This window comes from Carassius auratus, unplaced genomic scaffold, assembly GCF_003368295.1.
Source record: "Carassius auratus strain Wakin unplaced genomic scaffold, ASM336829v1 scaf_tig00215236, whole genome shotgun sequence".
In the NCBI taxonomy this organism is placed as follows: Eukaryota; Metazoa; Chordata; class Actinopteri; order Cypriniformes; family Cyprinidae; genus Carassius; species Carassius auratus.
Window position 1 is genome coordinate 295,360 of NW_020528000.1, and position 72,089 is coordinate 367,448.

Consider the following 72,089-nt stretch of genomic DNA (forward strand, 5'->3'; position numbering starts at 1 on the left):
ACACAGATTTGCAAAAGCACAACACATACACACACCCTCACCCAAGCTTGATCACTCACGCTCACAACCCCACACACACACACACACACACACATCTTCCTGTTGACCGTGGCTTACGGTGTTGAAATCCAGCTGCAGTAACAGTTGTTTGCCGCTCTTCCCGGATCTCCACAGAAACCAGAGCCTGGCTGTTATCGGATCCCACTTGGCTTTCCTCCTTGGGAAAGAAGAATGCAGTGAGAAGGAGGAGAGAGAGAGAGAGAGAGAGAGAGAGACAGAGGGAGGCAAAGTGTAGGAGAAAGAGAGGGAGGGGGCGATGGTTTGGTCATGGTCCCGTGTGGGAATATTTAATAACAAACATTAAAAATACCACAGAAAGACTTTGCCACATTCCCACGGTCCAACTGCAGCCAGGGCCTGACTGCACGGTTATAAATACCAGCTATAGAGTGGCCCCAGAGTGCACTTACAGTACAACGCACACATACAGTACATACACAATCCATGCACACAGACACACAATTACATATCCATGTACAGTACATCTGGAGAAGCTATGTGGAGCTGCTTGGATACTTTTTCGCAGCATATACATCCAGGGTTAAATGCATGAAATGCATGCATGCACAAAAAAACCCAAACTTGCTCTGTTCCAAAACCTAGTGCGCTGTCTGCATAGGCTGCATTTTAAGGCATCATTGGCACACTGACGGGAAGGCTGTTTCAGAAGAAGGTGAGCAGTATAATTTAAGTCAAATCATACTAGATGACTTGGTTTTTATGGGTATGTATGCGTACAGTGCTTGTGACGTAAAAGTCATCATCAGTATATTCCGCACAAACTATAGAACAAATGTGTCAGAGAAACAACTGAACAGCAATCTTCACAATTTTGTCTTTGAACTTCAATTTTGAAGTAGCTCTATAGCAACACGGTTGAAGGGTAATTAGTTGGTGAAGTGGATTTGCTTATTGTAGAGTTCACACAAGTTACCAAGAGCATTGTAATGTTCAAAACAGATGTCATAAGACAAGAGAAGAGTTTAAAATGAGCACGACCTTACCTTCATGCTGTGGAAATACAAAAGGAACAATGATTGCAGGGCTTTTTAAACTCCAGTTTAAATGAGTACAGAGACATTTGATCATAACTTCGAACTTTTGATCATAACTTCTGGATCGAAATAGCGCAGGCACTGGATAAGGATGAATCCTTCTAGTATCCATGCATTCCTGCACACTATCTCTCAGGTAACAAAATCATGCTATAAAAACATTGTGGGAATGTTGTTTTAAAATATTTCAAAAAAATTTCAATGTCCAGTTTTCTTGTCATGATTAGTAAGCTATTCTCTATTTTATGAGAATGTAACAACGTTGTCCATTAACATTTGTATAACTTTCTCAAAAATGTTAGAGAAAGATTTGAGAACATTGACGGGCCAATAGAGAATACTTTGAAAGACTATGTGTACCTGTACATTAAGCATTCATGTCAAAACTTAAGTATACTTTTGGCTTTAATAAATCAGCTGCCTATAGAGACAGTGAGCAGCATGAGAGATTACTGGGCTTTGGAAGAAAGCTACTATTTTCGTCAACACCATTTTGTCAAGAAACACTTCCATCCTCACGTCGGACTGGCCGAGGAAAACAGGGGAAGCTCTCACTGCCTTTCTTTCCGTTCCTGAAACAATGAGAATGGAAGCTGGCCGTCTGCCCCCGTCTTTGTGTGTGTGTGTGTGTGTGTGTGTGTGTGTGTGTTCGTGTGCATGTGTGTGAGTTCTTTCGCTCTCAGCCTTCACAGGTCGCAGGGCTTAACCCAACATGGCTCCCTTGTTCCTGTTATTGGACAAGACATTAGTCTCAGTGTCAAGGAGCTTTTGGGGTTTGCGGCCAATTTTAGATGTACTACAAATGAGGGTGTGAAACAGCAAGAGTGTAAAAACACACAAGCAGTTTGGCGTGTGGAAACTTATATGGTGTAACAGAGGGCTTTGAAGCATTTACTGAGTCGACTGATTTAATTTGTGACACATTTGTTTTACAATAACAGTGTGGTCTTTTTAATGTTGGAGACATAGACAATGATGTACAGAGGTGGGTTACTGGAGCATTTCACTTGTGTGTGCCATTGGTGAAATGTGCCATGCAGCAATATTAGCATGGGCTAAGACTGGCTTTGGCTGTGCATATGGAGTTTGTAGCCTTACTGATGTTTGACAGAGTGCCATAACAGCACGAAAGTAACACCAACTGGCTAGATGAATCACTACCATATTTCGGCTACAATGCTTTTGCACTCAGCTTGGGACATTTCAAACAATACCTCACCAACGAATAATATGTAGGAATTAATTCGGTCTGACTTTTATGACGGAAACTCCCTTAAACATGCAGAGGAGAGCGTCTGACTCATTGCAACAACAACATCTTCTTTTGTGTCTTATCTATACAAGCAACGCCTTGCTGGTTCCTATGGTTGGAAACGGTAGAAAAGATGAGTGTTTTCTCAATGTCTTGCTTGTTCTGTCTTCCTTACAAAGGCGGGTTCCACAGAGTGTATTTATTGCGCTAATAAAATGAAATGCATGTCTGTGGTGGCAGAATTATTGTGCAATAAAAGTCTGAAGAACCCAAAGATTCTTACCGCAATAATCAAGTCTTAGACACCACAGATATTTCACTCATGTTTTGGCCAGGGGCTGTTATGATGTCACGAGCCATGAGTGAAGTACTGTAGTTATGGGTCATTTTTGAGGTGAAAAAAGATGCTTTTATAGTCAAAATATCTATCTGAAATATCAACTTTATGGCTAAAAATATATGGTACCCCACTGTTTAGTATTAAGTTATTTTAGCAACATCCACTGCTTTTAGGTAAAGATTCAAATGTTCAGAAAAGCAGTAAATCAAAAGAGGTTTTAAAGTGTCACAGCAATGATATACCATTTCTTTCATTTCTTCTCTTGTTGAGCTTTCATGGTCAACTATCAAAACTTTAGAAATAATGTGAAGTGGAAAGCAAGGTGAAACGTATTTATCCGCTAACAGTCATGCAACGAACTTATTCATGAGTCCATAGGGCAGGTGTGGGTAACCCAGGCCCTCAATGTCCACTGCCCTGCAAAGCTTGGGTCCATCCCTAATCAAACACACCTGAACAAGCTAATCAAAGTCTTCAGAAATACTGGAAAGCTATAGGCAAGTGAGTTTGATTGGGGTTTGAGCTGAACTCTGCAGAAATTAGGACCTTAAGGTCCAGAGTTTCCCACCTCTGCCATAGTGGGTGAAGGTGAACAACAGTCAGGGTAAAGCATAGTGGCTTGCTGTCCAAAGAGAAAAAGGTGGAAATAATCATTATATCACTTTACATACTATATTATAAAAATTATATACCAGTAAACTGTAGAAAGAAGATAATGGTGGAACATTACGTGTAATTCATCAAATTTTCTTGGCTTCTAACAAACTTTTGTTTGCACCAATTTTATCATGAACATTTTTAACACAAGCATGACCTATAAGCTCCTTCTCACCTCTAATGAAGTCAGAGCATCCTCTTCTTTGCAAATACTAAAGAAACACAAGTGAGAGGCAAACAGTCCCCAGTTAACATCACCTACCAATATCAATGTGTTTTCTAGTTACGTAGCTTAAGAATTCTTTTTAGCAGTTGTTTTATTTAAAGTTTTCTTAGTTTGATATGGTTAAGTCTCGGCATAATGGTGAAAGCTCAAGGCTTACGTCTTTCAAGGCCTTGAACCAGCAACCTTCTGGTTTCCATGCCTGCTAGAAGACCATTACCTCCCTGAATAGCATGGTGCCACATGTGAAGTTTAGTGGAGCAGGGTTATTTTTTTAAGTGCTGGACAAGATATCATAAATCCAATGGGGAGTTATAATGCCAGAGCATGCAGTCATGCACTGCTGGGTCATTCTCAGCACGACGGTGTCCCTGTGCAACAAAGTGAGAAACATACAAAAATAGTTATGTGATGTGTGTGCAACAACTTGTTTGAACCCAAGCTTTAACTCCACTCTATACCTTCAGGATCAATGCTCTTGTACAGTAAGTTTGCTTGAACTGGGCATTGGCAATATTGTTAGGCACACTGTGTTTGACATGGTAGTTTCTGTTAAATATGCGTGTGTACTACAGTGAGTTTTTGACTGCGTAAATCATTCATGTTCCACTTGTGCGTCAGCACTCTTACCGCAGTCTCTCTTTCTAAACTCTCTCCCAAGTTCTTCCTAACCCCAAGAAAACCACCACTGCCGTCCTTGTCTCTCTCCTCTTTCTCACCCAGCTGTGCGGAAAGTGAACCCCATTTCCTCAGCTGTCTGTTTCTCTCTCTCTTTCTGGACTGATGTGTGGAAAGCAGGCTTCATTTTCTGTGGTCACCATTCCAGGGGAGCCTCCCTCATTCCTGCCGGTTTATGTCAAACAAGCTTTGCTGGTCTCCTGGGTAGCAGTAAATTAGCCTGGGTTTATTGAGAATTTACATCTAATTTTGTTGTGCTCCGGAAACCTTTTTGACCTCTCTGGAATGTCTTTTCCCTAAAATTTTACACATTGTTTGTGTGTGATTCATAGGCTTTAGTGCATGATGGGTTCATAAATTGGGAGGCAGCTGCACTATTTGGCTTGGAACATGTAGTTTAATTAGCTTATGCAGCAACAGCTACTTTCAAATGATGTAGTGTACTGCGACAAACTATAAATTCAATATTCTTAGTGGGATACGTTTATTTGTATGCTTATCCACTCTATAATGATACTCAGATAAGGTCTTAAGGTTATAACATAACTGACTTTGTGGTGGCGCTTTGATCATTCTTACCATGGTGCTTGAGAAAACCTAACTGAAGTCAAATTACAGTGAAAAAACATACTTTTGCGCCCCCTGTCTGTCTAATATGACCCATGCAGCTTCTTGAACATGCAATCAGAAATTGCCAGTAGAGGGCACGCTAAACTAATAACAATAAACCCTTAGTACAATAAAGCAGCTAAATAGCATGGTGGTTCATGAGTGAAAATAACACATAACATATATAACATACCTACTTAGACATCCATATGCTTCTTCCTGAGAACAAACAACATTGGATCAATATTAAACTCAAGTTCAATGATTATAACAGATGGATGTGTTTCCAAAGATTTCAGAATAATTTCACAGAGGGGTTTTGTTACTTTATCAAGTAGAAATGAACTACTCAGGTCCTGATAAACAACATAACCCGCACCCCTCCTTCACCTAATTTTACCCTTCATTGCTTGATCTTAATAAGGCTAGAACTAGGGAGCAAGAGTGTGTATGTATGTGTGTGTAGTTAATGAACATGTGAGATGAAAACATGCTTGGAGATAAGGATGTTACACAGCAGGTTCTTACAGCCGGTTGGTTTGAATAAACTGAATTCCATTAATATTGCAATATTTTCACTTTTAACGAAGGTAGCGATTTAAGTGAGTGATGCGATGTGTACCCATGTATGATGTCCCAGACTCGGAATTGGTGCCCTGCATTTCACCCACCCAAGTGCACACACACAGCGTGAGTAGTGAACACACACACCCAGAGCAGCGGGCAGCCATGTACTGCAGCACCTGTGGAGCTGTTGGGGGTTCAGTGTCTCGCTCAAGCGTTTCTCCCTGAGTCATGTGAAGGTGGAAGAGCGTGCTGGTCATTCACTCCCCTCGCCTACAATCCCTGCAGGTACTGAGACTCGAACCCATGACCATGGATTACAAGTCAGACTCTCTAAACATTAGGCCACAACTGCCATTAATTAATTAAACCAGTGCTCAATTGCAAAATATACAATATAGTCAAAATAAAATTAAATAAAATGCTTAAACCAGCCAAGGGGGTCCTGGTTCAAGTCTTAAATTGGTCTAGCAGGTCTTCCAGTCTGGTGTTTAGCTGGTTTATGTGGTCTCTAAAGCGTGGTACAGTAGTGTATCCTATGATTCGGAGCAGTACACCCTAATCTGGCTTGCGTTTCTACCTCCAACAGTACCCTTATTAGATATGTGTGGGGTATGCCAGAAATAACTGATCGACGACATTCTGGTGCAAAGAAGAAGAAAGTGCAAGTTTATCTGTGTGCATGTGTGAGAAAATATAACATTCTAAAGTACACCGTTATATGTTTTGTTTGGGCACTCTAATGTAAACAAGGAGACACTTCATCTGTCAGCCAATCAGCACTCTGCAGTGAATCTAGCTCCACCCTTTAGATACCAGACTACTGTGTAAGGAACCCCAATGGAAGCGTCCCAAAAAAAGTGGTACGGTATGGTTTGCTATTTTGGTACCATTCTGACAATGGAAACGGAAATAACTGCATTCCCTACTGTACTGTACCGTACTGCTCAGTGGAAACGAGCCAGTAGCCAGTCTGGTACCTTGAAACTCTTTCAAATCATTAAAACAGACCAGCTTATCTAGTTTGGTCAGGTTCAGAGTCCAGAAAATAACTTTAGGCTTGTTTAAGCTAGTAGGCTGATTTGATTAAGGGGGTGTTTAGCTGGTTTAGCTTTTCAGCCAACTAGTCTCTCTGATCGAGTAGGTCACAAGTGCCTAATTTATATATAATAATAATAATAATTATTTTTTTCATTATGGTACTCTATTAAAGATTAAATGTATAAAATAAATACTTAAGAATGGTATATTACCCTTACAAATAATAAATACTGAACAATTATTATCCAAAACCAGTTAGTTTATGAGGTAGAAATATATAGACATATCCTAATTGTCAGAGAAACTTCAATTCCTAATATGCGATGTCTGAAACATTAAGGTACCGCAAAAGCCAGCAATGCATGGTCTTAGCCTGCTTGCTTAGAGTCTGTGATTGCTCCGAGAGGAACAGTGATTGTTGGTCAAAAGGGACGGGGAGAGGGGGAGAAGCATTATTTTGTTCTTTTCTTCACTCTATTAGATGACCAAAACAGTTAAGCTCTGCGTGAAATCAGCTGAGGTTTCATGCCACAATCCCACAGAGCAGCTTTGCTTTAACCTCAGCCTAACCTCTCTCTTAGACTGTGGGTGGCTACAAATATTGGACACTGGTGTTTATAGTGCACAGACATATTTCAGTGCAGATCTGGCCACAGTTGGCAGAAATCTCTGTGTGTTTTCCTGTGCTAACAAAAAAGAACCACGCTTATTTGGTTGTGGTAATATCATTGTTTCTGGACTTTGGAATTGTGTTGTAACACCATGGTATTTTCTGAAAATACAATATGTATTAGATGTGAAGCGGGTCAAGGTTTCCAGAACACTCTAAATTAAACAGGGATAGGAGAAAGTATCATAACACTAAATTACACACTCTTTTAAAGGTGGATCTCAGGTAAATCCCCTACTGAGATGATTTCGATCCCTCCTATAAACCGCCGCTGCACTACCCTCAGGAGACACCTGGCCGAGCCCTGAATGATCCGTCACAGCTGCTCAGATCAATACATGCTTTCTAACAGAAGCGCTCACATCAACACACTTAGTTTAGACACCTAAGCCTGTGGAGATGGAGAACAGAGCAGCAGCAGGGATCGACTTGGATGAGTAGAAACGAGGCATGGGAATAAATGACTGGATGAATTTCGAAAGCTAAGGGAGAGTGGGATTGTTACTGTAAAGGTGTGCAATGGATGAATGTGTGAATTTTGAATGAGAGTATACGAGGAATGCAATGAATGTTTGAAAGTATTTCAAGTGCGTTCATTCCTGTTGGTGTTGTCAATCTGGCAACCTGCGTGTGCATCAAGTCTGAGGAGGAGGGGCCGGTGAAAAAAACCCTCTCCAATATTTTGAATTTGGACTGCAATAGTTCAGCCACTCTGTGTCAATCCTACAGCCCGTTTAATGCCAGGTGTAAATAGTGCCTTAAGGCCGCGAGAATTTGCACACAATGCGAGTGACGTATTTTTTTTTTTACACCAGAATAGTATGCATGCCATCCAATTTTTTTTCTCTTTTTTATAACTTCTGGAGAAAATAGAGCAGATGCTGGACAAAAATGAACCTTTCTAGTGAGCAAGTGTTGACCATCTGCATTCGCGCCTGCTATCAAATGGAGCATACACTGAAAGTCTAGCGTATGCGCAATGCCTAAAAAGGTTAAGTAAACTTTGGGTTTTAGAGTAGCATATTGTGGCGACATGCTAACATGTCCTTTGTAAATGCATTGCTGAAAATGTGCTTTTCGTTTAAGCAGTTTTTACAAGCTGAGAGATGGTTTGACATTTCGTCAGTGATAATTAACCAGATCCAGTCACATACGCTACAGATAGAGCTGTTTTGAAGATGATTCCTTAAAGGACGTTGGACGAATTCATTCAGTGTGTTGTTTTTTTCTGAAGGAAGAAAGACGCAGTGTAATGTGTTGAGAGAGAAAAGTGTTGGGGCTGGTTGACCCCCCTCCCTCTCTTTCTTTGCTTCTCCTCAAGGTGACACTTCCATCTGCCCCTTCTCTCTCTTTTCCAATCTTTTCTTTAACTGCCCCTCTAGAGCCCATGTCACAGCTTTTTCATGGTCTTGCTGAAGGATATGCTTTACTCTCTAATCTATATTCCACTCATGCCTGCATTTCCATTCTCTTTAGAGTCAGTGTCCATTACACACCCAATGATATTTCATTGCAACTGAGAATGAAGGTTGAGCGAAAGAGGAGTGAGGGAGATTATTTGCATGAAGCACACATTGTGATCCTTTCTTTATAGTAAATGGTGAAGAAATGGACAGAGAAGACTCTCACATCCATAAATATATGAACAGAACACACTCCTCATTCACTAGGCACTTTAGCATTGCCTTTTATTTTCATTTTATATGCTTTTAATCATTTAAATAACATCTATATTTAAAGTAGACTTGCATTTCTGCAGAAAAAAAGGGGTTACTTTTTTTTTTTTTTTTTACAGTTTTATCTACCAGGTGAAAACTAAAATCTGATGATAAATACATTATAGTAATAATACTGAAGAACTGAGGTAATTCAACCAATAACCGAGACATTAGCTACGATGGTCTATTTTGCTTTTCCTGATATCAGTTGTAACTGGATTACTGTAATCAAGTTTGACTTATAAATTAATTAGTGATCTGGATCAACTGATTCACTGAAAAGATTCAGTTTTAAAAGAACAAATTTTACAATGACTTAAACTCCAAGCTGTCTCTCACACAAAGCTTTAGTATGGCTTGTGAAGACTTTCATAAATTGTCACATTTACTACTTTTAAGGTGCTTTTTGGCGTGAATCCGTGAGTAGTTTACAAATCCGAGGGAACGGATTGCGAAAGCGTGCGCACAGGATAATTAATTAGTGGGATGGGATAGGACATTCAAACCAGAAAGACACCGCTTACATTTGACTAAAAGGTTTTTGTCTTTAAGCTCTACTAAAGTGAAATAATGAGCATATTTCCACTTTGAGAAACTCGTGTTGCCTTCGCCTTGACTCGCTATGACTGCCGCACATACTTGAATAAACGGAAACACGCACACAGTGCATCTTCGTGTTTACAGTGGTTGGCATCCACCAATCCTACAATGCGTCGCTGCTGCAATCAGGTTAGGCTTTAGGCTACACTTCAGCCAAAATGTATTAATATTTATTAATTAAAATAAGTAACGGACAATGCACCATATGGTAACGGTAACGGAATTAATTTATTTAAAAAGTAATGCGTTTTAGTGGTGACAGTTTTAGTTACTGTCAAATGTAACTGCCCAACACTGCTGGCTAAATAAAAATTATATATATATATATTTATAATTATATATATTTATATATAATTTTTCCTGTACTCTTTATTAGATAGTCTTTTCATAAAAGTTAATTTTATAAATGTTAATTTTATGACACATGAAAATGCACATTTTAATTTATTGTGCTCATTTCTCGGTTGCAATACAAATGTGTTTTTCATTACTGTAAGTGATGATGCTGACAGCACACATGTAGGCCCAACACCCAACATAATGGTCTGGGTCTGGCCAAACAGAACATATACTCTCATTTGTGCTGATCTGTGCAGCATGGCATAAATCAAGTTCTGTGCTGCTGTGAAAATCATATGAGCCCGAAAGCAGGCATCTGACAACAAATGTGTGAGAGTTAGCATCCGTGATTATAACCTTTTCCACAGATTTTCTCCAGTTTAACTAACCCTTGCGGTTAAGTGAGTAGTTGCAGATGAATGCAGCAAAAGACCTACCACATGACAGGCAAAGTGTAGAAACTGACTGCAGCCCAGAAGAACCTCCACGAGAAGACAGAAAAACACAAACAGGGCTTGCAGAAGACAGATGTGGCAAAAATGCAAGAAAAAAAAATTGTTAACAGATTTTAATTAAAATAAATAATAATTTTAAAAATGACTTGAAAAGTGTATGAAAGTGGAGTGGAACAACAGCAGTTTCCCCTCCAGGCACAAAGCATTCAGTAATTACTTCAATATGTTCGTTCAATCAAATTCAAGGACTTGTTTAATTTACTGTATGTTCACATATTTTATTGGAAAACAAAAAGTCTCGATTAAGAAAATAATGTATTGCCGTGTATTTTTTATTGAACAGATGTTGAATCACACTGATATAGATTGTTATCAATATACTGTTCCACATGATTTTTGTTGAAGTGGAGAACACAGGGCTGATGCAGAGGTCGTCATTTCATTGAGGAAACCACTCCAATCTTATAATATGGCAAAAACACAAGGGATATAATTCACCCAAAAATGAAAATTAATTTACTCACCCATATATCTTTCTAAACCTGTATGACTTTCTTTTTAATAATGCTGCTCTTTTCATACATAGAATCCAAAAAATGACCAGGGCTGTCAAAAAATAAATAATAATAATAATAATAATAATGGCAAAGTCTCTCTGCCTGATACCTACTTTCATTGGCTTGGTTGTCTTTTATAAGCCCTTTTGTCGAAGACTGTTTAGCATAACTAAATGCGAGTTGTCATTTATGCAAAAATTTTAATTTAGAATTTAACTAAATCTGACAAAACCTCCTTTTGGGACATCCTTGTTTGTAAAAATGGTATAATATATATATTTCTCACATCAGGGTTAGGTTATAGTACTTATAACTTTATCTCTTTATAATAAAGATTGAAGTTTATGTAAAGTCCGTTCAGAAAGTGTGTGTGGGTGTCAGTGAGTAACTGACGAGTTATACAAAATACAAATGTCATTTTTTATTAAATCATTTTCCCTCCATCCACACAACTAGTTTGAGGATGTTTGAGGACCAGTTAGAGGGGATGATGGGAATGTGTTTTTTTTTTTTTTTTTTGCACTAAATCTACAAAATAGTCTACACATTTGATACACAAAATATGCTTTTTTTATACATTATATTTCTCCTGCTTTATATACAAGTTTTCTTCTCTCTTTTGTGCACTAAATTTGCTCCTAATTTTTTACAGTAACTTTTTTAACTAAATTCGCTTCTTTTTTTGCACTAGATTAGCTCTTCTAAATTTTCTGTATTTGTTTTTGCACCACGTTTTGTCCACCAAGTCTGCTGCCTTATTAACTAAGCTTGCTGCTCTGAAGACTCTCTGCTGAATAATTTGTTAATTTCTTTTTCCTCTCCGGGGCTCATTTGGAGCATCTGCTGAAAAAATAAAAGTAAAGGAGAGTTGAAGCTCAGCACTGTGTGGACTTCTTGGGTTTTCTGTCATCATCTGCCTTCCCTCCTAAGTTGTCTGATCCTACCTGTTTCTAGCTGATCCTGAGCTACTCCTGACACTTGTCCCTGCTGAAACCATTCATGCTGTAGGATCTCCTCTATAGTTGCTCTCTCAGTTGGGTCATGAGTCATGCAGCGGTTTATCAAATCCTGCAATTCTGTTTTCACAAGCACTGGTTAGTCATGTACACTACACATACACACGTCCATATGACTCTGAACATAGTCATATAGGAAAGTAATGTTGAAATATGTATAATATAAAAAATTGTTCTGATGTTTATGTGTTTAACAATATTATTGTCATTGTGCTAATGGTATAATTGTTCCCTCTCACCTGGGGATATTTTGTGCTTAAACCTCAGACTGCCATGCATCATGTCTTTCAGACTTTTAAAGGGTTGACGTTTGTACACCATTGAGTACATCATAAAGCCCAGAGACCAAACAGTTGTTGGCCCTGCCTCGTATTTAAAGTTCACATAGTACTCAGGTGGGCGGACTCCTCCTGTTAGCAAGAGATGTTTAGGTTAAACAAACATTTACTTTGACAAAAGTCACCAGCATCACACTACACAGAAGACTGACATCTCATTAGGACACAAAATGTCAGCTCACCTGTAAAAGCACCCAAGTAGCCTGAACTTATGAAGAGGTCACCGCAGCCAAAGTCTATCAGTTTGACTTGGTTCGTCTTTGTGTTGATCAGAAAGTTATTTAACTTAATGTCACGGTGGAAGACGCCTCGGTCAAGACAGTGCTTGGCTGCCAGCACCGCTTGGTACATCAGCCTACGTGTCTGTGATTCATCCAGTAGCTGCATGTTGTTCAGCGTGAACCTGAGCAAGTCTTTGCAGGGTTGCAGATACTCCAGGATCAGGATGAACCGATCGTCCTCTTCGAACCATTCCAGCATGTGCACAATGTAGGGGCTTAACGGAGGTCGTTTCAGCAGCAGGTTTAGAGCCACTTCTGCTAACAGCGGCTTGGAACAGCCAGGCTACAGCAAAGAGCTCGATTATTAAGAGTTCAAGATCACATTTAGCTTGTTTTTAAGATATAACTTGTATTAAATATAATTTAGATTTAAATATATACATTAAGTTTTGACAACCTACAATTTCAATAAACCGGTCTCCATCTCTCTTAGGGATGATTTTGATGGCGACCTGCAAAAACGAAAAGTTGTCGCATTAGTAATTCTACAAAAGTAGTCGTTTTACAAGTGCACTAGATGTTACAGATGGGTAAACTGATCGTATTAAATCTGGAATTTAATATTAAAGCTTCTGTATTGTCATTATCACAAATATTTCCATTTAAATTGACTTGAAACACATTTTGGTCGAAGCACTGATCTGTACATGTGGTTAATAAAACTGATTCTACCTGCTCACGCAGAAATTTGGAAATCCCCTCGTACACAGTGCCGAAGCCTCCTTCTCCAATCTTTCTTCCCACTTCATAAATTTCATCAAAGGGAACTGCACAAATACACCAATATGTTACAATATGAGATTCACAGTCTTACATGAAGCCCAATAGCAGTGCTCGAATAAATAAACACACATCAGCTCTATATTGACTAAATATGGTCAATGTCTGAGACTAACTCTGCATCTGAAATTGAAAAATGTTGCACATACTACGTATGAGATTTCAGACGCACTGTAAGTGGAAGTAAAACAGCTGAATTCTTTCCATTTCTTTACAACTATATTTCTTTAAATACACAATCAGGAAAATGCTACTTGGTCAAGAGTACTAGAGAAATCATTTGCGTTTGAATTATCTTAGACACGTATAAACACACACACTTACTAGGGTAACTAGACAAAGGTTTAAAACAATCAGTGGAGGAACAAGAAAAGGTTAACAAGCGGAAAAACAATCACCAGGGGTTGGATCGGTGAAACAGGCTGCTCTGAAACGGGTTCGATCTCCAATTCGTCTATGCTTGGAAGCACCTGGAAATCTTGGAGCTGCTGGCTCAAGGCCAGACGGATCTGGAAGAGGATCAGCTGGATCCTGCCGACCCGCTGGCACAAAGCTAGATGCTCCTACAACAGGTGTCCTCTTTGAAGCATCTGGATCTCGATCAGGGTCAGATGAACCAGGCTGTGGATCTTCTGGAGGATCAGTCAGATCCTGTAGAGCCCCTGAATCGAGGATGGTTGGATCTGTCTGAGGATCAACTGAATCCCGCAGAGCCATCGACTCAAGGACAGACAGATCTAGCTGAGGATCAGCTGAACATGTGTCTGGCTGTGGATAAAGAGGAGCCACTTTGTGCTTCTTGCTTCGTTTTGTTGCATGTTTTACAGCCCGCCACGCTCTTTTGAAGAATGCACAGATGTGTTTCTTCTTCTTCTCAATTTTTGGATTCTCTAAAAAGCCCAAAAGAAATTGAAGAGATGGAAATTACCACCAGTTATTAAAAGTCACATTTTGAGTCTAGACCGCAAGAATAAATAGTTTCCAAAACTAACAAGCATGCTCTAAATATTAGATAAATAAACATACTTAATAATGTCACTAGACGTGTGTGACAAAACAGGAGAGAATTAAAATGACAGTAGACCCACCTTCAGCTGGATTTGGATCACAGTTGGTCGGCGTGATGCTGGATGATCCCGGCAGAGGATCAGTTTGATCCTGTAGAGTTGTTGGCTCAGGGACGGATGGCTCGGGCTGTGGATCAGCTAGATGCCGATGTGCCGTTGGTTCGAGGCCGGATGGAGCACACTGGGAATCAGCTGAATCTGTGTCGGACACTGGCTGAAGAGGGGACACTTTGTTACCTTGATGTCGACACTGGGTGGTGCTTCTTACAGCCAACCATGTGTTTCTGAAGAAGACACAAAGGCTATTCTTCTTGTGTTTTGCAGGTTTTTCTAAATAACAAAAGAAAGAAAGACTTCTGGTTTTACCTTGACACATTATATTGAACAAAATAAACATTTACATTTGGCATGGAAAATGTACTAATAAATAAATATAATATGTGTGTGTGTGTGTGAAACCTTTCACAAATTTTGTTATTGACCTGTCGGGCTGCTCTCCATAGCTGCTGCTGCAGGAGAAGCCTCTGGATTTACTTCAGCTCCACTAACTCCAGCACAGAAGAAACATTAGAGCTGGAAAACGCAAGTCTGGGTGTTTGCTAACGTGATGCTCGATCTTTGCTCTGCTCAGATTTACACTGAACTGACTGCGGTCCTACGCTGAACCCCGAGCTGTGGAATGTTGCCATTGTGACGTCACGCGCAGCGCATGCAGCTTCACATAATCGCATTTTTTAGAAATCGCATTATTTGGAATTTGGTTCATTACTAGCGGCACCTGCAGCCGTATAGCTGTCCGCAGTGTTTTTTTTTTTTTTCTTTTGCATTATTTTAAATTGATTATTAATTTATTTGTGTACACTCACGAGTCACGACATATTTAGAAAGCAGGAGAGAGAGTAAAAAAAAAAAAAAAAAAACTCCACACATGAAAAATTACAATTCAGATAGTTATTGTTTAAAACAAGGTTAAAAATGAGTAAAAGCTCTGTAAAACGGCTAAACTTAATTGAGATATTGGCCAAAAGGCTTAAACTAATAAGGCAAATATTGCTCCTCCACCCATGCTGGAGCTCTGCAGTCTCATCGGCACCTGAGTCAGGGTAACCCCAAGCCCAGCCCAGTCTCTTTCATCGGATGATTCAGATGCATCTGCCAGCTACTCAGCCTCCACGCATGGAACCAACCGCTGCCCTCCAACAGCAACCTTCTGTTAGTTCTGCCAGCCCACAGGAACCTGCTACTTGTTGCAATTATTGTGATTTACTACAATATCTAACACCTCTTAGAAACAGTTTGCAAAACCCAACTTGTGATCTACCAAGTGCTGCTAGCAATGCCAGTGCGTCAGTGACTCTGCTCCAAAATAAAGGGGTTGTTCGGAAAGATGTGGGGTCAAAGTTGTGAGTTGGCTGCCAAACTTCATATAAATCCCTCGGTCACTCATAGTAACATAGTAACAATGCAGACAAAGCGGCCAAACACACCAGCAACAACACCAGATGAATGTTCCCTTCATATCACCTCACATCTGAAGTCAAAGACCAAGGTTTTACTGCTATTGCTAGTTTTGTGTGTACCTTGACATGAAATCCTGTCTTTACACATAGGCTAATGTCATATATTAATGTGCATTCTGTTTTAGTTGTGTAGTTTTATGGCAATTTAAACCCTGAAATGATCAAACTGTGATTATTAGGATTTTCTGACTTTATAACTTGACTGAATAACCTACATAAATCTCAGTTTAGCAATTAGTTCAATCTTACAGTAATTTTCACAGATAAACAAAAACAAGTGCGTTTGCTCTCTAAACAATTCATAACTAAAAATGTTATCTGTCATTAACATTTTTAGTCTGATGTCACTTCTCTAATCACTGAGAATATTTTTTTTTTTTTAAGATTTTGATTTACTTTTAATCATTCAAATTTGTCTGAGTGGTTACTAGCACATTTTTCTGTGGTGTGACAAACTCAGAACATATTCAATTATTGCTTCACACTGACTTTAATAATTTAGATTACATTTAGCCTACGTTTAGTCTTTTAGCAGACACTTTTATCCAAATTAATTACAAATGAGGGCAATGGAAGCAATCAAAATCAAAAAGAGAGCCATGTTAAGCTAGTGCCTCAGCATAATGCAGTACACTATATATATATATAATGCATATATATATATATATATATATATATATATATATATATATATATATATATATATATATATATATATATATATATATAGTAAATAAAAAGAAAACAGATAGAAAAAGAATAGAGCAAACTTTTTAAAGAAAACAAGCAGTTAATAAATGAATAGAGTGATAAATGAATGAACTTTATTTTTTAAATAGAATTAGAATAGAGACTGCTAGAGCTAAGAGGGTCAAATAAAGATGGAAGGGATGAGTTTTTAACCAATTCTTGAAGATGTGGACTTAGACTGAATATTGATTTACTACGTTTTTGACCTGGGAACATTTCAGTTGAAATGCTGACGAGGGCCAGATCTCAAATTTCAAACAATCAAAAATATCTTAATTTGTGTTCCGAAGATGAACAAAGGTCTTACAGGTTTGGGACAACATGAGCGTGAGTAATTAATGACAGAATTTTTATTTCTGGGTAAGATGCATGGTTAACCTTCACAGTGAACTGTAACAAGATATTACACTATTTAAACTTTTTCACTTTGTGCCATATTTGGATTACTTAATCGTTTTCTTTTTCTTCTGAATGCACTGTTTTGTTCTAACAGTTTACTATTTTGTATGTGCTTTTGAGTCTGTAATAGTTAATATTTGTACAAATGTCTTTGCTCTTCTTAATCGACACTGACAACAGTTAATAGTAGTTTTTTTTTTTTTTGCTGGTTTTCATCCAATTTGACAATACATTATGTATTTTTTTTTTAATATGCTATTGATGCATTTTTTTTATTTTATTGCACTTTTGTGCAATCAATTCATGTCAACTGTGCTCAGTCTTCCATTTATACATTTGTAAAGTTAACAAATCAATACAAAAAAAGTACCAACTCTTTCTTTTTGCCTTTATTGTCAATGCCAGATGGAATTTTAGAACTTTGATTTTTTATTCACACATCTGATCATGTCTACAGTACATACATGTAGAATTTAATAAAGCAAGTTAGGTTTACCCAACTCTGGTACCTATGGTATATATATATATATATACAGTACAGACCAAAAGTTTGGACACACCTTCTCATTCAAAGAGTTTTCTTTATTTTCATGACTATGAAAATTGTAGATTCACACTGAAGGCATCAAGGGCTATTTGAGCAAGAAGGAGAGTGATGGGGTGCTGCGCCAGATGACCTGGCCTCCAGTCACCGGACCTGAACCCAATCGAGATGGTTTAGGGGTGAGCTGGACCGCATACAGAAGACAAAAGGGCCAACAAGTGCTAAGCATCTCTCGGGGAACTCCTTCAAGACTGTTGGAAGACCATTTCAGGTGACTACCTCTTGAAGCTCATCAAGAGAATGCCAAGCGTGTGCAAAGCAGTAATCAAAGCAAAAGGTGGCTACTTTGAAGAACCAACAATATGACATATTTTCAATTGTTTCACACTTTTTTTGTTATGTAATTCCATACATAATTCCACGTGTTAATTCACAGTGTGAATCTACAATTTTCATAGTCATGAAAATAAAGAAAACTCTTTGAATGAGAAGGTGCTTCCTTCATTATATATATAATCTGAGGCATTTTCAGTTATTAATAAATGTAATACCATTGTTGGACAGCACAGTTGTAAGCCGTTTTTTCCATTCGCTTTCAAATATTTCTGAAGGACAGCTTGTGGGTTTAAGCCAAAAGTTAAGTCAGGTTTTTTTTTGTCAAGTTAGGAGGTTTCTGTAATACCCTCTTCCTATCTGTAGTTAAGATAAGATAACACACTTCACGTCTTCCACATCCCACAGTCAGCAAATGTGAGAAAAAAGGTGTTTATTACGTTTGAAATCTGGATATTTATCTTACAAAAATGCATGGATTCGCTACAGTCGGTCTTTATTCACCCCCCAGAGCCCTGTGATCGATGTTTTATTAAAGATTGCGCGCACATTATTTCACGTCTGTTCCAGCCGGCACATGACCGACCTTCAACGCTGAAATATTGTTGAAATATGGTCAGTTGTTGTTTTAACGTTGAACCATGTTGAAAAATGTTTAGTGCTAAATGGTTGATTTTTTATTTTATTTTTATTTTTATAAGATCTGTATGTTGAATCAACTTAATCTATTCAACAGCACACAATGAACTGCCTTTTAAATTATTAATATTAAATTATTTACGACTATTATTATTATTTATATTTTAGTAGCATTTTACCATTATTATTATTATTTTAATAGCATTTTACATTATTTTAATCATGATACTTATTCTAAAATCTAAAGGTATATGTTAAATATTATCATCATTTACAACAATAAAAACTAAATACATTTCGCTGCGTTATCATGCTGAAACAATTCCTATTGGTTGTTTTACTTTATTGCTTTGATCATGATTGGTTAATCTGGCTGTCATCCAAGAAACATGATAATGAAACGGTTCGCGCCTTTCTACATTTGAAAATATGACCGTTATTATTATCGTCTTCCTGCGACTCGAGTGAGGCGAAATGTGGCTCGTTGTAACTGTTCGGTCGGTCCCGAATTATACAATTTTTGCCTGCTCTTTTTTTTTTCTTCTTTTGAGCCGTAACATGTCAATGGAGAACAAAAACTGTAACACTAACACAAGAAGGGTCAGATGTGTTCTGCGAGGTACTGCATACTGACAAAGTGAGGTAAAAAACAAAAAAAATCTCTATCTTTATTATCTTTCGAAACTAGTGAAGTATAATGTTACCAGAGTTTACAAATGGGTAAAGAACATGTAACCTGCTGTAGATAAATACCTGTGGGTGTATTTTTGTATTGCTTTATTACAAATGCTCAAGTTAGATGCTCATCTGATGTTGTATTGCTGGTAAATTATGTGTTAATGTCTGTCTTTAAGAGATTTTTCCACACTTTCCTGATATGAATCGCATGCAGGTGTGTGTGTGCTTTACAATAAAGTACAGTACGGTGATGCAACTTTTGTTATAACACATTTTAATTTTTGTTTATTTTTTTCATGTACCTGTATGTAAGCCCAGTGCAGTGTTAATGTTCAAACTGTGTATTTACAATGTTAAAGTGGCTGAAAACAATAAATATTCTTGCTAGAATAAAACATCTGCCATTTTTTAACTTTAGAGCTGTAGCTGAATAGTTAGGCTAACTACGCTGCTGACATTTAATGTTGGTCGTTATGGTGGTACTTAGAGAGCCAAATAATCTCTGAAGTGGTATTTGGTATAAAAAAGGTTTGAAAACCACTGGTTTAAAGAAATGGTGTAAAATGAAATCCTGCTTTTTAAGAACTTTTCATTAAACCATTTCTTCTTTCACCTTGTAGAGTCATTAAGGATCCAGCTTGTTGTTGAAACATTGGTAAGAAATTTTTCATCTGCTACACTGCACTGTCACTTCTGGTAAAGATTAATTGACCTCTTGTGATAGGTTGTGATTTTACTTAGTTTAATAAAAAAATTATTTGAATTTACTTGTTTTACTAAATACACTGTATAGCTAGGGTTCTGATTAAAACAGTGTAACTGGGGGCTCTGAAAACACTGCTTGTGAATAATTTGTTAATATTGTAAACTTTAATTTGAATGCATTAAATAAGTGTTTAATGAACAGTGTTTTGCACTTTGGTTCCAGACCCACTAGTTATTGAACTGTACAGTGAAAATATTGTGTGATTTGTTTTGCATTCAGTTTTCAGTTAAAAATATTTCAGAATATCAAAGTAGATATTTTATGAGGATTTATTTTTGGTGTTATTGTTTTTGTTTATACAGCACAGTACAGAAAGCGCACAAGAGAGAGAAAGTGGAGGGGACGTTGTCAGAAAGGACCTAGAGCTGGGACTCTTTCAAGGATCATCTGAAGCACAAACACACTATATGCCCGAGGCTGTTGGTGCAAATATTTTAGGGTCCCCCTCTGTAGAAATCACGTTCCGTGTTGCCCGTGGTAAAAAAGTCTGGGCTGTTTCCCTCGTTAGAAATCCCTCCTCTAACACTGGGCTCTTGGAATCACCCTAATCTTCCCTCCTCTTACAGAGCCCCTGGTTGATTGTTCAACACATTTTCACTGCACAAATGCACAAATCTCTTGTAATGGGACACGTTAGTAAAACATGTTTTTTTACAGGAACTATAGTTTTCCACCAAAATAAAAGATCAACTGGTTTCAGTCATAAAAATACAATGGTTTTACAACGTTGAGCAAGTGGTAGTTTAATGAAGTTGATTGTAAAGCCATTGCTGCCAGTCATTTGATTTTTAACGTTTATAATGTACAGTGTTGATCTGAATGCAAACTAGGCTCTAACTGAACATACAGTTGTGTATTGATCCATTGTGAAAGGTATGACGGTGAAACAATGTTGCGTTATCAACGTTGATTCTCTCTTTCAAATCGACACCTAATTCAGTGTTTATCCAAAGTCTACAGAACGACCATAATTCGCCCATGATGAAGGTCAGACGGTGAAACAGCATCATGTTTCCACGTTTTCACTGCCAGCTCATACATCAAGGTACATCATCTCATTTATTACCTCTTTTTGAAACCTGATGGACACAAACCAAAAGACAAGATAATTCATAACAAATGAATGATAGGCTTGACATCAGTGCAAAAACAGCTTTACGTTGTACAAGAAAATAAAAGGCGCAGAAGAATTAAAAATACTGTAAAACAATATTTTGTATAGCTTTGAGATTCAGAAGACCTTAAACTGGCCAAAGCTGGTCTTCCTTTTTCTTCCATGGAACACAAATAGATATCATATTTTCTATATTATTATAAAGAAAGTTAATGGGGTCCAGTGTAGCTTGAACAACACATGCATAAAATAACCAGAGCTGGCAAACAAAAAAAAACTTGTCACTCTGCCCCATAACTATGTTCAATGGCTCAGTAGACTTTTATTGTTATACAGTACATGATTGTAAATGTATTTTGACGAGTGCCTTCAAACCAGGACAGAGAATTATCTCCTGTCAAGCTCCAAATGCAGGTAAATATAGCAGGTGGATTTCTCAGTTTCACAGGCCGCTCTGGCAGGTGATTATTTTGTTGTTGATTAGTTGAATATGTGCACTGTGGCAGGAAGCATCTCTGTCAGTAACATCACTTACAGTGCAGAAAAACATCTCATAAATGCGCATGACACACATTACGGCCACTGGCTTAAATATCAACAGATAACCTGTAATAGGGAGTCGAAGACTGGGATTATTCACGAAAAATGAATGACAGTAGCATGTTCCTGTGTTCAGAGGATTGAATTTGTGTGTTTCTACTGACTGCAGAACATCACCTCTGACCTGCAGCAAACTTATATTCTATTTTTGTGCATTACATAATACGTGCAGTTTCTTTGTGTTTGTTTTTGCCCTACTTTTGCTCTTTTTTTCCCCTTGTAATTTATTTCTCTGAGTTTGCTGTTTTGGACACAAAATTTACAGCAAGTTTTTTCATTTAGAAACTTTATCTTAGAAGGTTTTATCCAATTGTTTGTGCAATTAGATTCTATATGGCCTCTCTACATTTCCTTGTGCTCTACTTTTGCTTTTCCTTAGTGTTTTGTTTCTCCTTTGCACACCAAGTGTTATTATTATTATTATTATTATTATTAACTAAGCTTGCTGCTCTGAAGACTCTCTGCTGAATAATTTGTTAATTTTGTTTTCCTCTCCGGGGCCATTTTGGAGCATCTGCTGAAAAAACAAAAGTAAAGGAGAGTTGAAGCTCAGCACTGTGTGGACTTCTTGGGTTTTCTGTCATCATCTGCCTTCCCTCCTAAGTTGTCTGATCCTACCTGTTTCTAGCTGATCCTGAGCTACTCCTGACACTTGTCCCTGCTGAAACCATTCATGCTGTAGGATCTCCTCTATAGTTGCTCTCTCAGTTGGGTCATGAGTCATGCAGCGGTTTATCAAATCCTGCAATTCTGTTTTCACAAGCACTGGTTAGTCATGTACACTACACATACACACGTCCATATGACTCTGAACATAGTCATATAGGAAAGTAATGTTGAAATATGTATTATATAAAAAATTGTTCTGATGTTTATGTGTTTAACAATATTATTGTCATTGTGCTAATGGTATAATTGTTCCCTCTCACCTGGGGATATTTTGTGCTTAAACCTCAGACTGCCATGCATCATGTCTTTCAGACTTTTAAAGGGTTGACGTTTGTACACCATTGAGTACATCATAAAGCCCAGAGACCAAACAGTTGTTGGCCCTGCCTCGTATTTAAAGTTCACATAGTACTCAGGTGGGCGGACTCCTCCTGTAAGCAAGAGATGTTTAGGTTAAGCAAACATTTACTTTGACAAAAGTCACCAGCATCACACTACACAGAAGACTGACATCTCATTAGGACACAAAATGTCAGCTCACCTGTAAAAGCACCCAAGTAGCCTGAACTTATGAAGAGGTCACCGCAGCCAAAGTCTATCAGTTTGACTTGGTTCGTCTTTGTGTTGATCAGAAAGTTATTTAACTTAATGTCACGGTGGAAGACGCCTCGGTCAAGACAGTGCTTGGCTGCCAGCACCGCTTGGTACATCAGCCTACGTGTCTGTGATTCATCCAGTAGCTGCATGTTGTTCAGCGTGAACCTGAGCAAGTCTTTGCAGGGTTGCAGATACTCCAGGATCAGGATGAACCGATCGTCCTCTTCGAACCATTCCAGCATGTGCACAATGTAGGGGCTTAACGGAGGTCGTTTCAGCAGCAGGTTTAGAGCCACTTCTGCTAACAGCGGCTTGGAACAGCCAGGCTACAGCAAAGAGCTCGATTATTAAGAGTTCAAGATCACATTTAGCTTGTTTTTAAGATATAACTTGTATTAAATATAATTTAGATTTAAATATATACATTAAGTTTTGACAACCTACAATTTCAATAAACCGGTCTCCATCTCTCTTAGGGATGATTTTGATGGCGACCTGCAAAAACAAAAAGTTGTCGCATTAGTCATTCTACAAAAGTAGTCGTTTTACAAGTGCACTAGATGTTACAGATGGGTAAACTGATCGTATTAAATCTGGAATTTAATATTAAAGCTTCTGTATTGTCATTATCACAAATATTTCCATTTAAATTGACTTGAAACACATTTTGGTCGAAGCACTGAGTTGTACATGTGGTTAATAAAACTGATTCTACCTGCTCACGCAGAAATTTGGAAATCCCCTCGTACACAGTGCCGAAGCCTCCTTCTCCAATCTTTCTTCCCACTTCATAAATTTCATCAAAGGGAACTGCACAAATACACCAATATGTTACAATATGAGATTCACAGTCTTACATGAAGCCCAATAGCAGTGCTTGAATAAATAAACACACATCAGCTCTATATTGACTAAATATGGTCAATGTCTGAGACTAACTCTGCATCTGAAATTGAAAAATGTAGCACATACTCCGTATGAGATTTCAGACGCACTGTAAGTGAAAGTAAAACAGCAGAATTCTTTCCATTTCTTTACAACTACATTTCTTTAAATACACAATCAGGAAAATGCTACTTGGTCAAGAGTACTAGAGAAATCATTTGCGTTTGAATTATCTTAGACACGTATAAACACACACACTTACTAGGGTAACTAGACAAAGGTTTAAAACAATCAGTGGAGGAACAAGAAAAGGTTAACAAGCGGAAAAACAATCACCAGGGGTTGGATCGGTGAAACAGGCTGCTCTGAAACGGGTTCGATCTCCAATTCGTCTATGCTTGGAAGCACCTGGAAATCTTGGAGCTGCTGGCTCAAGGCCAGACGGATCTGGAAGAGGATCAGCTGGATCCTGCCGACCCGCTGGCACAAAGCTAGATGCTCCTACAACAGGTGTCCTCTTTGAAGCATCTGGATCTCGATCAGGGTCAGATGAACCAGGCTGTGGATCTTCTGGAGGATCAGTCAGATCCTGTAGAGCCCCTGAATCGAGGATGGTTGGATCTGTCTGAGGATCAACTGAATCCCGCAGAGCCATCGACTCAAGGACAGACAGATCTAGCTGAGGATCAGCTGAACATGTGTCTGGCTGTGGATAAAGAGGAGCCACTTTGTGCTTCTTGCTTCGTTTTGTTGCATGTTTTACAGCCCGCCACGCTCTTTTGAAGAATGCACAGATGTGTTTCTTCTTCTTCTCAATTTTTGGATTCTCTAAAAAGCCCAAAAGAAATTGAAGAGATGGAAATTACCACCAGTTATTAAAAGTCACATTTTGAGTCTAGACCGCAAGAATAAATAGTTTCCAAAACTAACAAGCATGCTCTAAATATTAGATAAATAAACATACTTAATAATGTCACTAGACGTGTGTGACAAAACAGGAGAGAATTAAAATGACAGTAGACCCACCTTCAGCTGGATTTGGATCACAGTTGGTCGGCGTGATGCTGGATGATCCCGGCAGAGGATCAGTTTGATCCTGTAGAGTTGTTGGCTCAGGGACGGATGGCTCGGGCTGTGGATCAGCTAGATGCCGATGTGCCGTTGGTTCGAGGCCGGATGGAGCACACTGGGAATCAGCTGAATCTGTGTCGGACACTGGCTGAAGAGGGGACACTTTGTTACCTTGATGTCGACACTGGGTGGTGCTTCTTACAGCCAACCATGTGTTTCTGAAGAAGACACAAAGGCTATTCTTCTTGTGTTTTGCAGGTTTTTCTAAATAACAAAAGAAAGAAAGACTTCTGGTTACTACCTTGACTCTTTATATTGACCAAAATAAACATTTACATTTGGCACAAGTGTAAATCATTCTGAAACAGTCTCATCAGTGTTCTATCAGGTATTACTTTAATCAGCATATTTTTGATATTTGCCTTAAATTGACTGCTGTTACACTTTAAAGGGACACTGAGTAGGAATTACTCCCATCTAGTGGTGAAATTGTATTTTGCATTCAAACTAATTTTGCTCTCCAGCGCCTCGCTTTTTCAAATGCGCATTGCATCTACGGTAGGCGATATGTACCAAAAAGCTTTGACAGGATGTCTTCTAATAGCACTTCGTCGAGTTTTCCTTCAGGTGAACAGGTGTGTTATTTCAAACAAACTGCAACATGACAACTAACAAACGAATGTTACAGTATGAATTTCTGACTGTGGAAAACATGAAATATTGTAATTAGTAGTTATGTCTAATTTATTCGTTTTTTTTTTTTATTATATGCATTGTTAGATATAAAAAAAATATTATAATATAGACTGTAACACTGACTTACCTGTCGAGAAGAAAACTGGCCACTTCAGCGTCTCTTTTGAAATCTTTATCAAGCATTAGCTCTTTCCACCTAGAAAAAGCTTCCCCGACATTAACTCTTGTTTTCTGTAATCTACGGTCACGTTTCCTTTTACGTTCTATTTTTGACTGTTTTGGCGACGATGTTTTCTTCTCCTGTGGCGCGGCATATGTATGGTCCATAATAAGAATGCAATCCAGACTTTTAAACTTGCCGGTGCAGTTTCAAGCGCCTCTCACTGCTCTGCACCTGCGTTTCTGGCTCTGACCGAAAACGCGCTGTGGAAACGCGTTGGCTTAGTACTTTTTGTCCCTCTCTGCTATTATAGTTTTGCAAGATGGCGGAACTACACGGAAGCCTCCGTCAACCTACCCGTCCCATGTATATAAAGATAATAAATTCTTCATTTACAAGGATTAGTTTAAACATTGGCATAGGTATTTGTACACCATTGAGGGCATATTTATGAATAAAAATATTGATTTTAGATAATAAAATACCTAAAAAGTTACTTATTGTCCCTTTAAAACTTTATGAAGGACAATATTTTCCTAAACTGATTAAATGTACGTTTCTCTTTACGTCAAATTCTTACATGTTATCAATACATTAAGTTAGAATAACAAGACATATGGTTGTATATGGTTGTTACTATTCAAATCAAATCAGTATCAACAAACTCCATCTTTCCAAATGCATAAATAATGTTACTAGATTTAATGTTTTACTTTTTTGACATAAAAATATGAAATGTTGGAAAAATGCAATGATATTTTTTAAATATGAAATTAAACCAGTAGGTGGTGGCAAGTCACTGTCTTAATGAGTGAATCATTGATTCAACCGATTCGTTCAAACGGCTTATTCTTTCTCACTGAATCATTGACTCGTTCAAAATTGCTGAATCATTTAGTAACGAAAGACTGTTTTGTTTGTTCGGAGATTCGCGATTGTTCTGCTGTGGCTGTGCTTAGAACTATTTTTGTTATGGAAATGAAGCAAAAACTATCCACAATGTCTCTAAAATGTAAGTTATTTACTTTTTTTATTTAACTAAAGTTGTATAAAATCAATATCACATTTGCAATCGAGCAGAAAGTCGGGAAAACATCACTCCTGGTGGTGTGATGTTGCATATATTAAATAGAATATTCATATTTTTTCTACTACAGTATGTCTGTTCATGTTTGTTTCTTTGTGTGCTGTTGCGCTTATTGTGTTGATTTCTCCGCGAGTCAAACACTGCAGGGAGCCTCAACTGATGAGACCTTGATCAATACACGTTATTAGTCACTAGTCACCGTTTACACTGAAAGTAATAACATCTGAATCTTTCTCGTCAAACAAGCGTTAATGTCAAGCCCTGTATATAGAGTTTTGCTTCAACCCTAATCAAACACACCTGAACTCATCAAAGTCTGATGCTGGTGAGATCTAATTAGGGTTGGAGCTGAACTCTGCAGGGCTGCGATATGTTTGTGTGTGAAACCCTTCACAAACTGAAGTTTGTTATTGACCTGTCGGGATGCTCTCCATAGATGCTGCTGCAGGAGAAGCCTCTGGATTTACTTCAGCTCCACTAACTCCAGCACAGAAGAAACATTAGAGCTGGAAAACGCAAGTCTGGGTGTTTGCTAACGTGATGCTCGATCTTTGCTCTACTCTCAGATTTACACTGAACTGACTGCGGCCTGACGCTGAACCCCGAGCTGTGGAATGTTGCCATTGTGACGTCACGGGCCTCTGTGACGTCATCTTCGCTAATACTGAGCGCTCGAGGAATGTAGATTCACATGATCCTAGTGAAGTGCTTTAACATATTTCCCACTTCTACAGTCCAGTTAGTGCTTTATTTTAAATATATATTAACAATGACAGATGCTAGGTTATTTCTTGGCTGTAGGCTGTACACGATTTCTAGTCAATATAAAACGAATTTCTAATAAAATATTGCTTCTCCATTCATTGACTATATATAGTTGGTTTGACGTTTGATGTTGGATATTAGACATATATTATTCATCCACTAAAAATGTTATAAATTCTTAGTGATTAAGTATAATTGTATAAAAATGGCAGAGTTTATTTGTCTTAATCCTCCTAGATGTACTGCAACGCATAAAGTCGCTCTAACACCAGCAAGCTATTTTAGGCCAGCTAGGGACCGTCTACAAAGTACATGGAAATAATAAAACGGTTAACGCTTTCCCACCTGAGTGCTTTTTATAATTAACAAAACAAGAGCAATTTGTATACCAAGGTGTTTGAAAGATATAAAGACAAACACTTATAACCCTCACTTGAAATTAAAGGGGGGGGTGAAATGCTATTTTATGCATAATGAGTTTTTTACACTGTTAAAGAGTTGGATTCCCATACTAAACATTGACAAAGTTTAAAAAATTAAGTTGTACGTTTGAAGGAGTAATTTTGTTCCCAAAATACTCCTTCCGGTTTGTCACAAGTTTCTGAAAGTTTTATAGAGTATGGCTCTGTGTGACGTTAGATGGAGCGGAATTTCCTTATATGGGTCCTGAGGCACTTCTGCCGGAAGAGCACGCGCTCCCGTATAGCGAGGCTGAGCAGCACAGACATTTCACTGATCAGAGCGATTCACTGATCAGAGCGAAAGCGTCGCGAAAAGTCACAAAAGAAGTGTGTTTTTGGTTGCCAGGGCAAGAAAAAAAAACAGCATTAAGGGACCAGTGGATGGAGTTTATTTTTACAGAGCATCAACGGAGTGGTGCAAGTGTTTTTGTTTGTTCCCTGCATTTCGAAGATGCTTGTTCACAAGGCCCAGTTTGACGACGGATTTGCGTACGTTTATTTCTTAAGGATGATGCAATGAAAAAGGGTCACGATCGTGTGTTGGAACCGCAGGCAGTGAGTAAAACTGCTTCAAATATCTCTGCCTCCTTGTTAGTGCGTCCCCTCCCATGCCGGAGACCCGGGTTTGAGCCCCGCTCGGAGCGAGTCGTTGCTGCTGCTGCTCTCGTTCAGTTTCAGCCTCGGGATCTGATTCTGGATCATAAATAAACAGCTGAATCTGACTGTTAGCCATGGTTTGTTTTGGATGATGGTTTTTCCCTCACGGTAATGTCACAGCTTCCACATGCTCTCAACGCAAAAGCCTATTCGCGCTCGTGATTCTTTAGCTCCGCCCACACGTCACGCCTCCAGCCGGTCGTGTTTTTCCGGGAAAAATCGGTACAGACTATCTTTCTCTTATGAATATAATAAAACTGAAAACTTTTTGGATTTATGAAGGAAGCAGTACTACTCTATAGGTACTCAAGATTAACAGGATATTGAGTGAAAACGAGCATTTCACCCCCCCCCCTTTAAATAAGAATTATTGTAAACAAGATATGTGATAGTGGTTATTTTCATTACTATTAATAAATATATTATTAATAGAAAAACAATATTAAAAATCATTATTATTCCATGATTCAGTGGTTATGCAGTAAGCTGATTCCAGGTTCGTGTGAGAACATTTTAATGTTCGTTGTTTTCAATTAAGAATGTCACCAAAAATAAGTACAAACTATTGAAATTAAAACTTACTTCATTCCAAAAGTAACTCAATTACTTTGTTGATTACTTACACCAAAAAGTAATGCATTACTGCATTACTTTTATGCATAATGGTCTATACAAACACAAAACTGACTTAAAGTAATTTTTAAACACTATTTTGATTAAGTCAGACCAGCAGAAGCTGAATATTGTATATCACAAGGATATCTGAAATAAATAACAAAACACCAGAATAATATATTCAGAATCAAAAACTAAAGTGGCTTCTGCATCATAAAAGCTGTTGAGCCTTTAAAAATGTTCCTTTCACAGTTTAAGTATGAAAACTATCAACAATGTACAACATAACAAAACATTTTGAAATAAATAAATGAAAGCAATCTGAATTATTCAGAATCAATTTCGAGAAACTCAGCACCATATTTGACAACCATAAATTATATGCAATAAAAAGAAAAATATAAATGTTGTTTAAAATGAAATCTATGTTATCATGACGAGCTGCCTGAAAAGCCGGCGACTCCACAGTAGAGACAGGCTGCATGTTTTCAACAATGTTTCACCTGTAGGAGAAAAACATACAATCCGTGGCAACCGTATTGCAATCAGTCCCCTCAGTTTATAAACCTTGCTCACGAATTCTTAAACTGTTCCATCGGTTAAACAAATTTTCAATCCGTGCGTCAGAGTATTGAATCTGTATATGAATTCATAATCCGTGCGCACACTTTCGCAATCCCATCCCTCGGATTTGTAAACTCTAAATTGTTTGGCTCTGCCACGACCGGCAGATTTATTTTTGTTTTTTAAACATTATTGTTCATAGTATCATATGAGACCATGATCAGGATAAGACACTGCCGCCTGTGTTTTATAGCCAAAAATAAATGCTAAAAAGAAGAAGAATAGGTAAAAAGCAATACAAAACAAATAATGTGCCGGTTATGTTGTCATTTCTTTTCTAACTGAATGTAATGTTATAATAGGCCTAATTATTTAATAATAACATTAACAGTGAAGCATGCATCTAACTCTGTTTGGAGCTTAGTGTAATAAAATCAACAAAATAAGTCTTAATGTTAAGAAAGAATAGTACACAAACCTTTCCAAAACTGTAAAAGGTTATTTAAAAATAAGGCATTCATGAATTATTTTATGACAAAATCTTTACGGCCTTAAGTGCACTCATTGATTAAGCCTATAAATTAAAATAATAATTATAAAAATAACTATTATTTTTATCATCATTATATATTATTATACAGTTTATGCATAAGAAACCTTTATCCAAAACGACTTACAAAAGAGGAACAAATTACTCCAGAGTCAGTCACAATGCCAGGTTTATTTAATAATAATAATCAAGTGCTAAGATTATCACAATTTAAAGAAGATTTTGATGCACATCTTTCTTAGTAAATCGTTGTATTCCACCTCTTACTATACGTGAAAGAGAATCACTTAATCACGTATTATTATTATTATTATTATTATTATTATTTAGTTTATTAGGGCTATATTTTTCCTTTTGTGTCTTGCCCTCCTTGTGCAAGGTGTCAATGGTCATCTATGAAGTCAGCAGTCTTCCCCATGGTTGTGTAGCCTACAGAACTAGACAGAGACCATTTAAAGGCTTTGCAGGTGTTTTGAGTTAATTAGCTGATTAGAGTGTGGCACCAGGTCTCTTCAATATTGAACCTTTTCACAATATTCAAATTTTCTGAGATACTGAATATGGGATTTTCCATAGTTGTCAGTTACAGTCATCTAAATTAATAGAAATAAACATTTGAAATATATCAGTCTGTGTAATGAATGAATATAATAATATAGTTTCACTTTTTGAATGGAATTAACTAAATAAATCAACTTTTTGATGATATTCAAATTATATGACCAGCACCTGTATTTACAAAAGTATTCAGAATGTTAAGTAAAGAGATCTGAGTAGTTAAGAGAAAAAGACGATCAGTTAATGGTCTTATAAGACTGTATGATGTTGTTGTTGTTTTTTTTTCTTGTAGGCTTATTTTATATCATATTATGCACTTTATGTAATATTTATTCATGAACAACTTAATTTGAATAATGACTCTTTCATGTAATACGATCCGGAAGCCAAGGCCTATGGTTAATATGATAATAATGTAGTGATTTCTACTATAAATAATATGATAATTTCTTAATTCACAATAAAATATTAATGAATCCATCTATGATAATCCCAGGTTGCTATGGTCACGCAGGTTTGTTTACGCATTAAACTCGAGAAAAACTTGTAGTTCCCTCAACATAACATCTCAAGGCCAAAAAATAAAGATTTGTGGTCACCTCGACAAAATGATCTTGTGGCCACAACATAATATGACATTAAAGAGGTTAAAGAGATGGGTCTTTAATCTAGATTTAAACTACAAGAGTATGTCTGCCTCCCGAACAATGTTAGGTAGGTTATTCCAGAGTTTAGGCACCAAATACGAAAAGGATCTGCCGCCCGCAGTTGATTTTGATATTCTAGGTATTATCAAATTGAGTTTTTAGAATGCAGCAGACTTGGAGGATTATAATGTAAAAGGAGCTCATTCAAATACTGAGGTGAAAAACCATTCAGGGCTTTATAAGTGATAAGCAATATTTTAAAATCTATACTATGTTTGATAGGGAGCCAGTGCAGTGTGGAGAGAACGGGGCTAATATGGTCATACTTCCTGGTTCTAGTAAGAACTCTAGCTGCTGCATTTTGGACATAAATTTAGCACTTCCTTGGACATAAAGCAACAATGCCAGTAGAGTCACGAAGGTAGCTGCATTACTTATGCAGAAAAAAAAAAAGACAAGAGCCAACTTTTTGGAGCTCCATACAGGCCCTCTTTGTGGTCACTGTGGAGTTTGGAAAACTCATAATGCCATAATGCCTTAATCCTTATATTTTACTGGCCTGGCATGGAGCAGGTCATCTGTAAGTTGTTAAGTTTAATTGTTAGAAATAACACATTAGATGTTGTCAATTACATTAAAGCTGCAGTAGGTAACTTTTGTAAAAAATATATTTTTTACATATTTGTTAAACCTGTCATTATGTCCTGACAGTAGAATATGAGACAGATAATCTGTGCAAAAATCAAGCTCCTCTGGCTCTAGAGCTGTAATCGGGCCTTAAAAGTTAGGCCCGACAGGACCCGAGCCCGACAGGTTTCGGCCCGAGCCCGACAAGTACATTTTGATTGACAGCTTTTTAAAAGCCCGAACCCGTTTACAGCCCGACATTATTCAAATGTGCGCACGCACACAGCTCTTTTGCCTTTTGCCAACAATGAGCAATTTATTCATGTTTTAACATAATTTACTCATAACTAACGTAGACTAGACCACTTGGAAGTTGGAATAAAGAAATAAAATAAGTCCTCTGTGACATCGTAACATCTCAGCATTCTAGACATAGGCTCATTTAACCTATAAATAGACCAACGCACCAATAAAAACGAGTCATTTAAAAAAAATTAAATTAAGATAAATTTTAAATTAAGATGGGTATTTGGCAATAATGAAATTAAGATAAAGGCTCAGCCGGATTTGCTTTATTTAATAAAAGAATAATGCCAACATTAGCATAAACACTCTGTCAACATTATGCATTTAAGACTCAATGAATATTTAGTTATCGTTTGAAAAACCTTTACTCACAGAGATTAGGCTTGGTCTACATGTTTATGTGGAGGAAAATGATTGAATCCACTGTAGATGTCTTCAGCGCGCTCCTGCGCTCACTGAGGGTGCGTCATTATTCACTCATTATTCTCATTATAAGCATGGTCAAAACTTTTCCACACCTTAGAGTTTGCTTTAGTTGCTGGTGCAACCAAAACGTAATCACCAGAGGCAAGCCTCCGTTACACCTGCTCAGCATTCATTTTCGCATCTTTCTCGCGCAAATCGAAACACATCACATGACCGCGCGTTTACCTCGCAAACCGGAGCGCAAGCCCGAGCCCGGCCCGAGCCCGCGTAAGATGATAGAAATTAAGCCCGAACCCGTCTTCATCTTCAGCTCTATCTGGCTCCTCCCAGTGGTCCTATTGCCATTTGCAGAAATTCATGCGCTCCCGGTAAGAAAACAACCAATCAGAGCTGCGGTCCGTAACTTTGTTTGTGTTCAAAATGTGGAAAAATGTATATAATAAGCGAGTACACCATGAATCCATTTTCCAAACCGTGTTTTTAGCTTGTACTGAATCACTAGGGTGCACCTATAATAAGTGTTTATATTCGGACTATTTTAGATTGCTTCGGGGGTACCGCGGCGGAGTAACCCAGTACCGTTGTGATTCTTCATAGACATAAACAGAGAGAAGTAGCTCCGGCTACAATGTTCTTCCGCAAGACACAAGCAGTTCTGTTTATTCTGTTTATGGCCCTCCTCTTTTTCAGATAGCTCAGTGTCAGACTGAGAAAAAGTCAATAAAGGAGAAGAAAGCGTACAGTCCTATAGCTGTGAGTATGATGTATTTAAGAAACTAGCCTTAATCTGGAGTGTTTAAAACACTGATTTCCATTTCAGGTCACAGAATCTCTGGAATTATTTGGAATGGACCTTATTGAGACTGAAAATGGCTACCAATACATGTGTGTTATGGTGGACTATTTTACCAAGTGTTCTGAAGCCTATCCTCTCAAAACCAAAAATGCAGAAGAGGTCAGGACATTGTTAATTTTTTTTTTCTTTTTTTTTTTTTTTACAAATTAGATTAGGGGAGAGAGATTGTAAACAAGGTTAATTTAACACAAATAAATACATGTATTGATATGACCATAAACAATATACATTATATAATTATAAAAGGTCAGTTTTAGTCTGTGTGACCAACAGGGCATTACCATCCCCAGTCAAATGGCCTTGTTGAGCGAATGAACACAATTCAAAGGTTTATATAAATAAGAAAAGACACAATGAGTAGTTTTTGAACATTTGTATTTATTTTTTACTCTTTATGTTTGGGGAAAACCCTTCGTATTGGCACATACATCTAAGTGTAGCACTAAGAAAAAAAAAAAACAATCACAACAAAGTTTTCCCCATACTATTTAATGTTTGGGAGAGAGGCATGTTCTCCATGAGAGGTACCGAAGGATTATGAGGTTAGTAATTTGTGTAGGTTATTTTTGTAAAAACATGATCTAGAAAGATGTTATTAATTATTGTGAATGTTTTACTTCGATCTGTCATGGAAAAGTGGAAGCCATGGTTGCCTCTGAGTAACTTTCTGAGGGGTTAGGAGGGAGATTATGAAAGCTGTAAAACATCTCAAAGAGTAGAAAAGGAAAATAGAACGTGGACAACTTTGTGGTTGGAGACAATGTATTGGTAAGGAATGTGTGACGGGAGAAGAGAAAAGGTGGAAAAATGGACTCAGACATGCTTGGTCCATTTAATGTTGTAATAACATTGCAGTTTAGGATTGACAACTAGTGGTTGGACTAGGTATTGCAGTACAAATTCAAAATATTGGAGCGTTTTTTTTTTTTTTTTTTTTTCACCCAGTCCTTCCTCCTCAGACTTGATGCACACACAGGTTGCCAGATTAGAGACTGTTTTTGCAAACACTGCGAGGGCGTCACTAGCTGGAACAGAAAGTGACAGACTTGATGTCTCCGTTTTTAATTCCGCCCCGTACTGCAAGCAGTTACTCTCACCAATGGGTCTGCGCAGTGCCACATCAAGTCGAACACACCTATTGTCAGAAAGTGAAATGCGCAGAAACGTGAAGTGCAAAGGGAAAACAGTATTGTGAGCTCACACGTGACTAAAATGAAAAATAAAAACAGCGTTGCAAATAAATTAGTAAATATGGTCATGGAAATGATGTTGCAAAATCATTGCTTTTACTCTGTTTAATTTATATTATGCAATTGTTTTCATTTTTTGTTTGCAAAACTTTTTTTTCCCTCACAATACTTTATTTTGTGTTTGCAAAAAGCAAATTTTTTTCTCAATACTTTCATTTTTGTTTGCAAAACATTATTTTTGTTTGCAATATTTAAAGTCTTTTGCAAGTGTATGAGGCATTGAATTGACTCCATATGTTTGATGTGTGTTGCTTTTCAAATGGACGTTATAAGCGGGGAGGCGTTTCCTCAGCTCAGTGTGTGAACTCACAGACACACACAAACAAAGCCAGTTTGGCGAGAAATAAAATGCACTGAAGAAAAAAAAAACAATTTCATGATTTTAGCTCTGCACTTCCCTCTGCTCTTTGGTCCAGCCTCTATCTCTGTCTCACTATCCCTCATCTCCCTAACATGGGCATCTCTAATTTTTCTTCATGTCTTGCTTCCTTAAATTCCCCTCATCACCTCTTTGTTCTTTAAATCTTCACGGTTTTATCTGCGTGTTGTGGCTTGATATTAATCAATTACAGGAGATGAAGGAATTTGTAGCTTTGATGAAAATGTGTGCTTTAGGGTGGAGGCTGTAGATGGTCTAAAAGTGCTGATGTAAGCAGGGAAGAAGAACAGGGACTGCAGAAAGAGGACAGAGCTAATGATGTATTGATCTGACACAGCCACAGGGCACACACTTCTGTGTCTGGCTGTAATGTGTATGTATCTGCATGCAAGGTGTGTTACTTTCAAATCAGAAAGGAGAGAGCGGTGTATCTGAGCATTTGCACATTGGAAAGGATTTGAGACTATTTTCCTGTTAAGACTCATCTCATTTGTGTTTGCGACTCTAATGTTTTCCCTTTAGGACTAACACAAACACTTCCTCTGAACCAAGAGGAACTGAGACCCTCTGGTGACTGACTATATGCCTGAATGAAAACTTAATTCTACAATCTGCTGTTTAAGGAAGCTTGTTGCTCGGCACGGTTGTAAAATTAAAATCCTTTCATTTACTACAAACACTGATCTGTAGAAAATTACTCCCATTCACATTCACTCTGGATTCAGATCACTTGCATATCCTGCAGATCCACTGGTTCAGATTATGCTTAGTTTGATCCTCATAGAAAAAAACTATTTTCTATTATTTTGCTTTTTATTTTAAAAGATAAAATGATAATCTGTAATTTGCTCCAGATTACTCCCATTTACATCCACTCACATGCAATTACATTCAAAGCATGCCTAGTTTGATCCTTTAAGGCTTAATATGTAAAACTTTACATTTCTTTTCAACTAAAACACTACTCTTTGATCTACTTCCAAATTCACTCTCTTAGAAAGATGTGTAGAAAAAATAATTATGTGTAACACTCTAATTTACTCATTTGGTGTCAATGTTTAATAAAATTGTGTAGAAAAGAATAACCTCTTTTACACATATTTACGTGTAGTTTAAAAATCAACACTTTAACACAACATGTGCAGACTGATGTGCTAATACTTTTATGTGTCGTTTTTAAAGACGTCTGTTATTTAAATTAGCTAGTGTGAACTAATAGGGACTAATGTTAGGATCTTTGAACTGAAGAATCCAGTCAGCTCATAATCATTTTAGTCTGTAATGACAGCAACGTGCCATTCGATTTACTTCTATATTGTTGTGAAGTAAAATATCGTATTTATACCATAATCGCTATATTATAATAAACGACTAGGCTACCTCACGCCAAAACTGCTTGTCAAAACCACCTAGGGAGGAGACTAAGACAATTCACACAACAAGCCGCAAATTTGAGCTCGAAACTGCTGCAGGATTCCTGAGGTAAGCCGACTTGAAATCATATTTTGCTTACATTTGCTTAAACTCTGGAATAACCTACCTAACATTGTTCGGGAGGCAGACACGCTCTTGCAGTTTAAATCTAGATTAAAGACCCATCTCTTTAACCTGGCTTACACATAACATACTAATATGCTTTTAATATCCAAATCCATTAAAGGATTTTTAGGCTGCATTAATTAGGTGAACCGGGAACACTTCACATAACACCCGATGTACTTGCTACGTCATTAGAAGAATGGCATCTACGCTAATATTAGTCTGTTTCTCTCTTATTCCGAGGTCACCGTGGCCACCAGATCCAGTCTGTGTCCAGATCAGAGGGTCACTGCAGTCACCCGGATCCAGTACGTATCCAGACCAGATGGTGGATCAACACCTAGAAAGGACAGCGGAGACCAGGACAACTAGAGCCCCAGATACAGATCCCCTGTAAAGACCTTGTCTCAGAGGAGCACCAGGACAAGACCACAGGAAACAGATGATTCTTCTGCACAATCTGACTTTGCTGCAGTCAGGAATTAAACTACTGGTTTCGTCTGGTCAGAGAAGAACTGGCCACCGAACTGAGCCTGGTTTCTCCCAAGGTTTTTTTCTCCATTCTGTCACCGATGGAGTTTCGGTTCCTTGCCGCTGTCGCCTCTGGCTTGCTTATTTGGGGTCACTTCATCTACAGTGATATCGTTGACTTGATTGCAAATACATGCACAGACACTATTTAAACTGAACAGAGATGACATCACTGAATTCAATGATGAACTGCCTTTAACTGTCATTTTTCATTATTGAGACACTGTTTTCCAAATGAATGTTGTTCAGTTGCTTTGACACAATATTTTTTGTTTAAAGCGCTATATAAATAAAGGTGACTTGACTTCACTTGACATTTATTAACAAAAGCAATGTTTCATGCTGCTGTTGTTTTAATACTGTTTTAAATGTGTGGGCACAGCAAAATGTTCTGGGCAAAACGGGGTCAATGTCAATAGTGTAATGTTAGTTAAAGCACATTAATCATGTAAAGGAACTTTAATTTAAATCAAGCAGCTTTCTGTTGGTTAGTGTGGTGAAAACGTGTTGAAAACTGATTTCACATCGACACTTTTCACACTTTAACACATAATTCCCAACTGTGAAGAGACTTTTACTGATTAACTACTTTCCCAATTAATGTTGTTCAGTTGCTTTGACACAATCTATTTTGTTTAAAGCGCTATATAAATAAAGGTGACTTGACTTGACTTTACAAATGACTGAATACGCCAAGAAGTGGTAAATGAGACCACACTTTTAGACTCTGTATTTCACTCTGTTTTTGTAAAAAAAATAAAAAAATAAAAAGGCCTATTTCACAATATTGCGACCAAGACCGGAAGTAGGGAAGAGGGACTTCCGTTCGCCCCACCGCTACGTTCACCATTCATAAACATAATAGACTGCGAACAGCTTGTTTCCCCCTAGTAGTTAAATTATCTGCCAAAAGTCAGAATAGCAGCTGTTGTCCATTTTGTTAACAATTTTCAGGGAGATGTGAAAAGATCCAAATTGGACAAAGGCTACAAATTCTTTTTTGAGCAAGTAATTTTTGATTATCAAGGTATGATTAATGAGCCAGTTGCCATGACACTGCTTTTTTAAACTGATTACTTTTATGGTTTTATGGATGATTTCTAAAACTGTTTAATAAAAACTAATATCTTGTTAACTGTGTGTGTGTTTGATACTTCAGTCTCAAATATTATTGCAGGGAAAGTGGTAATTCGAGTCAGATGGTATAGGTCGTTAGGAAAGCGTGAGGAACCACATCAGCTTGAGGTGAATACATGCAGGATTTGGTGCATGTTGAATAGTACATTTTTTGATTACAAAATTGTTTTCAACCTAGACTATTGGTTATTTCACAGCCTGTATCAGCAGTACCTGAATAATTTAGTAAGGAAGCACTTTCAGCAGTTAGGATTAAAACAAGAGAATGGGATTCAAAATGCTTTTCTGTGCTTAATAACATTATTTATGTAGCAAATGGTCATTTTAATCTCTGTGCAATGTCCAGGGTATTTCAGAAGCTCAAATGACATTTTCTTGAATAATAATAATTAAAAAAAAGTTTCCCTTCATCTAAATGACGTTACTTGATTACTTTTTTCACACTTGCTACATCTACACATATACAAAAACAAAAAAAATAATAATTGGAAATTGTCTACTCCAGATTGTCTGCTCTCATTCAGTCTGGATTCCTTCTTGATTCAGATCACTTTGAAAAGTTGTCTAGTTTCAGTTGTAAAGGGTTTGCACATAACAACTAGGGTTAAAACAATTAGGATTGCTAAATTCAGCGAATCTCTCTACAGTGAAGAAGCTCTACAGCTCAACTCATTGCTATTCAGATTTAATTTCAACAATACAAGGGTGGACTGAAAATCTCTCCCAGAGATTTTTATGAACAAAGGATTGCATTTAATTTGAGAGTTAGAGATTTTTATATCTTACCAAAAGTCTAATATTTTTTATAGTTTTTGATAAAAAGTAAAAAAATATATAAATAAATAATACAGCTTTACTCTAGCAGAAATTGTATCATGGTTACTGAACACCCAGGGGTGCTGTTTATTAGCAAGTATCCACAGCCACTGATCCCATAATGATTTGGAAAAAAATCAAAACCGAGATGTGGAAACAGTAACCCTAATCTCCATGAAACTGCTTATCAAGGGATGAAGAGGAGAGAAAGGGTATTATAAGAAAATAAGAAAGAGATTTCTGTACTCCTAAAAGTACTCCTTGCCTTGCGGTATGGCTACTGTAGTATACAGTAAGTGGAATAATTGACTCTGGGCTGTTGACATTTACATTTTCTAAAAAGTGCACTTTTTAAAAGTCTACTTAAATGTGTTAAGACACAGTAATGAAAGTGAACACTCTTTCATCACCTTTTATTTCATTAATTCATTATTATATTGTCTGCAAGTGGACATTCAATACAATTTAGTAGACTTTTCTCAAGAGGCCTCTTTAGGAAAGTCAGTGTTTAGAGCAGGAAAAACCACTGTGCCTTTTCACCGAGGACTTGTTTTCATGACAGTGACACTGCAGCCACCACTGGAAGCACTCCACAATGATCTTAAATAACACCCATACTAACATGACAGTGAGCTAGGCAGATGCACAACTCAATTGCTGGAAACCAGATTTCTAGTTTTTTAAGACTCTTTAAAATATTCTACTGACTAAGCAGTCTCCAAGTTTAACTGTGGTCACAAATAATACTCCTTCGTCATTGCAAATCAAAGAACCACGAAGAAGTATTCAGATAAAACTGAGGAAACTCCTAACAGCAATTAAGTTAGTGTGAGATCTACACAGGTAGGCACACAACATAGCTGCATCACATTCACACAACACCCAGGATCACATGATGTTTTGAAAAGTCGCATGACCAATTAGGAAGTGATAAGTGTCTGCTGGTTGCAAGGCAAATTCTCTTTGTGTTGGTGCTGGACACTGTTGTGCGCAATGGGCTTCCTTTACATGGTAATATCTAGAAGTGCGTATCTACTCTTCATGGAGGACACAGGCCTCTGCATGGAGTTTTAAAATTTGTTGTGATCACTTCATTGTGACCTGAGCTGCTGAGCTGCTGGGCTGCATTGCAACGGAATGTTCACCTTTGTCTTCATATGTCAATGAGCTGTGGCCAGTCGAGCATACAGAAAAGGACCAGGCCAGCCGCTGTTTTCTTGTGATTAATATGCATTGTTTTCCATTGTTTGGTTGGTTTGTTTGTGTGATTGTGTGATGTGATTTTGCTTCTGGGACTACCACCCATGTGCCCTACTTGTATAACTTCTGCATGGTGCTATCAATGCTGGTGGTTCTCCTCCCTAACTATGTATTCTGCTTAGGCTATCCCTGTACAAGGCCGGATCCACACTGATGCTTTGCTCCTTCTTCCCAAAGGACCACATTGTTAGAGACATTGTTCATGATGGTGAGTGGGGAAAGTGCAGGGGGGTTTCTCCTAAAGTCCACAATCATCTCCACTTTTCTCCAGTCTCACTAACTGTTGCCTATCTGTTAGAAAGCTGGTGATCCACTGACAGATAGAGCTTGGAACAGAGAGCTGGGTCAGTTTGGTCTGGAGGGTTGTTGGGATGATGGTGTTAAAAGTGCAAGGGGATGGTGTCTTGTAGTTTGTGATGGCTCTCAGTCCTCTCCAAACTGAAGTTGAGTCGTTGGAAGTAAACTGGTCTTCCAACTTTTTAGCGTAGGTCTTTTTGCCGCTCTAATCTCTTTGTTCAGTGTGTTCCTGGCCTGATTGTACAAGACTCTGTCCCCATTTCTGTAGGCATCCTCTTTGGCCTGACGAAGATGTCTGAGTTTTACTGTAAACCATGGTTTATCATTGTTGAATGTTAAATAAGTCCTGGCAGGAATGCATACATCCTCACAGAAACTAATATAGGATGTTACAGTCTCTGTGAGTTTGTCGGTGGTAGCAGCTTCAAAAACACTCCAATCAGTGAGGTCAAAACAAGATTGTAAATCCTGCTCTGTTTCGCTGGTCCATCTCTTCACAGTCCTTACTACAGTCCCTGACAAAAATCTTGTCGCTTGTGTACAAATTGACCTGAAGTGCTACTGAAATATATTTCTAATCAATATTTTTTTACAAGAAATGGCTCATTTTAATCCCAACAGCTTTTGTAATAATGTTTCAGTGCAAAACGAAACTGTCAAAAAGTATTATAATATTCACAGCTTGGTAAAGCCCATTGAGTCAATTTTTGCAAAGACATAAGTGTTGTCGCCTTGTCATATGAGCTTCCCCTTTGACTAATAGTGGATCAATTAGGTTTCCGGTGTGTATAAAAACAACCCCAGTACAGTAGACCTTCACATCAACTGCAACTAGGCCTCTGCAAACATGCCTAAGATTCACCCTGAGACTAAAGTTTTGATTATCAAGAGGCTGAAGACCACATCCACTGCTGATGTGGCAGACACCTTCAATGCGTCTCAGCATCAAGTACAGACGATAAAAAAAAACATTTGAAGACACTGGAGATGTTTTTGACAAGCCCAGATCAGGCAGACCCCGCAAGACAACTGCTCGAGAGGACCGTTTGTTGGCTTGAAAATCCAAGGCCAGCCCATATTCCACTGCAGCAGAGCTCCACAAGACCTGGTCACCTGGAGTCCCTGTGTCAACCAGAACGGTTTGTCGGATTCTGTTTCGGAATGGCCTCCATGGTCGAATTAGTGCCCAGAAGCCAGCACTAAACAAAAGACAATTGAAAAACCGTGGCATTTGCCAAGGCCCACAGCCTGCTAATAGGATGGACGCTGGAAAAGTAGCAGAATGTGGATTTTTCAGATGAATCTTCTGTTGAATTACACCACAGTCGCCGCAAATATTGCAGGAGATCTACTGGAGCCCGCATGGATCCAAGAATCACCAACAAAACAGTGAAGTTTGGTGGCGGCAAAATCATGGTCTGGGGTTACGTCCAGTATGGGGGTGTGCGAGAGATCTGCAGGGTGGAAGGCAACATCAACAGTCTAATATACCAAGAAATCTCAGCTACCTCTTATATTTCCAACCATAAAAGAGGCATAATTCTGCAGCAGGATGGTGCTCCATCACATACTTCCATCTCCACATCAAAGTTCCTCATGGCGAAGAAGATCAAGATGCTCCAGGATTGGCCAGCCCAGTCACCAGACATGAACATCATTGAGCATATGTGGGGTAGGATGAAAGAGGAAGCATGGAAGACGAAACCAAAGAATATTGATGAACTCTGGGAGGCATGCAAGACTGCTTTCTTTGCTATTCCTGATGACTTCATCAATAAATTGTATGAATCCTCATTCAAGCTCATGGAAGTCATACAAGATATTAAATTTGAATCTCACAGCACTACTACTTAATTTGCTGAAATATTTTTGTATTTGCAGTAAATTTATTCAATTTCTCTATAGGGCGACAAAACTTTTGTCTTACCAAAATTTGACCTTTCTGTCTTGATTAAATGATAAATCTTTTTTCAGTGAAACTAATTTATTTCAGTGCATTAAACATCATTTGGGAGGGTTTTAGCTTTTCATATAAGCTATTTCTAACACCAATTGATTAATTACAAGTCAGGTTATAAGCAGGGGTTTCTACAAAATAGATAAGCGACAATACTTTTGTCAGGGACTGTACAGGTTTAGCAGATCTAAGTTTCTGCTTGTAGGATGGTATAAGATGAACCAGACAGTGATCAGAACGTCCCAAAGCTGCTCGTGGAACAGAGTGATATGCATCTTTTATTGTGGTGTAACAAGTGATCCAGTATATTACTGTCTCTGGTTGGACATGTAACATGCTGTCTGTATTTTGGCAGTTCACAGGAGAGATTGGCTTTATTAAAGTCCCCAAGAATGATTAAAACAGAGTCCGGGTGTTGTTCTGTCTCTGTGATCTGATCAGCGAATTTCTGTAAAGCCAGTCTTACGTGCGCTTGCAGAGGAATGTAAACACTCAGCAGAATGAACGAGTGAAACTCCCGCTGCAAATAGAACAGCTTGCAGTTGACAAACTGCATTTCTAGATTGTGACAGGACATCTTCTTTAACACCGTTATATCTCTACACCACCGTTCATTGATGTAAAAGCATGTCCCGCCGCACGATTTCCCTGTTGATTCTGATTTGCGATCCGCTCTAAACAGCTGAAAGCCCGGCAGATGGAGCGCGCTGTCCGGTATGGCATCATTCAGCCAGGTTTCCGTGAAACACAGAGCAGCAGAGTGTGAGAAATCCTTATTTGTCCGAGAGAGCAGAAGTTTGTCTGTTTTGTTGGGTAGAGAGCAGAGATTTCCTAGGTAATTGCGTTCGAAATCCACACTTGCTGAGTCTGACGAGCGCTCCCGCTCGCTTTCCCAGTCTGCACGTCCTGAAGCGCTTGATCAGCGCCGCTGCTCCTCCGATAACAACGTTCAGTAAAACATCTGAATAATTTAAATCCGGTAAAAGATCTTGTGGTGTGTTCTGCCGAATGTTCAGCAGTTCATCCCTGGTGAAACTGATCATGTTTGTTAAACAAAAAACAGGAAAAACGAACAAAAACAGTAAAAACACTGGAGAGCCAAGCACTGAAGCAGCCATGAGTGGTGCCATCGAGTACACTCACTTTAGGGTCAAGATGTGTTTTTTTTTTTTTTTTTATGAGAGGCTAACAGCCAGTTTGAAAGTTTTGGGGACATATCCTAATGACAATGGTGAATTAATAATAGTCAGAAGAGGATCTATTTTTGTTGTTGGTTTAAATGATTTAACAAGTTTATACAATTCTTGCTATCCTATAGTAGAGAATGAGTGGAAATGTGCCTCAGGGGACTTATAGTGCACTGTGTGATGCGATACTGTAGCTGACGGCTGCATGGTTACAATTTTATCTCTAATAGTATCTATCTTAGAAGTAATGTAGTTTGTAAAGTCATTACTGCTGTGATGTTGGGAAATGTCAACACTTGTCAATGCTTTATTTTTCGTTAATTTAGCCACTGTTTTGAATAAATACCTGGGGTTATGTTTGTTTTCTTCTAAAACAGATGAAAAGTAATGAGATCTAGCAATTTTTTTTTTGCTTTTCTGTAGGATAGGTGTCACGCTGTCAGTCTCTGTTTTCCTGGGTGTCCCCTAGTGAGCTCACTTCTCCTTAGGCACTTCACCATAGGCACTTTAATTCCGCTAGTCTGGTCATGTCGTCACAGTAATTGCACTCCAATTAAATCGCACAGGTGCTGACAATCCTTTGTCATTAGTTTCCCTATATAGAGCTGTCTTTCTCCGTTGTCTGTATGAAGTCCTCACCCTATGTGTGAGTTGTGCTCGTCTCCCGAGTCTTCCCGTTACCTTCTTGGTCCTCCGAGTTCTTATCCGTTTCATCCGGTTCCCTCTTTTGTTTGGTTTGTCTCCCATGACTGTTTATTTTGTATTTTTCCCTTCTGTTAATAAAACCCATACTTGCAATTGGATCCTACCCTCTCCTTGTGTTTATCCTAAACCCAACCGTCACAATAGGTTACTTTCCCACCAAGCAATACGAAATACCTCTAGTTTTGTTTTCCTCCAGCTGCACTCCATTTTTCAGGCTGCTCTCTTTAGGGTGTGAGTGTGCTCAATATACAACGGTGTCAGACTGTTTTCCTTAACCTTCCTTTAGTGTAAAGGAGCAACTCTTCTGTTTTGTACTGTTCTAAGGTTTTGGATATGCCAAGGAATTGGGATACATCAGGAAGATTACTTACAAAGCAGTCTTTTGTGGTAGAAGGGATGGTTCTACCATACTTGTAACAAGAAGTAGAATTGGCAGTTTTAGCTATATGAAGTGTGCTCAAAACAAAAAAATGATCTGAGATATCATTGCTTGGCTGTATAATTTCAACACCATCAACATTAATTACATGTGACAGTATTAAATCTAGAGTATGATTTAAACAGTGAGTAGGTCCTGAGACTTGTTGTCTAACCCCAGTATAGTTCAGAATGTCTATAAATGCTGATTCCCAATGCATCTTTTTCATTATCAACATGGATATTAAAATCACCAACAATTAAAACTTTATCTGCAGCCCGAACTAACTCAGATCTAAAATCAGCAAACTCTTTAATAAAGTCTGTATAGTGCCCTGGTGGCCTGTTTACAGTTGCCAGTACACGCATTAAAGAAGATTTATCATCAACACTTGTTTCTCTGGATAATGTTATATGAAGCACCATTACTTCAAACAAGTTATACTTGAAGCCCACCCTCTAAAAAAAAAACTGAAAACATTGTTATAAATTGAAACAAAACCTCCTCCTTTACCTTTTGGACATGGCTCATGTTTATAACAGTAATCTTAGAGGGTAGACTCTTTTAAAATAATGTAATCATCAGATTTTAGCAAGGTTTCTGTCAAACAGAGCACATCTAGATTATGATCAGTGATCATATCATTTACAAAAAGTGCTTTCATAGAAAGGGACCTCATATTCAATAAGCCAAGCTTTATCATTTGTTTATCCTTATTGCATCTGTTTTTTATTTGTTGAACATCAATTCAATTATTACTTTTAAATTGGTTTGTCAATTTTTTGTATTTTCTAGTTCAGGGAACAGACGTGAGCCCTCTAGCAGACCGTCAGTTTAGCCAGACTGCCTGCTTCCTGACCTGGGCCACAGTTAGTCAAGTACAAACTCTAAGACTATGTGCCATATTTCTAGAGAGAAGAGCAACAACTTTTCAACAGGTCAGGTCTGCCCCAAAAACTTGTCCAATTGTCTGTGGAACCTATGTTATTCTGCAGGCACCACTTAGACATCCAGCCATTCAGTGATGACAATCTGCTATGTATCTCATCACCACGGTAAGCAGGGAAGGGGCCAGAGCATAATACAGTGTTTGACATTGTGCTTGCAAGTTCAGACAGCTCTTTAAAAGGTAAGTTCAGCCAAATATTAAAATTATGTCATTAATAACTTACTCTTACGTTGTTCCAAACCCGTGAGACCTCGATTTATCTTTGGTACACAGTTTAAGATATTTTAGATTTAGTCCGAGAGCTCTCAGTCCTTCCATTGAAGCTGTGTGTACGGTCTACTGTCCATGTCCAGAAAGGTAAGAAAAACATCATCAAAGTAGTCCATGTGACATCAGAGGGTCAGTTAGAAGTTTTTGAAGCATTGAAAATACATTTTGGTTCAAAAATAGCAAAAACTATGACTTTATTCAGCATTGTCTTCTCTTCCGTGTCTGTTGTGAGAGAGTTCAAAACAAAGCAGTTTGTGATATCCGGTTCACGAACGAATCATTCGATGTAACCGGATCTTTTTGAACCAGTTCACCAAATCGAACTGAATCATTTTACACGGTTCGCGTCTCCAATACGCATTAATCCACAAATTACTTAAGCTGTTAACTTTTTTAATTTGGCTGACAGTCCCTCTGAGTTCAAACAAACCAGTATCCCGGAGTAATTCATTTACTCAAACAGTACACTGACTGAACTGCTGTGAAGAGAGAGAAGAAGATGAACACCGAGCCGAGCCAGATAATGACTCGTTCTCTAGTCAAGAACCGTTTCTGTCGGACGCGTCTGATACTCCAGGATATTGTCTTGTTTGAACTCAGAGGGACTGTCAGCCAAATTAAAAAAGTTAACAGCTTAAGTAATTTGTGGATTAATGCGTATTGGAGACGCGAACCGTTTAAAACGATTCAGTTCGATTTGGTGAACTGGTTCAAAAAGATCCGGTTACATCGAATGATTTGTTCGCGAACCGGATATCACAAACTGCTTTGTTTTGAACTCTCTCTCAAAACAGACACAGAAGAGAAGACAATGCTGAATAAAGTCGTAGTTTTTGCTATATTTGACCAAAATGTGGTTGGAGATTCAATCCCCGGCTCCACCTGACCAAGTGTTGAGGTGTCCTTGAGCAAGACACCTAACTCCAGCTGTTCCCGACGAGCTGAATGGCGCCTTATGAGCTGAATTGCGCCTTGCATGGCTGACACCACTGCTCTTGGTGTATGAATGAGTGTGTGAATGGGTGAATTTGAGGCAACTTGTAAAGCGCTTTGGATGCCCATGGGTCTGTTGAAAGTTGGGGAAGTCATGGTCTAATTGTTAGCCAGTCGCAATCGAAGGGTTGTGAGTTCGAGTCTCGGGCCGGCAGAAATTGTGGGTGGGGGGAGTGCATGTACAGTGCTCCACGACTGGGCCCTTGTGCCCTTGAGCAAGGCATCGAACCCCCAACTGCTCCCCAAATGCAACTGATTAAGCATAAATGGCTGCCCACTGCTCCGGGTGTGTGTTCACTGCTCTGTGTGTGTGCACTTTGGATGGGTTAAATGCAGAGCGGCAGGCAGTGGCTCAGTGGTTCATGTAGGTTGTTTACAAACCGGAAGGTTGGTGGTTTGATCCCCGGCTCCACCTGACCAAGTGTCGAGGTGTCCTTGAGCAAGACACCTAACCCCAGCTGCTCCCGATGAGCTGGATGGTGTCTTGAATGGCTGACACCGCAGTCGGTGTGTGAATGAGTGAGTGGATGGGTGAATGTGAGGCAAATTGTAAAGCGCTTTGGATTGCCATGTGGTCTGTTGAAAGTGCTATATAAATGCAGTCCATTTACCAACTGCTCCCCGGGCGCTTTTTAAGCATAAATGGCTGCCCACTGCTCCGGGTGTGTGTTCACTGCTCTGTGTGTGTGTGTACTTTGGATGGGTTAAATGCAGAGCACAAATTCTGAATATGGGTCACCATACTTGGCTGAATGTCACTTCACTGAACTATAATTTTTTTAATGTATTTTACAATAAAGGCCAATTTTTGTAAATGTTTTGTTGTTGTTGTTGTTGTTGTTGTTTTACAGCTTTTATGTCAGGGAAAGAGCGGGTGTTCTTTGATTGGAGTTTGGTTACTGTTACAGTTTATATGTAATTCCTATATAATTCCTTTTCTTAATATTTGGAAATAATAAAAAGTATATAAAAAAGATATTTGCCATGACAATGTATACAACCTTTTCATTGTTTTTTATTTCATTATTACCATTATTATTAAACTACATTTGGAATAATTATTGATCCTTTCCCCAAAAATCTTCCTCACTGTCTAAATCCATCATGATAGCAGTGGTTCAGTTTAGCTCAAGGTGATCGAGCTATTTGTTGGAACATGGTAGGTGGCTGACCAATTAATGACCAACTGAAACCAACTGGATATCCTGGTAGGGCTGTTTCTTTTCCCGTCCTTTGGCCAATCATTTATAACCACCTTGCATCTCAGTCCTTCCTTTTATCTATTGGTTGTCAATTTTGTTTTCCCAGGCCCCACTGTGTGTGACTAGACTCCACCTTCAGCTGATTAAGCAGCTTTCCCACCATTAGCTATCAAAGCTTCATCTCACAGCGAATTAACCTCTCTTTCTGATTCTCATTGAACAGAATGCCATCCATTCATCCTTGTTTGACAAGCATGCATCCTTGAGTGGAACAGCAAGCAGCACAATCAAGCCTTTGAGATTATTATATAAATATCAAAACAAATATTTTGCAATAGTGACTTCTAGGAAGCAAAGTAAAGGTTTTTCATAATGCACTTAACCCTTCGTTGTGGTGCCAAACATGTACAGTGTGAAAAGAAGCAGTGTTAGAATGTTACAGCTAGATGCTTAGCAACCGAAAGTTGTATAACTGATGTACAAACCATTTGAACTCTGAAGCAAGATAGCACAGGATTTGTTTACCCTGGATTTAGAATGACCCAGAGTTAAATAATGTGAAAAGCCCCTAACAGTGCAATACAAAACTTATCCATTGCTTGAAAAATATACATTTGTCAGTCTTGATGCAAGTTACATGTTTAACAAACACACAATCACTATTCAAAGAATTTTATCAGAATCCTGATGATGTAAGCAGTTTACAGATCTGTTATACAGTGTACTGGGTGTGTAAATCAGACGGTTCATCACGATATATGCAGTGTTAATTTCGTTGACGAAGACTATGACGAAAAATATTCGTCAACTAACCTTTTTCACGGACGAAAACTAAATAAAAACTAAATAAAAAGTCAGATATGATGACGAAAAACGTGATGAAATATAACTGACACTTTAGTCAACGAATAAAAATGAGACGAAAATATATGGGCGGGACGAATGGAGAAGAGATCCAATCAGAGCGAATCTTTGAGGGTAGGTTGATCTATGCAGAAGCAGCCGAGCCATTTTAAAAAGCCGCGGCAAATGCAAGCGCCAAAGCTAAACAAACGCAGCAGCAGTTACACAGAAAAGAGAACAAAGATGAGTTTGCTGAAATTCGCACAGTTTTGAGGACGTTTTCATAACAGTTAAGTTGTTTACACAGGGAACTACACTGCGACCAAAATGGTCGCATATGCGACCTTTTGAAATGCCATTGCGACCCAAATTTTTATGGGGTCGTAAATGTATCACTGATTAGTTTTGTACCTACTTATGTGTAATGCTATGTTTTAATATGAGCATTTATTAAAACAGAAATGTGTATTTTAAGAATACATTTTATAACGTGCTCCGAGCATTCAACACATCAAGTTGGCTTCAGCCCTGCGATGCGGGAAAGCTGAACTGAGCAGCTGGTTACTCGTGCAACACTGAACCGAGCTCTCCTTCAGGACGTTTGCGTCCTTCTGCACCTGAACGAACAAATACAAATCGCATTTTAAATAAACATAAGAAAAAGAGTGAAAAGTGAAAGAGCTCAATTCAGCAACGCGGTGTTCTGGTGTTCAGGGAGCAAGCAGAGACGCGTCTCAAAGTCTTCTTGCCTTTGTACCGACAACAAATACATACTAAATATGTCGAAATACCCGTCTTGGAAAGTGTGTTCGAAAAAGTCTGTAGTTATGTCTTCAGTGAAAGTAAAGAGTTGGAAAGAAATCGGATGCGTATCTTTATAATGGATGCATTTGTCTCTTAAAGTGACCGCGCCTAATTTACTAGCTCTGCTGTCAGTGTCTTTAATGTATGAAATGAAAGTAAATCACTCACTGCTCTTGATTGAATTACTTTGTAGTTTTAACAAGAATTTATCCAAAGTCAATCCAAAAATCAGATAGAATAGATTATATTGTTTTACTAGTGACTAAAAAATAAAAAAAAATATTAGGGACCTGAGCATGTTTTGCTTAAGTGTTTCTTTCTTTAATTGCTAATGCAACCTTTTCACACCACAGACTGAACCAAATTAAGCATTGCATCCGACATTATCAAGATGAATTTGTTGTTCTGACACAGTTTAACCCTGAGTTATTGTCATATTTTATTACCAATTTCTAAACTACAGCAAATAAACTGTGATATTGTAAGAAACGTTGAAGGTGTCTGAATACATTTTGGTTTGATTGTGTATTTTATTTTACAGTGAAGACTATGCAGTGCTATTTTAAATGAACAAAAACAAACTTAAAAAAATTTAAACTTTGTGTAAATAGCACAGATAAAGAAATAGAATGAACATACAATACAAATTAAACCCTTTTAAACAGGGCCCACTGTACAACCTGCACCGGGGTCCCTCTAACCCCAGCTACAAGACGGAGCAGTGTACTGTAAGAAACAGAACAAGGCATGTGGTTAAAAAGATGGCAAGTAAAATAAAAAGCACATCTGTATGCAATACAGTTTCATTATTGTTGATTGTTATCCAGTAATTACTATACTATAAATAATTTGTGCGACCAAATCATGTTTTGCGACCTTTAACTGAAAAAGTTAGTAGCGCAAGTGCCACCAATGGAAAAAGTTAGTGTAGTTCCCTGTTACATTATATTTAGTTGTGGTTGCACAGTCTTAGTTACACAGCTTTGGGTGATTTCAGTTGATTTTTTCATTAGCAACACGCTAACGTTTTGCCGTGCACCTGGTCCAAGGGCAATGACAGAACAGAAATGTCAGAGCTAACGTTAGGTCTAGGACGAAAACTTTTTATTGTTTTTGAGAATTGCACTTTATTTTTCTTAATGTTTTTGATTTTGCACAGACAGTAGAAGACAGTAAGTTTAGAGTTAGGTGGTTGTCTATTTCAATCTTGAAAGAATGTCATATGCATTGCATATCATTCAGGACGAATGCATATCTTTTTCAGAGAGCATGTATATTTTACATTGAGAGCAGGCCTTATGTTTATTTTATAAATACCATTCCATAACAGACTGATGGAAACATTTAGTCAAGTCAACTAAGTTGACTTTGTTATTCTGAAAAAAAAAAACTAGACTAAGACTAAAAGACTTAAGACTAGACTAAGACTAAAACATTTCAGATGACTAAAATGTGACTAAAACTAAATGGTGTGTTATTCAAAAGACTAAGACTAAATCCGAATTTGCTGTCAAAATTAACACTGGATATATGATATGGATTATCATTACTAGTGATCCGATATCTGCAAATACCTACATAAATTATATGATATGATTCAATTGAGGAGTATATACTAGATCGATATACTGTATTGATATTATAATATTATGAACTGTACCTCTTTTACACAACCATTATTAACACACAAATGCAACCAAAATATATAACAGCTATATATATATATATATATATATATATATATATATATATATATATATATATATATATATATATATATATATATATATATATATATAATAAAGAAAGTAAATATGAAAAATAAAAATGACTGACTGAAAGGGAACGTCTCAGTTACATATGGTAACCCCTGTCCTTTAATGGCGGGAACAGAGACACTGTGTCTCTTATGCCACAACTCTGAACTGCTTCTGAGCGGGTTGAAACTCTTTTTGTTAAATGTGATGCAAAATCATAACAATTAAAAGAACCAAAGAATACTTCTGTTTGTGTGCATTGAATTTATTTAATACACAAGTTTCATAAATTGAGTTGAATTACTGAAATAAATGAACTTTTCTACTACATTTTAATTCATTGAGAAGCACCTGTATATTATCGTTAAGACATTTAATCGATGTATCAATCCATATCAAATCATGTTAAAGCATATCAAGTCTTATGCTCACTTATGTGCTACTGTAATGTGAGCTGCTGAACAGGCATTACATATACAATATACCAAGCCCCATCAAAAGAAAAAATATATAAAAAATAAAAAATAATGTCTCTAGAAATTGCTGTGTTGCAGTTTTTTGTCTTTTATTGACATTTTTGGAATGTGCAAGTCCTCCTGGGATGTTCATTTTTACGACATTGTGTGTTAAATAAGGAAAATGGAGATGCAAAAATATACAATGCTATCGTATTTTGTATATGCAACTTATTGTAAATTAAAAAAGACATGAAGTCATGAGGTGCTGCATCCTTTGTGTCTTTCATGTTTTCTCTGTTTCCACACTTTTCCACCCATAAATACCCGGTTTTGGTATTCAGCTTCTAAATATGGTCTTTCTGACATGACTTGAATGCATAGTATGCATTTTATCAGTCTGCTATAGTAGTTAATTTAGCATTTTGCTTTCAGTGGGCTGTGTTGCTGAAAAAAAAACAAAAAAAAAAACTATTTAAGAAAGTCAGACTTTTCTTTTACAATATTTGCACCCCAAATCATTCTGTTGTCGTCGTCTTCACTAATGAGACTCATTAAAGAGGTTTCCCTGTGAGGAAAGAGAGCGAGAGAGACGAGATGAGAGATGGAGACAGAGGAAGATGTTTGAACATGGCTTGACAAAACCCAAGAGAAATCACAGTCATTTGCTATTGACACAACAGATTTGCATCATGATAATCTCTCAGCCTGAGGAAACAGATATTATATTACACTCAACAGTCACTCTGTCACAGCTGTCTTTCTCTCTTTTAACACATAAGATCATCTTCCTAAATTATATTGGTTACATGGTAACCCTCTTTCCCTGAGTGAGGGAACAGAGATGTTGTGTTGAAGCTCCAACACTAGGGGTTGCACTTGGGAGCCCAAAAACCTCTGACATCATTTGAATAGCTGGCCACGCCCCATGTACCCTGGTTTAAATAGGCCAGTGTGGCATTTGCTCACTCCTTTTGTTCTGAGGAGTCGAAAAGAGTCTCAACCTGATGTGGCATAAGGGACACAGCGTCTCTGTTGGTCTGGATATCCAGGGTGTGGCCAGCAATGCAAATATTTCTCACCAATCTCACTGACCTGTTCTCAATGATGTCAGAGGTGTCTGGGCTCCAAAGAACGACACAATGTCAAAGTGACCGACTGAAAGGGAACAGTTAGTACCCTGAAGTTAACAATGCAGCTCACTATTTCAAAGGATAACTCTAAATATTATCAATAATATGCTACCTGTCAAAAGTTTGAAATAATTAGGATTTTTTTTTATGCTTATGAGAGTAGTCCCTTATGCCCCCCAAATTAGTAGCATTTATTTGATCGAAATAATATTGTTAAATTATGAGAATTAAAAAATAAAAATAAAAAAATTGTGAAAATTATTACAATTGAATATACTATTTTAATCTATTTTAAGTGTAATTTATTCCTTTGATGGCAAGAGATTAGTATGTCCAGCTTCAGTGATCATAATATGCGTAACAGTCATTCGTAAAATCTAATATACACGGGCACTGGGATTTTGGCACAGTGGGAATGGCGGGAGAGGCTTTTATTAACAGAAAATAAAGCAAAACATAGAAATAAAGTGTCCAAAGAGGGAGAGTGTCCAAAACAAACTGATCTGGTGTCCTAGTCGTGCTACAGGGTTCATGTGGGTCGGGCAGTGTTCATGGAGGAAGGGTCCAGGTAAGGGGCGGAGTCCGGTGGCGGAGAAACCGGTCTCTCGAGGAGAGGCGCGTTGGGCTCTTAAACAGCGGCGGTGATGAGGCTCTATTTACCGTATTTTTCACTATTTACCGTATGAGTATAAGTCGCATCAGTCCAAAAATATGAAAAAAAAATGAGGAAAAAAACATATATAAGTCGCACTGGACTATAAGTCGCATTCATTTAGAACCAAGAGAAAACATTACCGTCTACAGCCACGAGAGGGCGCTCTATGATTTCAGTGTAGACTACAGGAGAACTGAGCAGCGTAGAGAGCCCTCTTGTGGCTTTAGATGGTAATGTTTTCTCTTGATTCATTTTTAGTTTATTTCTTAATTAATCTTGATAAATAAGTCGCACCTGACTATAAGTCGCAAGACCAGCAATTATGAAAAAAAGTGCGACTTCAGGTGCTTCAGGTGTGCACGCCAGCAGCCCTGGCTCATCCAACGCCCCTCTTCTCTCACACAACCTCTCCTTCACCCGCCTGGTGAAGGGCAGTGATTTAGGATGGGGTGCTAATGATCATCAGGAGGGAGGCAGCTGACTCGTCACAATTGTGTTTGTAAGAAATAAAATTATTGAGCTATTTTTATCTTCAAACTGTTAAACATATATATGCGTTGATTTTTATGTGAGAAGACAACAAGTGAGGGACTTTTATTCCTTTTAGATCCATTTTTAACTAGTGTAATGCTACATTTCTCCAAATCTGTTCTGATGGAAAAAAATAAAAATCTACAAGTTGGATGAGCATTTTTTTTTTTTTTTTTGGATGAGCTAGCAGCTCTTGGGAAATAGTCATAAATAAAATACAAAAGTGAGCAAAAACAAATGTGGTGTCTTCAAGATTATTACCCAAATCTTATTAGAATTAACAGCCCAAAACATTTATCATAAGACTACAAACTGCATTTCTGTGTGGCTGTGAGAAATATTTGCACTTGACATTTCAGTTCACATTTGCCAATGTGTTGATAAATATCACAGTGATGAATCATCCAGCTGTGGGATATGATTATTCTGTGGACTGCTGATTGGCTGCAGAAACGAGTGGGCGTGGCCTACCTACTTAAGCTATTAAACACTGGATTACCATTACTGCTCATCAGCAGCTAACTGATGGCTCACAAATACTAAATGGACAAGACCTCTTGTCTCTCATGAATTATAGAACACCTAAAACTACAAGTAGGGACAGTACTATCCCTGACAGCTCTGCTGAAATAATGTCTTCTAATATAGCAGGTAGTTTATCCTTAGAAATGTTTCATTGATGCTCATCAATAAAGGGATTTTAAATGGAATAAACTTGAGCTGGAGGCTGGACTGTTTTGTATCAGTTTAGGGCACAGCAAAGTGTACTACCAGTCATAGATAGACACAGTCCAGAGCTGCATATTTAAGGTTACATTTACAAAACAAAAATGCACAATAAAGTTTTTCCTTTACCTTCGTTTGCATACAAATGACAATGTTGTCAGAATAAATATAAAATTTGTATTAAGAGAACAGTGTCTGTAAGACTGGAATCTATCTATCTACCTACCTATCTATCTATCTATATATATATATAAATGTGTGTTTGTGTGTGTGTGTGTATAAGAAGAGTTCATTATGGTACAGACAGACAGACAGATACCAAAAGTATTTGCATCAAATACGGTCTGCGACCATCAACATGGGCAGACTCATGGGCATATCATCTAAACTTACAACATGTATGTTAGACCCTATACCATCTAAGCTCTTAAAAGAGGAGCTTCCAGAAGTCATAGGTCCTCTTCTGACTATTATTAATTCCTCATTGTCATTAGGATATGTCCCCAAAACCTTCAAACTGGCTGTTATTAAGCCTCTCATAAAAAAGCCACAACTTGACCCCAGAGAACTAGTTAATTATAGACCAATCTCGAATCTCCCTTTTCTGTCCAAGATACTAGAAAAGGTGGTATCCTCACAATTATATTCCTTCTTAAAGAAAAATGGTATATGTGAGGATTTCCAGTCAGGATTTAGACCGTATCATAGTACTGAAACTGCTCTCCTTAGAGTTACAAATGATCTGCTCTTATCATCTGATCGTGGGTGTATCTCTCTATTAGTTTTATTGGATCTTAGTGCTGCGTTTGACACAATTGACCACAACATTCTTTTGCATAGACTTAAACACTTTGTTGGCATCAGTGGAAGTGCATTAGCATGGTTTAAATCGTACTTATATGACCGCCATCAGTTCGTAGCAGTGAATGAAGATGTATCATATCGATCACAAGTGCAGTATGGAGTACCTCAAGGCTCAGTTCTAGGGCCGCTTCTCTTCACGCTTTATATGTTACCCTTGGGAGATATCATCAGGAAACATGGTGTTAGCTTTCATTGTTATGCTGATGATACGCAGCTCTATATTTCCTCGCAGCCCGGTGAAACACACCAATTTGAAAAACGAATGGAATGCATAGTCGATATAAAAAATTGGATGACGAGTAATTTCTTACTGCTAAATTCAGAAAAAACAGAGGTGTTAATCATAGGGCCTAAAAACTCTACTTGTAATAACCTAGAACACTGTCTAAGACTTGATGGTTGCTCTGTCAATTCTTCGTCATCAGTTAGGAACCTAGGTGTGCTACTTGATCGCAATCTTTCCTTAGAAAGCCACGTTTCTAGCATTTGTAAAACTGCATTTTTCCATCTCAAAAATATATCTAGATTACGGCCTATGCTCTCAATGTCAAATGCAGAAATGTTAATCCATGCATTTATGACTTCAAGGTTAGACTATTGTAATGCTTTATTGGGTGGTTGTTCTGCACGCTTGGTAAACAAACTACAGCTAGTCCAAAATGCAGCAGCAAGAGTTCTTACTAGAACCAGGAAGTATGACCATATTAGCCCGGTCCTGTCCACACTGCACTGGCTCCCTATCAAACATCGTATAGATTTTAAAATATTGCTTATTACTTATAAAGCCCTGAATGGTTTAGCACCTCAGTATTTGAATGAGATCCTTTTACATTATACTCCTCTACGTCCGCTACGTTCTCAAAACTCAGGCAATTTGATAATACCTAGAATATCAAAATCAACTGCGGGCGGCAGATCCTTTTCCTATTTGGCGCCTAAACTCTGGAATAACCTACCTAACATTGTTCGGGAGGCAGACACACTCTTGCAGTTTAAATCTAGATTAAAGACCCATCTCTTTAACCTGGCATACACATTACATACTAATATGCTTTTAATATCCAAATCCGTTATAGGATTTTTAGGCTGCATTAATTAGGTAAACTGGAACCGGAACACTTCACATAACACCGTACTTTCTACATCATTAGAAGAATGGCATCTACGCCAATATTTGTCTGTTTCTCTCTTGTTCCGAGGTCACCGTGGCCACCAGATCCAGTCTGTGTCCAGATCAGAGGGTCACTGCAGTCACCCGGATCCAGTACGTATCCAGACCAGATGGTGGATCAGCACCTAGAAAGGACCTCTACAGCCCTGAAAGACAGCGGAGACCAGGACAACTAGAGCCCCAGATACAGATCCCCTGTAAAGACCTTGTCTCAGAGGAGCACCAGGACAAGACCACAGGAAACAGATGATTCTTCTGCACAATCTGACTTTGCTGCAGCCTGGAATTGAACTACTGGTTTCGTCTGGTCAGAGGAGAACTGGCCCCCCAACTGAGCCTGGTTTCTCCCAAGGTTTTTTTTCTCCATTCTGTCACCGATGGAGTTTCGGTTCCTTGCCGCTGTCGCCTCTGGCTTGCTTAGTTGGGGTCACTTCATCTACAGCGATATCATTGACTTGATTGCAAATAAAAACAGACACTATTTCAACTGAACAGAGATGACATCACTGAATTCAATGATGAACTGCCTTTAACTATCATTTTGCATTATTGAGACACTGTTTTCCAAATGAATGTTGTTCAGTGCTTTGGCGCAATGTATTTTGTTTAAAGCACTATATAAATAAAGGTGATTGATTGATGGGCATAACCTGCAAGCTTGCTGGTGTTCTGGAGGCCAGCAAAGTCGACATTGCCTTTGTTCATGAGACAAAATGGAAAGGATCGAAAGTGAGAGAAATTGGCGAAGGCTACAAGCTCCTCTACGTTGGCCACTGCAACTCCACAAATGGTGTCGGCCTTATCGCCAGCAAGAAGTTTCATGACGACATCGTCAAGGTAAATCGGGTGTCCAAACGCCTCATCTTGATCAAGATTGACTTGTACTCATTACAGCTGCGAGTCATCTCATTCTACGCCCCACAAACTTGCCACCCTGATGGAGAGAAAGATGACTTCTGGCAGTCCCTGGAAGCCCATGTCCTCTCCTTCAAACAAACCGACCAAATGGTTATTGGTGGGGACCTTAATGGACATTTAGGACAGGAGAGGGAAGGAATTCACCACACGCATGGTGGACAAGGGTTCGGGATCAGGAACGTTGATGGCCGGTGAATCCTTGACTTCGGCGATGCGTACAACTCGGCCATCGCCAACACTTTCTTCTAGAAGCGGAAATCACAATGGGTGATGTAAGCGAGTGGCGGCCACTCAACTCAAATTGACTACTGGCTGGTGCAGCGAGCTGATCTAAAGGCCGTTATGGATGCCAAAGTCATCCCCTCTGACCACGTCTCCGCTCATCACTGGTTGATGATACTCGACTTGCGCTTATGCCTCGAGGAACAATCACCCCCGCACACCGGCCCGGAAAGGATTAAAATGGTGGAAGCTGCCAGAGCAAAAGACCACCCTTAAAACCATCCTCGCTGGGATTCGTGCCGACCCTGACCGACCAACAGAGCAACGATGGACTTCAGTCATCCACCAAATTTGCATCACCACCGCCAAAACTTTTGTCAAAACCAAACACCTCGAGGAGGTGGCGAGAGTGATTGAGAAATAAAGAATGGAAAGGCGTCAGGCCTTGACGATATTCCAGGAGAGGTGTTGAAAACGGTCGTCCAAGGATGGGCCAAACTGCTTGCCGACTTGTTAAATAGTGTCATCGTCGACAGTGCCATTCCCGAAGGCTGGAGGATGAGCACCACCGTGCCCATATGGAAAGGCAAGTTTGATGTCACTTAGTGCACTAACTACAGGCCAGTTCGCCACATCTGCCATGCCATGAAGATCTTTGAGCATTTCATTGATTGGCGCCTGCAGGTCATTATCACAAACTCAACAAACCAGTGTGGCTTCATCAATGGCTGTAGTACAATGGACACCATCTATGCACTGCATCATCTCATCGCGCGATATCGTGAAAAGAACAAGACTGTCCACCTTGCCTTCCTCGATCTGGAGAAAGCATTCGATCATATCCCGCACGACCAGATCTGGCACTCGCTTCGGTCCCATGGAGTCACCGAGGCCTACATCGACTGGGTGAGGATGCTCTACCACCGCATCAGCAGTGTCGTCAGCTACACTGCCGGTACGTCACCACCATTCGATATCTCTGTTGGCATCCACCAGGGATCTGCCCTCTTGCCCCTGCTCTTCATCACATGTATGGACACAATGACGTCTCGTGGATGAGGCCCACCAGCAGCTCCAACATCAAATGCAGCAATGGTCAGACCGAACGGCATGTGGCTCAACATCACCAAGACCGAGTACCTGGAAGCTGGCGTGCAGACAGATGGATCCATCGCTATTAATGGCCACACCCTGAATAAAAATGCAAAATTCTAATATCTCTGCTCGCTGATCTCCGCAGATGACGACTCGCTGCCTGATGCACTAGCATGCGTGAATGCTACATGGCTGCAATGGTGGCAAGTGACTGGTGTGCTTTGTGCCTCCCGCAGTCTTATTGTGCCAATCGATGGGCCCCACATTGCGGGACTAACGGCCAGAAGAAGGAGTTCATTATGGAACCATCAATGCCAATAAAGAACTTTTATTTGTAATTTGAGCCAGAATTTGTAAATATTAACTATAACTACAAGTTGGCAATATATTTAATCTCAGTGCTGCCCCTCAACTTTTATTAATAAAATACACTAGATCCTAGCGAGGACGGGGTAAAACACTGTTTTTGACTTCATTGTTTGTATAGAGAGATGCACAGATGCAGGTAATTCATAGTTGCGGAGTAACACACAACTGTCATTCTCTCTCTCTCTCTCTCTCTCTCTCTAGATCGATAATTCATTCAAATAAATGTGGCTTTACTGCACTATTTCATCTCTGTATCTGATTTGAACTGGGCAGAATGCTATATCATATGAGGCTAAGTAGGTGACTGGAGTAATCTGTGATCTAGCAGAGGCAGGGCTCTGATATATGTTATGTGAGCAGCTGAAGTGCCTTGGCTTGGATATGATGTAAGCACATTCAGAGTGTGGGGCGTTAGTGGAACCTGTGTCAGCATATGAGCCCTTTGCTGCAAACCTCATGTTTCTTTATTTAAGTAAGTGCTGTCTATGACAATCACTAGCCGAGGACGAGAAGTCCTCATACTCATGGATGGTTTGGTAGGGAAGGAAGCACATGGGCTCTGAGCCGGCATAAACTCGGTACTTAATACTTTTTGCTCCAAATTGGTGTGATTTCGGTGCTTCTTCCTCAGCTGCTTGAAGAGAGCAGTTGAGAGGTGCAGCTGCGCGAAGGCTAACCAATCCTGGAGAATTCTACCGCATCACAATTCAGGAAGTTCTGAGTCGGCACGGCCAGGCAGAATACGCAAAGTTTGAGTCTGGATCCCAATGCAATGCAATAGTATTAAGAGAATAAGGCTTCAGTATTTGAGGAGAAAAGTGTTACCCAATGCGATCAGCTTACACTGTACACAACTCTCAAAAGCGCATTTTGACCCTTTCAGTTAAATATTGAGCTGCAAACATCATAAACACCTTTTAAGTAGTCAATACTGGCAAATGACCATGGTATAAGCAGATAATGCATGGCTAGCTTTGCATGAAACCATTTTAATTCTCGCATGTCATGCTTATTCTGAGGATAAACAAATGTATTTCCATGATATCTTCCAAAAACAGGTTAAATTTAATGTGCAGTTACATTCGGTTTGTGTATCTAGCTGTGGTTTCCTCGGGACAGATTGAAGAGTATGAGCTCACACACATCCTGCACAGCTCTAATCCTGTTACAACCCAACACCAAACCACATTATGTGTGTGTGTGTGTGTGTGAGAGAGAGAGATCTATCCAAATTGTGTTTGATCTATATACTGTAAAATGTTTTATATATTTTAATCTCTATGAAGTATTGAGTTATGGTCTGAGGACAGGTTTGAAATAATGTAATGCTATCATTTGATAACACAAAGAGGACATAAAACTATTTATTTACATTGTTTTGTAGTGATCATCTATATTTAAATAAAGTGCAAATGTTGTTATTTATCTGTTTTATAGAAATGTTAATGTAAATTTGTTGGATGTTTGTCCAGTGCCTCAGAAGTCAATGTTATGTCCGTAAACCAGCAGTTCAAGTTTCCCCGTTTGGCCAAAACCCTCTATGATGCCCTCCCTTCACACACACACACACACACACACACACACACACTAATTACATTACAGCTCTTGGCTGTTTCTCAGCTTTCATCACAGTCTCACACCTGTTACCTAGTATCTCTTCTGCATCTCATCCTCGTCCACTCATTCTCTCATTTTCCTTCGGCTTTCTTTCAGGTGCTCTTTGTTTCCAACAGCATAAAATAAATAGTTCTTGTGAATTACATGATAACACATCTGAGCACAGCTCTGGACATTAGGTGTGGATCTTTGATGCTTTGATCCATACAGAGGATACTGTTAATAATTCATATTTTCAAAAGATCTGTAGTTCCTGTTGCTCATTGGTAGAGCATTGTGTTAGCTGCACAAAAAAGGTAGTGGGTTTGATTGCCAGGCAACACACATACTGGTAAAAAAAAATAATAATAATTATAGCCTGAATGCACTGTAAATCGCTTTGGATAAAAGGGTCTGCTAAATGTAAAATAATAATAATAACAATCTCAAACCTAAATCATGCACAATAGAAATGAATCCATGACCTTTTGAATATAACATCCATCCATTAGTACACAGGCATTTTAAAAATGCATTATGCAAAAGAAGGGATCAGTGAGAGACAGAGAGAGAGAGAGAGAAAGGGAGAGAGAGAGAGAGAGAGAGAGAGAAAAGGCATTTAAGAGGAAAAAAAGTTAAGGATAGTAACTTTAATTTATTTGAAATAAAATTCTATTTAGTCTGATTACTGTCATACAAATAAAAAGTATATTCTGTTATTTTAATCGTGTTGTATTACCATAAGGGCTAGGCGATACGAGCAAAATAAATTAAATATTTTAAAAAATTTCATATCAGTCAATATCGATAATTTTCACAAAAAATGTCAGGCGGATTTCCTCTCCTGAGTGAAAGTTGTAACTAGACAGTTAATTGTGTAAATTACTCTTACTGTAAATCCAAAGAAAGCCTTGTTTCTTGAGTTTGTCAGTGCTGTTTTCATCTGGCTTTGAACTAAATCACAGGGACATTTGTGTTCTTCGCTGAAGTCAAGCACGTCTTGCTGTTTCTCACAGCTCTGGCGTGTGATCGAGACACATCAGCAAATAAACACCGCACTGCCATTCGAGCCCAGCTGATAATTGGTCCGTGTTGCACCTCAAAAGCTGTTTGTTGTGCTGTTGGTGCATAAACATTATATCAAACATTTATTGTTCATGTATTATCATTCTGTCGAGGACAAATATATTGTGACTATCAATATTGTTTAATCGCCCAACCTTAGGCTACGTCCACACGAAGTCACAGTTTTTCCTATCCAATCTTTTTTTCCCACTCGTCTCAAGAAATATCTGTGTCCACATGAAACTGACACAAACCGATGTAGTATACATGCCAGACCAGTATGTGGTGCTGTAATTCTGCCACAGAGAATACACTTAAAACGTAGAAGACTTAGACTGGGCACATAAACCTTGTTGGACTCAGTGTTGTGGGTAACGCGTTACAAAGTAACGCGTTAGAGTACTCTAATTACTTTTTTCCTGAAATGTGTAACTTAACGCGTTAGTTTCGTGCGTAAGTAATCAGTAACTTCGTTATTTTTTTTAAAAAAGTTATCCGTTATTTTAAGGAAAGGAAAATCCCGACTGCAGCCTGCTTTTTGTCAAACAGTATGCTTAGGTCTACTGTGCCACCTGCGGATGTATCAGCGGAGCCGAAGCTCTGTGATAGTAAAGTCAATGGCTGTGATACGGCTGTGATACATCTGTGCCCTGCGCCTGACCCTGTGTGTGTGTGTGGTTTTTTTTTTTCGAACTCCCGGCAAGATGGCAGAGAGGACAGCGTTTGGTTTATGGAAGTACAAGTACGCACATTATTTTCAATTTGTCAACGAAAAAGAAATCGACTGTCGGACAAACGTTTCGAAAATCTGCTTCTGCTACGTTTTAATCACTACTTTGAAGAGTAAATGTAAGAGGACTGTGTTAAAGCGAATTTAGGCTTGTGACTGTGAGTGACACTTTAATAATAATTAGTTCGGCTATTAAGCGATTTGTCATTTGCCTGTGTGGCAGTGAAGGATTTAATTCGGTTTGTTATCATTTTTGTTTGACAGGCAGCTGTTAATTTCTGTTAGATCATTGGCTGGCTGGTTGTTCATCATTTCTAAATGGATTTAAATCTGCAAGCATGTTTAAGGTTGTTTACAAGTAAGCATACTTGTACTTTGATAACTGCATTATTTAAAGTTAAAGAAAAATCAGGAGTTATATTGTGGTGCTCATAATATACAGTAGCCTAGGCTACCCGGGCTGTAACGTTAGGTGCGAATTTTGATTAATAATATGTTCTGTGATAATAAATAAATAAAACGCCATGTGGAATAGCCGATTGCTGACTGTCTTTCCTGTTATTGTTATCCTGCAGTGTTAATTTAGTCGGATGAATGACGTTATTCATTGTCGGGAGTCACGACTTCTAGGTGCATTTAAAGGGGCCGGGGGCTGTGTCTGTCGTGTGTGAGCCGCTGCAAACGGCTTTTAATTTTTGGTAACGCATGAGTACTCTAACGCGTTACTTTTATGAATGGGTAACGCTGTATCATAACTGATTACTTTTAATTGATAGTAACGTTGTAACTTAACTAACTACTTTCCAAAGTAACTATACCCAACACTGGTGGGACTACACACATGAACGATACAAAATGTATGCGTATATACTGTAGCTAAACGTGTTTCTGTGTGGATGGGGCGTTAATTACCATTGCTAGAAAACTTCTTTATTTTGTTTCATTGTGCGTATTGAGGCTAACCTCATTTCCTAATTTCACAAGAAAGTGTAATTTATTTATGATTTTCCAAAGTGGTTGCGAATCCATGTGAATTTGTATGATTTGTATGATGATGGGGGTGGTGTTAGCGCAGTGGATAAGACACACGTCTGTGGTGTGGGTGACCCGGGTTCGAATCCACTGTGAGGCACCAATGTGTCCCTGAGCAAGATGCTTAACCCCTAGTTGCTCCAGAGGTGTGCGACCTCTGAAATATATAGCAGTTGTAAGTCGCTTTGGATAAAAGCGTCAGCTAAATGAATAAATGTAAATGTATGATTTGAGTTGTGCAAAACCAACACTATTTCATGGGAAATTGCAATTATACGTTTTGGACGAATTGGTGACTATTTCTTACGAATTTGTACAATTTGATTTTTACGTGTTTTTTTTTTTTTGTTTGTTTGTTTTTATACGATTGATGATTAGGTTCAGGGGTAGACCTTAATGTTTTTTTGTTTTTTTTTTTCAAAAACTGTGTTTCTGTATGATGTATATACAATGTTAGTATGTTTTTGTATGATGTTTGAATCAAAATCACCACCTCGTCAAATAATTTCCCATAATACAAGGTTTACAAAAACCTTTTTAGAAAAAAGTAAGCATGAAGGTACACCTCTAAAAAATACCCATCAGTAGGTAGTAAACACTTCTTCTTTTTTCTCAGTGTTTTTCAAATTCTATTTCAGTTGTTCACTTTAACTATTTTCTGTTTTGTTTTAAAATGTACTTTTGTCATGCCATTAAAGCTATCTGAATTCAATTTAATTAAAAACAGAGAGAGAGAAATGCATAGAGAGAGAGGGACTGAATCAAAATCAGAGAAACGGCAGTGCATGTGTGTGTGTGTGTGTGTGTGTGGCTTCACAGAGCTTTTAATGTCTTTATGTGCCTCTCTCTCTCTCTCTCTCTCTCTCTCTGCGCTGCAGTGGGGGAGTATATTCAGAGGCTCACATGAGGGGACGAGACAGCAGCAACCTCCCCTCACCTGCCTGCTCGCCCCTCTCCCATCCTCCTTTCCTTCAACACAGCACGGCTGCTCTGAACGGGACCACAATATCACCCCTCGGTGGAGGAACTGATCCAGTTTGGTGGCTTTTTCCCATAAACACTGCTTAAGGATTTTCTGGAAAAGAAACATGCCAGTATGGATTACCCAAATTCTAGCCAAACAAAAGGATGCAGCACTCTTGAGAGGAAGAAGAGAAAGAGGGATGACACGCCTCTCCCTCTAACCTGACTTTCTTTCTTTCAGAGTCAGATTTTTTTCATGCCCCATGACTTTTTCACACATGCGGTGACTGAAGGGTGTGTTGATGTTGGATGCCGTCTAGTTGAGGAACACATCTGAGACTGTTGCACAGTTTTTTCTCTTCTGAAATCTTTCCTTCAAAGTCTTCACAAGCCGTCCTACTCCTACCTTAAACTCTGAGGTTATTTCAGGTGAAATTTGCCAGACGTCTGTGTTTGCATGAGTGTGTGTGGTAACATTTGACCCATCTGTGTATGTGGGCGTAGGAGGGCGACGCCTGTTAACGTCTCAGAGTGCGCTCAGTCTGTCTGGCACATACTGAAGCATGAATGGCTAGCCTGTAATCTCAAACAGCAGGGTGCATGAAATGACACAAGCCCTTTGACAGTTTAATGAGGTTAAAGCGTTCAGCCGTCGTCAAATGTGTTCAAATAAACACTGGTTTGTTTGAGAGTCAGCATCTGGAAAATGTGACTAAACAGTTCTGTTTAATTTGAGTGCTTAAGTAGAAGTGCTGTGACCGCATTTTTAGTGGTAGTTCCCTCAGAAACTAAACAAGAAGTGATGAGAAAGTGTGAAGTAGATGGTAAGAGGAAAGGATAATCAAATCAGCTAGCAGTACAAACTAGCAAACTAGCTACAAACTGTTTCTTTTGTATAGACTGCTTCCTCAGATTTGAGCCCGTGATTAGATGAAGATTTACACGTACCTTCGGACAGCTCAAAGCTCAAAGTGTGCTAGCAGAACGACAAAGCATTTTTAAACCAAACATTTCGCAACCCTCTGAGCTCCAAAGGCATCTAGCTTAAGTATCTTATTAAGAAAGAAATTGATTTCTATGTGACAGAGCACCAATGATCACTATTAAGGGCTTGTGTTGTTCAACTGCATTTTTCTTCATTGATCTAAATAATGCTAGATACTGTTGAGGAATTGGGTTAATAATAACCATAATGTACAGAGCTATCTTGACCGATCTGGTGGTGTTTGGTGTCTATGGCGGTGACATGTACATATTGGCAAAAGATGTTTGCTGCTGTTCGCACCTAAGCAGAAGCGTTTAACACAGACGTAGGAGTGCGTGGGACTGAATTTCCCTCAAGCACACTGACTCTCTCGCCTCACACTTTCACATGTGCAACCAGTTTTTACCAATTCATTCAGCGCACAACATGCATTTTTATCCAGCTGAACGCAACGCGCACTCCACAGTTCAGAGTCTTTAAGAGATGAGAAACTGACAAGAAACACCTACGTGAATGTAGAAACTCAAGTTGAGGTTCAAAGAGGGAGATACAAGGAAAGCTACCGTAGTGAAAGCGGAACAGGTGGAAAAGCACAAAGCCAAAGTGAGGCACTTGAAATCATTCTCTATGGATACGTGAAGGCATTAAGCAAACTCAAACTGCTCTTCAATATTCACTGGGAGAGAGTCGTGGATTTCAGGTTTCACTGTGAGGAATAGTGTGTGAAGAGGAAAACTGTGGAAAACAATCAGTAGATACAGTCAAGAATTTCGTCTGCAGTTCAATTCAAAATGAAAAACACCTGACGCTCTTGAGGGCTTCTGTAGTAAATAGTTGTGTTATGATAAAAACCTTTTTTTTGACCAGTTGTTGTTTTCATCTTCCATCAAAAACTTTGGCAGATAAAAATGTGGAATCAAACTGCCCACTTTTTGGAAGCAAAACATGAAACAAAGCCACAGATTTTGCCAAACACTGTGAGGCGAAAGTAATTTTCGTTCTTGGAGCGCTCTTCCTTTAAGGTCTCTCTTGACCAAACATTCAATCTCTCCAATTATCCTCCCATCGCTTTGGAATAAAACACGCAACATGGACCGTAACGCAACCACGTACATGCAGCATTTACTGATTTAGGAGTAATTTGGATGTAGTCCCAGAAAAGCGCTGGTGGAAGTGGCCTTGATAAAAGCGTGAGAGCAAACACAGAAGTGTAATTTCATGCTGAATTCCCTGAATTAAGCACATCAATGGGGACAGGAACAAAAGAAGTGCTTTACTACAACATTTCACTTCAAGCACAAATTGACTTTTTTACATACTGGAATTAATTTATTTTCGCACTCCCCAATAGACTTGAGAAACGAGAGTTTGGACTTCTTGTGCAGAAGAGTTTTCTAGTTAGGTAGGATGAAATGGACTGTTTTCAAAGCAGGAAGCCATGAGAAATATTTGTGCATGTGTCTCTGAACCAGAATTGCTTTGAACTAAACCGTTCTCCTACTGAAGACCCGAGTACATTCACTGAGCTCATTGGACTCATTGGATCTGGGACATGCTGCTTGGCTGAAGAAGCACAGCAGTTTCTCTGAGCAGGTTCGTGGCCTGAAGGTGTCAGGGTTCAGACGTCAGGATGGGGTGTAACATGTGCCTGGTGCAGAAGCCCGAGGAGCAGTACAGGGTCATGTTCCAGGTAAGACATCAACCTAAAGCCATTTCTTATCTGTCCAAAACTTGAAACTTGCTCTGAATGGCCTGATATACATATCTCTTAAATTCTTTTCTTTGATCAGATTTTTCGCTTAGCTCATTGCTAATACACAACGATTTAAATCAAGGCTTTTAAATTGAGGGCTGGATCATCAAATTGAAAATTTGAAGGTGACCAAGGGGGTTGGGCATGGGGGGAGCCAATTAAAGCCTATAAAATTCTAAATTTACGTTTAAATGCATATTCAGCAGTAAAATGAGCTGGTATTACCAACAGTTAATATCTATAAAAAGTTAACATCTAATTGTTGTAGGGTTAAAGTATTTTCAAGTTAAGTTCAAATTGAGCTTCATTGTCATTCGGAAATGTGTGTGTACATATACTGGAACGAAATGTCGTGCCTCACAGGACCACGGTGCTACATGAATACAGACACATGAAGTAAAAAAGTATAAACCTATGCACAATTAACTTACTGAAAGATTTTGATTATAAATATACTATATATAAATGTTTACTTATACTTAGACTGAAAAATAAAAAAAACATACACTATACGAATTCTTCACATAACACTGTACATGTGCAAAGAGAAACATCGTAAGTCAAGCAGCTTCCTGGGGAACAGTGCAAGATTACATAAGCATGTAAACACACATATTTGTGGGAAAATGTACACCCAACAGTGTGTGTGAAAAGTGTCTAGTGTGCATAGAGGAGAACTGCACAAAAATTATTTGATTGCACAAAAATGATCCCAGATGGTATTATGGTTTCAGATGGTAGGGGGCTTGTGTGGGATTCCAGAGGAAGGCGAAGTGTTTTGACTTCAGGGCTCTCACAGCCCGGGGGAAAAAGCTGTTGATGCTCCTGTACCATGTTCCTGATGGTAGGAGCTGGAAGAGACTGTGGGAGGGATGGGTGGGGTGAAGGCGATGAACAGCACTAGGAGACATAGGAATTTTTATTCTCTAGGGTAAGAGCCAGGTGGAGGGTGGAGGAAATTGCATCGTCTGTAGATCGGTTTGGACAATATGCTAACTGGAGTGGATCGAGTGTGTTGGGGAGGTTGGTTTTGGTGTTGTGCATGACTATCCTCTCAAAACACTTCATCATGATTGAGTCAGTGCTATGGGATGGTAGTCGTTTAGACAGGACACAGGTGATTTCTTTGGTACCGGTATGATGGTTGTAGATTTGAGAGATGTGGGGACGACTGCCTTGCTCAGCAAAGTTTTGAAGATATCTGTTAGGACATCTGTCAGCTGTACAGTCTTTCAGAGGTGATAGCCACAGGTAAATCTCTACCACAGCTTCTCACTACCACGGTTATATGTAATTATAATGAAGGTTACGTTTTCAGTTCTGTAATAATAGTGTCTGGGATTAAATGCACCTGCTCTGCACTCAAAGTATACTGTACTCCGGCTTTCACATATCTCAAACTATTCTCCATTTAATAATCATCTTTGTCTATTGTCTGCAGTATTTCTGTCCAGAAGCTATGATCAGTAACAATGTCTTTTATACTTGATTCATTTAGAGTTGATAGAGTTGATAATTTAGAGTTGATATACTTTATTAATTTAGAGCTGATATCTCTTTATGCCTGTCATACAGACAGTTGTCGTTGTGGTCTCCAGTAGATTGTTGTTGTTGTGTCTCTTCCTTTTCTTTTTCGGCTGTGAAACAACAGGTGACCTGTGTGACCTGTGCGTAACCAAACCTGTAACATGCTAAAAAAAAAAAAAAAAAAAAAAAAACTAGAACCACTTAGCAACTACATAGCAAAGCCCTAGAAACACAGGCACTGTGAAAAAGGAAGTGTACCTAATTGTATCAATGTGTGCATTAAATGTGCACTTATTGTGTATTTCAAATCTTATATATATATAAACTGCTTACATATATTAATAAAATAAAAGTATGTGTAAGTACATATAGAGTTCACTTTCATGGCTTTTAGTTAAAACATTAACATCCACTTTTAAACAGAGCATGTTGTGATAATGCAAATTAAAAGTTTTACATTAAAGTACATTTTGAATGTGTTAATGCAATCTTGTGCTTTTAAAAATACTTAATTTGATGTGTTGACTAACATACTAAAGCAGTATTTTATAACTGTAGTGTGTTATTTGATTGAGTTATATTTTAAATGTACTGCTGACTATATCACGTCTAATTACAATATTAAATTAAAAGTTTAATTAGAAATGGCATTAGTATATTTTAGCTCATCATAAATGATTGTCAGTACATTCAGCAATTTGTTTTACATATATTATATAATATGTAATATAAATTTAAACTGTAATACCTTATTCATTTAATTGTAAATTGTAAAGTTTCTTTCTTTGTAAATTGTAAATCTTTATCACAAGGCACACCAACACCTTAGCGTCACGGCAAGTTCTGCGGAGGGCAAACACAATCTACTGTAATACAAGTGTTTAGCATGAAAATTAAAAACTGGCAAAAAGACTGAACGATAATTTACATTTCCACACCGGATGTTGTCTTGATGTGTACAGGCTCTTGGTCATAGCTTGACATTTGAGGTTGGGGGAGTCAGACCGAGCCAATCACTTCAGTCAGTTACACTTTTAAACACATTTCAGCTTTTCTACAGTAAACCTACAAATTAATTTTTAGCAACATTATCATTATATGCATATTTACTTTGAGAAATTTTAGCAAGGCCTCCCATCGCAAGCAACACCATGAACAGCCTTTAGTCTGATGTTTGCAGTCTCTCATGTCTCTCATAATCACGTCCCCACAGGTTTGGTTTCTCTGCCAGTGTTTGGAGCAAACGGCTTGTTTTGCATTCGTTTGTTTGTCTTAGTTTAATACGATTTAATGAGCTTATTGAGTCCGGCTTCCTACGAGTATCAAAACACCCATGCCAATCAAAACATTTCATTTTCACAAAACGTAAAAAAATGATCTGTGGCTTTGATTTACAACAGTCCTGGGCTTTTAAATATTTAACTTGGCTAATAAAAAATTCACAACAAAGACTAGCAATGAACTTTTGAATCATTGGGGCAACCAGGAAAGCCTTTGATGCTGTATAAAACATGTTTTCTGAGCAATTCATGCACGTATTTATAAATGATTATGTTGCGGAGTACTTTTAAATGAAACATGTATTGTTACACACAGACAAATTATATACAATTTATGTGTGCGATGGCAGCTTGCATGTATCATTGCTAGAAAATCTGTTGATAAGAGACCAGCAGTGCTGATAAAGCCAATTAGCAGAACAACCCAACCTTTAGCGCTTACAATCTACACAGAGAGAGAGGGGTGCAACTATGAAATTAATAACATAGTAATTATTTATGCATTCAGATTATTGATTGCAATTTATTTAATTGGGGGGGGGGGGGGGGTTCTGTTTTATCTCAATAAAAACAACTACAACTATTTTTAAATGTGTATGTTTGTGTATATGTATATCTATATATAGATTATAGAAAAAAAAAAAATTTATCTGATGCTGCTATTATTGTGGCTGTTCTGAGGAACATGTTGTGTGCAGTACTAGAACTGACAGCTATTTTTCTTAGAAAATTGGCAAAAAAAAAGGTTTTTATCCATAATGGACCTGCATCTGGCGAAGAGAAGAGAAAATTAGCTTTAGCCATTCAACAAAGGTCAAAATAAATGAGGAAGAGTGTTGTGAAAAATTCAACACCATAATTGCAGACATTCTTTGGAGACCTCAG

General features: G+C 38.4%; 3 protein-coding genes and 1 long non-coding RNA gene across 4 annotated transcripts in view; 2 read left to right on the forward strand and 2 right to left on the reverse strand.

Annotated features, from left to right (window-relative positions):
- Window positions 1-11,111: 11,111 nt before the first annotated feature.
- Window positions 11,112-14,950, reverse strand: LOC113094073 (serine/threonine-protein kinase pim-2-like). Its single transcript, XM_026259727.1, has 8 exons — window positions 14,783-14,950; window positions 14,322-14,630; window positions 13,632-14,123; window positions 13,126-13,220; window positions 12,855-12,905; window positions 12,355-12,736; window positions 12,074-12,244; window positions 11,112-11,894 (listed from the first exon to the last, which is right to left on the reverse strand). The coding sequence occupies exons 1-8, from the start codon at window positions 14,799-14,801 to the stop codon at window positions 11,728-11,730; spliced, it is 1,686 nt and encodes a 561-aa protein (XP_026115512.1). The 5' UTR covers window positions 14,802-14,950; the 3' UTR covers window positions 11,112-11,727.
- A 5,295-nt stretch (window positions 14,951-20,245) lies between these two features.
- LOC113094074 (serine/threonine-protein kinase pim-2-like) lies at window positions 20,246-25,124 on the reverse strand. Its single transcript, XM_026259728.1, has 7 exons — window positions 24,821-25,124; window positions 24,131-24,622; window positions 23,625-23,719; window positions 23,354-23,404; window positions 22,854-23,235; window positions 22,573-22,743; window positions 20,246-22,393 (listed from the first exon to the last, which is right to left on the reverse strand). Exons 2-7 carry the CDS (start codon window positions 24,447-24,449, stop codon window positions 22,227-22,229), a joined length of 1,185 nt encoding a protein of 394 aa, XP_026115513.1. The 5' UTR covers window positions 24,450-24,622; window positions 24,821-25,124; the 3' UTR covers window positions 20,246-22,226.
- A 1,499-nt stretch (window positions 25,125-26,623) lies between these two features.
- LOC113094075 (uncharacterized) lies at window positions 26,624-34,049 on the forward strand. The gene is made up of 3 exons (XR_003287972.1): window positions 26,624-26,733; window positions 33,675-33,737; window positions 33,805-34,049. It is a non-coding gene; the product is annotated as an uncharacterized LOC113094075 (long non-coding RNA).
- Window positions 34,050-65,548: 31,499 nt separating this feature from the next.
- The window catches only part of LOC113094060 (PDZ domain-containing protein 4-like), a 34,116-nt gene continuing 27,575 nt past the window's right edge, over window positions 65,549-72,089 (forward strand). Inside the window, exon 1 of the mRNA XM_026259702.1 lies at window positions 65,549-68,334. Within this exon, the coding sequence (XP_026115487.1) occupies window positions 68,275-68,334 (60 nt within the window). The 5' untranslated portion in view covers window positions 65,549-68,274. The remainder of the gene's footprint in view (window positions 68,335-72,089) is intronic.

Excerpts from the sequence above, each read along its gene's own strand:
- LOC113094073 (XM_026259727.1), bottom strand. Across the intron at positions 12,737-12,854 it reads GAGACCGGTTTATTGAAATT|CCTGGCTGTTCCAAGCCGCT; the intron begins GTAGGTTGTCAA and ends TCTTTGCTGTAG. Across the intron at positions 11,895-12,073 it reads TAAGCACAAAATATCCCCAG|AATTGCAGGATTTGATAAAC; the intron begins GTGAGAGGGAAC and ends TTGTGAAAACAG.
- LOC113094074 (XM_026259728.1), bottom strand. The coding sequence starts at position 24,449 with ATGGCTCTGCGGGATTCAGTTGATCCTCAGACAGATCCAACCATCCTC. Across the intron at positions 23,236-23,353 it reads GAGACCGGTTTATTGAAATT|CCTGGCTGTTCCAAGCCGCT; the intron begins GTAGGTTGTCAA and ends TCTTTGCTGTAG. Across the intron at positions 22,394-22,572 it reads TAAGCACAAAATATCCCCAG|AATTGCAGGATTTGATAAAC; the intron begins GTGAGAGGGAAC and ends TTGTGAAAACAG.